At 48.5% G+C, this 62,122-nt stretch overlaps 1 protein-coding gene and 1 long non-coding RNA gene across 2 annotated transcripts in view; one reads left to right on the forward strand and one right to left on the reverse strand.

Annotated features, from left to right (window-relative positions):
* The window catches only part of LOC129392795 (uncharacterized), a 176,323-nt gene extending 171,117 nt beyond the window's left edge, over positions 1–5,206 (reverse strand). Inside the window, exon 1 of the long non-coding RNA XR_008619417.1 lies at positions 5,195–5,206. This is a non-coding gene — a long non-coding RNA (uncharacterized lncRNA). The remainder of the gene's footprint in view (positions 1–5,194) is intronic.
* A 14,745-nt stretch (positions 5,207–19,951) lies between these two features.
* On the forward strand, positions 19,952–57,224 carry PTGIS (prostaglandin I2 synthase). Its single transcript, XM_007100298.4, is given in 11 exon segments — positions 19,952–21,722; positions 21,724–21,790; positions 21,793–21,966; positions 23,733–23,911; positions 26,432–26,575; positions 31,274–31,425; positions 41,427–41,608; positions 48,466–48,634; positions 49,631–49,812; positions 51,272–51,423; positions 53,910–57,224. Coding segments are annotated over 11 exon segments (1,575 nt in total). The 5' UTR covers positions 19,952–21,693; the 3' UTR covers positions 54,055–57,224.
* The last annotated feature ends 4,898 nt before the right edge of the window (positions 57,225–62,122 follow it).

Genomic DNA, 62,122 nt, shown 5'->3' on the forward strand with positions numbered 1-62,122 from the left:
TCAGTATCAACATAAAACTTGCTTCATAAAAATAATTGTAATGTTTTCTTTTTTTGCCTTGCTCTCAAACAACTTAACTACCTTAGAATGATCTAGTCTTTAAAAGTTTCATAGGATTTGCCTACAAAACTAGGTAAGATAGGTATTTTTTAAAAAAATAAATAGGTTTAAAAAAAATAAATTTATTTATTTATTTTTGGCTTCGTTGGGTCTCCGTTGCTGCGCACGGGCTTTCTCTAGTTGCGGCGGGGGGGGGCGAGTAAAAAATAAATAGGTTTAAAAAAAATAAATTTATTTATTTATTTTTGGCTTCGTTGGGTCTCCGTTGCTGCGCACGGGCTTTCTCTAGTTGCGGCGGGCGGGGGCTACTCTTCGTTGCGGTGTGCGGGCTTCTCATTGCAGTGGCTTGTCTTGTTGTGGAGCACGGGCTCTAGGCGTGCAGGCTTCCGTAGTTGTGGCACGTGAGCTCCGTAGTTGTGGCTCGCGGGTTCTAGAGCGCAGGCTCACTCGTTGTGGCGCACGGGCTTAGTTGGTCCACAGCGTGTGGGATCTTCCCAGACCAGGGCTTGAACCCGTGTCCCCTGCATTGGCAGGTGGATTCTTAACCACTGCACCACCAGGGAAGTCCATAAGATAGGTTTTTGGTGGGCAGATCTTTGCCAACCTTCTCTATTTTCTGCTATGGCCTTGACGCTCATGTAGACAGCAGCAGCAACTGGGAACTTGATAGAATTCAGGATCTCGGGCAAAATCCCAGAACCAGACTCTGAAGAACTTCAGGTGATTTGTGTGTCCATTAAAGTTGGAGAAGCACTTCTGTGGGACCCCATCTATTTTTTCTTTGTTCTGAAGCCAAATAGTAAATTATGTTTTCCTGATAAATTATCCTTTTCATCCATATTTTCAATTTTAATTATGTAGAAGTGAACAAAGTAGACCCTTGTGATCCGTTTAATTTTCTCTTTTTCTCTGTGGTAATTCTCCCCTTATCATTTCTTATTACGTATACTTACACTTTGTCCATCTTTTCTGGATTGTGGGAACTAATGGTTTCTCTGTTTTATTGTTGTTGCTTCCATTCTCTGCCGTCACCAAAAGAACCGGCTTCGGGGGTTTGTTTATTAGCCTATTTTTCTTCTATTTTGTAACTCATCGATTTCTGCTTTATTCATATTAATTATTTTGCTTTGCTTCAGTTTGTTTTCTTCAGTCATTCCTTTTCATAAAACTTTTGAATCAAATGCTTAATTCAATTTCTTCTTTTTCTTTTTTTTTAAGTGATACTTAAGGCTAGTAAGGATATTTATGGCTGAACACTGCCTTAGGTGAAGCCCCCAGGTTTTGATATACAGAACTTCTATTATCATTGTGTTTTAAGAATTCTTCAATATTGGTTTTATTTCCTCTTTAGCTAAAGAGTTAAGAGATCATTTAAAACTTTTTCTAGGTGAATGTGCCCTCTTAAATTATTTTATTATGTATTTCTAACTTTATTGCATTGAGACCTGAGAGTATCATTTGTGCTGTTCCGCTTTAAACAAAATTATTGAGGCTTTCTTTGTAGCTTAATATATGGCTTGTATTAGTGAATGTTCATTATGCTGTTTTTGCCTTCTATATCCTTATTTTCTGTCTTCTCAATCTTTCAAGGGCTAAGAGAAGTGACAAAGTTTCCTTGCCCTATAACTACATGTTTTAGGGCAAAGCGACTTTAGGGTAATTTGGTACATGGATGCTCACATCTTTCTATCTTTAATGACAATTGGAGCCTTAGCACCATACAGAGCTCTTCTCTGTCTTGTTTGCTACTTTCCTCCTCTAATTTCATCTCATAGAAGTCTGCAGTCCATCCCTTCATTTTGTTTGCATTTATCTGATATATTCCACCCCTCCCCCCTTCACGTTTAACCTTTCTCAATCACTTGCTTTATTTATTTATTTATTTTTGGCTGTGTCGCAGGGCATGTGGGATTTTAGTTCCCCTATCAGGGATTGAACCCTCACCCCCTGCAGTGGAAGCAAGGAGTCTTAACCACCGGATTGCCAGGGAAGTCCCTATAATCACTTGTTTTAGTGACTGTCTTGTATACAACATAAAATCAGGTTCTGCTTTGTGATTCAATCTGAAAAATTTTTTTTCTTTCCACAACTAAGCACGTTTATATTTATTGCTTTAGTGGTATAATTAGTCAGAATTCTGTCATTTTGGGTTTTTCCTTGGGGGGAAGGTAGTTAAAAGTCTTTCACTACACAGTCTGCTTTTTTAAAATTTGCTTTATTTTCTGTAGGTAATTCTTCCAACATTTAGGAAAGTTTGGAGTTTTTGCCTAATGGTTACCTTTATAAATATAATACGATGTGATGTCCTTAGTCCTTTGTTTTTTAAGACAGTGTCTATTAGTTCCTTTTCATAAAATTACATTTTCTCTTTCTCCCTTCCCTTTCCCTGCATTTCCCAATTTTAGTCAATGTTTTTTACTGCTTACTTTTGTACTGTTAAATACGCTTGTAGTGTGATCACTTGATGAATCCGCTTTGAAGTCTATGCTCCAGCTCCCAGGTGTTGCAAATGAGACCATCTGGTTTTTGTCTGGTTGTCTAAAGGATTCTTTCTTTATCTTTAATGTATAATAAGTTTACTGGCATGTCATTTAGTGTCAGCCACTCTGGACACTGGCACATAGTGTCACCTTTCAAAGTGTAGATTCGAGCCTTCTTTTATTTCAAGTTTTCTTGAATTATACCTTTACGTATTTGTTCTGTTCAACTATTTTGTATTTCTCTTTTGAAGTCTCCAATTATGCATACGTTGGCTCTCCTTTACCCATCACTTTCTTTCTAGTCTTTCTACTGCTTTTTTTACTTCTCTTTCATTGTTTCTCTTTTCTCACTTCTGTCATCCATATCCCTCACTGTATTTTCTGCAAGGTCTGTTCTCCTTCATGTTCTTTCCAAGTCTGTCTTCACTTGTGCAATTTCTCCTTTCTATTTCTTTCATGAGCTCTGCCAGCTCATGTTCATTACCTCCTTTTGCCTGCCATGTTCTTCCTGAGTTCTTTAATTATGTCTGCTTTTTTTCTTTTCCTTCATAGAGGTAATTGCTAGTTCAATTTTTTTATTCATGCCAAAATTATTTGGATATAAATTTCATCCTCTCTGTGTTAATATTTTTCATTTGTTGGTAGATTTTTATGCTCTTTTCTGCATAGTTTATTATAACATCTTTGTATCAAGGCTTTTACACTTTTTAAAAATATTTATTTATTTATTTATTTGGTTGAGTGGGGTCTTAGTTGCGGCAGGTGGGCTCCTTAGTTGTGGCATGGGAACTCTTAGTTGCGGCAAGCATGTGGGGTCTAGTTCCCTGACCAGGGATCAAACCTGGGCCCCCTGCATTGGGAGCGCAGTGCCTTTTCCACTGCACCAGCAGGGAAGTCCCTACACTTATTTTTAAAAACTTGTCATTGGAAGGGCTTGATTTTCCTGTGTCAGCTATTTGCTGATTGTTCTTGTGGGTGCTGGGAAGAAAGAGGGTCTTTTCTTAGATGTCGTAACTGAAAGGTTCTCTCCTCTCTGCCAAAAAGACAGACTGTTCCCTGCAAATATGTCTTCAGTCTCATTCTTTGTTACACCATCTCTGTTTCTCAGAATCATGTTTCTCAGAATCAAACCAGATCCAAGAGGGCTTCTGCTACTCACCCCAGTTCCTACATTCGTTTTTATAAATAAGGAATGCAGCTTTTCACCTCAGGGCAAGCACTCATCCCCAGAAAGTACATTTTTGCTGATGCTTTCTGAGATTTGCCACCACTGAACCCACTCACCACCTCCTGTATGACTTCTGCCCTATTTCAAAGCTGCTTTTGGAAAATTTCACACATACTCTGAAGTCTATGGATTATAACTCTCTCCTGGTTTTGCTAGAAATGGAGTTTGTGGGGTTTTTTTTTTTTCATTCTCTTTGATGCCTTGGTATAATTTCTAGAAGGAGGAGGGGAAAATATTAACTTCTGCAGCCATTTTCCTACCCCCATTCTCTTATTGGGTCCTTTCAGTTCCTCTGAGACATAAGCAGAGCAGTTTTGAGTGTTGTCCCCATTTCTGCATGAGACAACAGAGGTTCTGAGGCTCTCGCAGTGCTGTAGGTAGCAGGAGGGCCAGCATTTGAGGTCTGTCTGTGTATCGGATCAACGTGGGTCTTTTTTCTCCTTATCTTCTGGGTCAGGCTGGCACTCAGGCAGGACAGCAGGGAGTTGAGGAGATTGAGGTCTGGCTGCCTCATTTTTTCCAATCCAAAGGGCCAAGGCAGCTGGTTGGAAGCCATGGGGCCACTTACAGCCCTGTCCTGGGGATATCAAAGGAGGGGGGGCTTGCCACAGCTGCTCTGCTCCAGCACCGTCCCCTCAGACAGATAGCCTGGAACACGGGCAGGACCACTCCGGAACGTTACCTCCAGCCTGAGATGAGGCCCACATGGAGTTAGCCTGGGAGAGTGGAACAGAAGCCTGCCCAGCTCAGCCCTGCTTGCGTCTGGGTAGCTGCCCGCCCCCCGCCACATTCCTTACATAATCCTGGCTCTCCCTGGGAAAGGACGCTGGAGGATGGCTTTATTACAGCTGAAATCCTTGTTTCTCAGAGACCCTCAAGTCTCCTAACCCACAGATATGCCCCCATCATATAGACAATTCCGCCCCAAGTCCTGGATGTCAGAAAAGAGGTCATTTCCTCCATCCCTCTACCTCTAATCCAGACATGGTTTTTCTACTCCTGTTTGAAAATGACCAAAATGGGGGAGGTTTGCCTTCTTTGCTTCCTCCTCTAAAATTCTTCACAGAGAGGCTAGCACAATGCTGGGAAATAAGTGTTCAGCAAGTGTGCGCTGAAAGAATTTCACTTCTTTAATAAAATCCCTTTTATTAAGTGGCTACGGTACGCACTAGACCCATGATCTTCTCAAGTCCTTCCAACCACCATGGGAGGGAGGCCCTGTCATTTTCCCCTTGTACAGATGCGAAAACCAAGTCCCAAAGCATGGAAAGTAGCCTATTCTGTATCTAACTGGTACAAAGAACATCTAACCAAATTGACTCCAAATGTTGGGAGAGAAAGCCTAGATCAGTCAGCTTTTGCTGCCTAACAAAAGCCTCAAAACCTCCATGACTTTTAATAGCAAATTCTCATTTTTCTCACTCACGGGTCTGCAGGTCCGCTGGGGAGTCTTGCCAGGCTGCGGGCTGAGCTCAGCCTTGCTCCATGTGTCGTGGCCAATGGCGGAAACCAGGAAGGTCACATGCAGATACAGGATTCCTCTCGTATCCTTACTCAGAATGGGTATTCTCTGGCCATAGTGGGAGGCTCTGCAGACATACAGCAAAGGGTATGATTGTCTAATTCCAACACAGGGCAAGTGTCAGAATTAGAAACCATGTTCTTTTTTTTTTTTTTTAACATCTTTATTGGAGTATAATTGTTTTACAGTGTTGTGTTAGTTTCTGCTGTATAATAAAATGAATCAACTATATGTATACATATATCCCCACATCTCTTACCTCTTGTGTCTCCTTCCCACCCTCCCTATCCCACCCCTCTAGGTGGTCACAAAGCACCAAGCTGATCTCCCTGTGTAGAGACCATGTTCTAATCTACCACAGCACGGTCCTGGGGTAGTTAATTAATCGTGTGACTTGGTGATGACTCTCCTCGGGGCCCAAGATGGCTGCCACAGCACTGAACCCATCTCCAGCCCACTCACACGCTACAGAAGTGTGTTGGTAGTGTGACCAACCTTCGTGGTTGTCCAGGACTGAGGGACTTCCTGCGACATGGGACTTTCAGGACTAAAACCAGGGAAGTCCGGGCAAGTTAGAATGAGGTGTTCACCCTGTGTGTGTAGCAGACTGTTTCTGAATGTGTGGGTGCAACTGGGGGTGACGTGTGAGTGTGTTGCTATTCCATAGCCCAACACAGGAACCAAATAAACACTCAGTATTACCCGGCTCCCACTGTAATGGTCATTTGGCCACTCCTAATTCCACAGGGAATTGCACTTGGCTGATTTTCTACACAGGACCCCAACCTGCCCTCATGTCAGCCTGGCCTTCACTGCCTCTGGCTTTCCCCTGAAACTCCACTATACTTCCTTAATTCTACAGAGTGATTTAGTTCAACCTCCCAACTCCAGATCTGTTTGGTGCACCCCAAAATGGCTAAGCCACTGGCCTCTGGCACAACTAAACTCCAGGGCCAAAGTCAGGTGGCAGATGTGTGTTATGGGTCCATTCAGTGTTTTAAAATAATGTGAGCCATTATTGCGGGCTTCTCTTGAATCAGAAGACGTGGCCACACTGGGCTGTATTTCTGCATGGCCACAGTTGGCTGAACTGAATAGAGGCAGCTTCCTTTTGGATGGGGTGATGCTCTCCAGTTTTCCACTGTCCCCACTCCTCCCTATTGCCTCCCTGATATGACAGGCTCGCTTCATTCACTTACCTTACTTGCTTGGAGACTTGAGTTTGCCACACTCTCTTTGGCAGCACAAAAACAATAGCAGCTTTGCACCTTTGGTCTCTCCTGCCCCTCCACTCTCAACCTGGCCCAGCTTCTGTAAGTGGAAGAATTTCTTCTTGCACTGATATGGTTCATGCCTATAGAAGCATATATAGTCAGCTTTTTTGTTGCTGTTTTTTTGGTTGTTGTTTTAGGTGGCAGATGTACTTCTTCACTTCAGCAGCTGTGAAAAGGTACCTCTCAAGTCTTCTGTGTGGAGCCTGGTTGACAGATGGACCAGGGATTCATCCTCACAGTTGAGTGGAGGCCATGCTTCCCAGGGACTTCTCCCAGTTAATCACAGAGGGAGGCAGGGACCCCAAGGCAGGCCCATTTCCTGGAGACACAGGGCTCCTCTAGAGCCTCAAGGACTTCCTGTCAGCCTTACTGAACATTTTTAGAACTTCCCTGTGGTCTACAACCAACCAATCTTCCTCCCTTCTTTCCCGCCCTCCTTCCTTCCTTCCATTTCTTCTAGCCTCCTCTGGCTTCCCCCTCCCTTTCCTCCCTGGCCTTTTCCCCAGGAAATTTCTTGTATGTCTCGTCTCATCTCGGCTGTCTCAGAGGACCTGAACTAACACACCTTCCCATAACAGATTTGGATTAACCAAAAGGAAGAGAAAGAGAAGGCTTCCAGGCAGGTAAACAGCATGAGTAAAGCTATGGGGGTGGGAAAGCCCCCAGTGTGTTCACACCACAGGGAAAATAGCCTGTCCTCAGAGGGCATCAAACTCCCAGGCTCTAGTCTATGAAAGGAAGTGTTGTGTGACTTTGGGTAAGTTACTGAGCCTCTCTGGGCCTTGGTTTCACCATCTGCACATTGAGAATAATAATAGTACCCATTTTATAAGGGCTTTGTAGAGATTCAATGAGTAAATATGAGAAAGTGTTTTGAATGGCCCAAATTACCAACTAAAGTTAGAGCTATAATTACAGAAGTATTTAAAACTGCCTGTCTCTGATGGGGCTGGTTTTCAGCTTTGAAGAAGGCAACACACATATTTTCCTTTCCTGACACATTTGGTTTGTGGCCTTTAGGATGCAGACATGAACCAGACCTGGTTCCTGGAAGAGAGGAAGCAGGGGTATGGGGTTGGAAGGGCTGTCCTTTCCCAGGCGAAGCCGCCCATTTTCTGAAGGAGTTGGGGCTTGACATTATCCTTATGACCTTACAGCAGCCAGATAAGAGAGTGGAGGTCAGGCGGGCCCAGAGACTTGCCCAGATGTCTTGGATCTAGTGGACAGCGGACATCTGGACATACCGAGACTCCTACAGGGGAAAGTCCGATGCTTGTCACTGGGTGGCAGCCCCTGGTAGAGCTGGATGGAAGGAGGGGTTTCCCGAGGTCCACCTGACATGTGGGCTTCACTTCTCAGATGAAGGCTTAAATGCTGGGTTTGAAATCCCGCTGGGTGCCTCCCTGCCATCACCACTACCAGCAACACGTCCACTGCACAGATAAGGTAGTTGAGGCTCAGAGAGGTGAAGTGACTTGCTTAGGTTTCATACAGCAAGCGAGTGTGCAAGGTTGGGATTTGAACCTGGCTCTCAAGCCCTTCACCGTGGGCTGAGCGTCACTCTTGGGGTGTCTTCCCTCCTCTTCATTCTTGAGGACATACCAGCCCTGTCCTCTGCAGGGCCCTGTCAGTCCTCACGGGTCAGGGGAATTTGGAATATCTGCTACTTTTCAGAGCCTGCCTGTTCCTGCAAGATGCCATAACCAGAAAGTTGAATGCCCTATTAGCCCAATAAGCATAGAAAGACTGAGCTGTAAAAAAAAACCCAAAAAGCAAAAGTAACGAGATGAAGTGACATTTTTGAATGCTCCTCATGAGCAAGGTGCTTTGGACGCACGATTACCTCACATTGTCCTCGGCACAGCCATAACTGGAAGTCATCTTAGTTAGGAAAGTTTTTGGCGGCAAGTAAGAGAAAATCTGACTCACGGTGTCTTCAGCAACAAAGGCATTTGATTATCTCATTAAACAATAAGTCTGGGGGTAAGTGGTTCCAGGGATGGTTCTTCTGCAGCTCTGGTTTGGGGTTCTGCCATTTTCCTGGCCTTCCCTCATAATATCCCCACCATCACATCCTTACACAATGGCCCCCAAAGAAAAGGAGGAGACTAGGGAGGGAAAAAATTCCCAGAAGCCCCCAGCAAATGTCCAGATGGTGCTCACGTGGCCACCACTGGACCAATCCCTAGCAAAGAGGGATGTCCCTGGCTGGCTCAGACCAATGCTGCTTCATTCTGTGGGAAGGGGGTGGGGCCATCTTCCTAAACACCTGCTTGATTCGTGAACAAAATCAGATTCTGATAGCAAGGGAGAAGCCAGGGGCCCCAAAACCTTCTTCCCTCTTTGGTGTGTGAGCAGCGGGCCTCCTTCCCTGGGGGGGATTTTGCCCCTGGGCTGAGGGGGGGAAGAGGGACATTTTATTTGAGTGGGATTTGGACTGACGTGATGCTAGTTTGCACTCAAGCCAGGGGTGTGGGATTGGAGAGCTAACATCTATTGAGCACCTACTGTGTGCCAGGCCCCATGCTGGGTGATTTCATTCTCTCATCATTTAATTCAGTCCTCATAACTGTCCTGGGAGGAAGGAACTGTTCTCCCCATTTCTCAGATAGGAAAACTGAGACCAAGCCTTGATCACACGTATGGTGAGAGGCTGGATTGGAATTAAGTGCTAATGGCAGTTGACCCCCACTAAAGCTCACTGTGCATCCGGCACTCTGACAAGTGTGTCACCTGCATCAGGTCATTTACTCTTCACTTCATCCCCATTTCACCGATGAGGCACCTCGTCTCAGGGAGGTGGAGCAGACTGCCTGGGGTCACACGGTTTAGTATTGGCCAAGCCGGACTGTGAATCCCACTTCCAGGAGGCTGCCCCGTGGGGCTCCTCAAATTTGGAGAAAATCCTCCAGGCCTGTTCTGTGGCCTTTTGGGGATTGTCCGCTTTGCTGGTGGGTAAGCCAGATAAATAAACAAGAGATTCAAGAAACTCCTTTGGCCTCTTGATGTTCTCAGTCTGCTGAGGCCACATGAGGGTCATCCAACTGCCTTGACAACCAACATTAAACAGACAAATAAATGAAGCTCTAATATGATAGCAGGAATTGTTAAGTACTGTCAAGGAAAAAAAAAAAAACAAACCCCAAACAGTTCAAGGCAATAGACAGGGCTGATGTTACTGCCTTAGACCAGGCAGTCAGGGAGGGCGTCTTTGAGCAGTTGACAACTGAGCAGAGACAGAGGGATGAGGGATGTGATGATAAAAGCCAGCTGTGCAAGTATATGAGAGAAGAGTGTTCCAATCAGAGGGAATAGCAGGTGCAAAGGCACTGAGGTGGGAGTGAGTTTGGAACACTTGGGGCAGGGTGAGAGATGAGAGTGAGCACAGTGGGTGAGGCAGAGAGTGGGAGGACACGAGGGCAGGGAGGTAGAGGTGGGAGGGGGCAGATCAAGTCCTTACAGGACCTTGTAAGGACTTGGGCTGTGCTCTGAGTGAGGTGGAGCCATGGAGGGTTCTGAGCAGGATTCAGTAGAGGATCTGACTTAGGTTCTAGCAGGATTCTTCTGACAACTGAGGGGAGAATGGACTGCAGAGAGATGAGGGCAGAAGCCAGGAGACCAGGGAGGAGTAACAGCTCAGCCAGGGGGCTATTGGTAAGATGAAATGAAACCTGTCTCAATTCACCCAGCAGTCTGCAGCAGCCCCAGGATGAGAATCGGACATTCTGGGTGCCAGCTCCACGCTCTGCCCACTGCCTCACAAAACTCACATGTGCCCAGCACTCCTAGTTTGCACTTCCCTCTACTGACAAGCTCTCATCAATTCTTCACAGCAACCCCCTAAGGTAAAGTACAACTCTGACCTCTCTGTCCCCAGATAAGGAAGCAGCTTAAGAGAGGGTAAGTTCCCTGGTCAAGGTTTCCTAGGTGTGAGTGGGGTGGGGGTGTAGGGATTGGAGAGGGTGGAGTGAGGTCCAGACCCTTCCAGCTGGGAGCCCAGGTTCTTGCCAGTGCCCAGGGGTGGTCTCTTGCAGAGCCACTGGCACCAGAGGCCAACACCCTAAGCACCAGGTAGTGTGACAATGTCCACCACATCCTGAGCCCCTGCTGCGCTCCAGGTACAGGTGGGTGGTGTACACTTATTGCCCCTTCCAGCAGTTGCAGATGGGGGACTCAGAGCGGGGCGCTCTGAGCTCTTGTGCCCCCTCCGCTGTACTTATTGAAGGTAAAATAGGGGGCGGTACGACCCCACTCCGCCCAGACCAACAGAATAGAAAACTAATGGCCTCTAGCCCATGGGGTGTGGGGGTGGGGATGGGATGGGTGAGGGGCGGGGGGCGGCTAGAGTGGCGGAGACTGTTTAGGTGGAATGTGGAGGAAAGGCCCTTCCAGTCCCCTCCCACCCCCAATCCCTCCTCTGCCACAGCTTGACCTCTCACCCTCAAACTTTCTCTATCCGCATCACCCCTCCGTCCCCCCATATCCCCTTCCTTCCTCTTCCCCAAATCCCCCATTCCTCCCCCACACCCCCGCGTAACCCCTCCCTCCCTGCACATCCCCTCCCTTTCCCCTACACCATCCCTCCCGTCCCCCGCACCCACATTTTCCACGCACATCCCTCCCACCCCTTCCTGGGCCAGGGGGTCGGAGCCCGTCCCGCAGCAGCTGACCGGAATGGAGTCTCCAAGAGCGACCCCACCCACCCCTCTGGACCTGGGAGGGATCGCAGGCCCTGCCCCCGCCAGTAGGCGGGCGGGCGGGCGGGGGAGAGGGAGGGGCGTGGGGGCGGGGGCGGCTCCGGGACTGGGCCCCCGTGGCCCCCGTGGCCCCCAAGCCAGCCCGGCCGCCTCCGGCGCTCCGCCGCCGCAGCCTGGTCGCCGGCCCTGCCATGTCCTGGGTCGTGGTCCTCGGGCTTCTGGCCGCGCTGCTCCTGCTGCTGCTGCTGCCCCGCCGGCGCACGCGGTGAGTGCCCCCCGCCCGGCCGGCCCCCGGCTCGCCCAGCCCCGGCCCGCCAGCGCCGCCCCCGGCCAGACAAAGGGTCGTCTCCGCTCAGGCCCGCGCCCCGGCTGCAGCGAGGGGGTCGCCGAGCCAGCGGCAGGCCCACGTCGGAGACCCCGCTCCAGTCCCCCGGGCAGGAGGGCGTCCTCCTCCCACCGTCCCCTACACCCGCCGGGCGAGCCTGGAGGCGGGAGTCCAGGTGTCTGGCCTAGGGGGCTCCCGCGCTCCTCCCCCGCCCCGGCGAGGGGGCCAGGCCCAGAGGGCTTCAAGAGGGCTCAGAGTTGGGGAGACGCGCGCGGGAAGGTGCAGGGACGGGAGTCCCAGAGGGCTGCTCACCCGCCGCACACACTCGCTCGGCCGGGGCGCGAGAAGCCCGGGCCTGGCCCAGAGAGCGGTGCCCGGGACCTGCGAGGGGGTTTCGGGTGAGAACCGAGAGTCACGGGTGCAGAGTGGGTGCGTGGACATGCTCGGTGTGACTCCCGGTGGAAGCAGCCCCCTCCCGCTCTTCAGCCTCTGCCTGGATCGTGCACCAACTCGGTGTCAACCCCCAAGCTTGCTCTCACGCCCATTACACAGATGGCAGAGTTGAGGCTGGGGAAGGCAGAGGCCCTGAACAATGCCCTCTTACCGGCCCTGGAACCACCTTCCACAGGGTTCCCCGATCCGGATGCAGGGGCTGAGTAGGCTCGGTATTTCCCTCTGCCTGAGAAACTCAGGCCCACAAAGGTGTCTCCCTTCTGCTGAGGTCTACTCGGGCAGAGTAGAACCAGAACCAAATGCCTCAGCTTCCTAGACCCCAAGGTTCTCCTGCTCCATTGAGAATCTGCGATTTAGGAGAAAAGTAAAACTCATCCATCTCAAATCAAGGAGATGGCAGTATAGATCTTTTTCTTTCTATAAAATATTTTAAAAATTAATTTTAATTGCACAAGAAATACATTCGACTTAAGCATTTATCCCATTATAAATAAGACTGAAGCCCTTCTAACCACTCTTCCGACAACTCAGGACCTCTACGGTTGATTAATTTGAGAGGAACCTCCCAGATCTTTTAAAAAGATTTATTTTAGACTGGTTTTATATTTACGGAAAAGTTGTACAAAGAGTTCCCAAATACCCCTCACAGTTTCTGCTGTTGTTAACCTCTTACATTGTCGTGGTACAGTCATTAAAACTAAAAAAACCAACACTGGTCTGTTATGATGAACCAAACTCCAGACTTTATTTGAATTTCATCAGTTTTTCCACTAACGTCTTCTTTCTGTGCTAGGATCTCATCCAGGGTACTGCCTTTGGTTGTCATACCTCCTCAGCCTCCCAGCTGTTTTAAAAATTATTCTTCTACGCATAGACATTAGCTCGTAGATAACACAGGGCGGTGGAAGTGTGGTGTGTGTGTGTTTAAATCAGAGTGTCTGAAAATTCCAGAAATTTTCTGGAAACCTTTTATTTTTAAACAGTGTGTTAGTTGAATTTCCACACAGTGAGTTCACCACATTTTTCTTCAACCTCTGGACACCTTTCCAGGTGAAACTTAACACCATACATTCAATCATTTGCCTGGAAAAATGAAAACGAAAAAGGCCACAGATAAGTTTCCTTATAGAGAAATAAATTATTTTTCCTAAGTTGTCAGGCTTTTTGGAAACTCTGTACAGAGTTGTTTTCAGACTGTACCTTTGCTGTTTTCACTCCAGATTTTCGTTTTGACATCCGTCCATGTTGCTATGTGGAGATCTAATTCATTCTTTCGATCTTTTGTGTAATACTCCATAGTATGAATAGGTGCAGGTTTCTTTTTTCCCTTTTATTCCTGTCCCTATTGAGGGACTCAGGTTGTTTCCAGCGTTTTTGCTATTTCAGACAATGTGCTGGGCTCATCCTGTGGGGCCTCCTGGTCTGTGCTTTTCTCTGGGGCAGATGAGGGCAGCCACAGAATACATGGATTCTGGGAGGCTGGGTACCTGGGTGCTTAGCATATGGAAACTCCCAGCCTCCAGGAATAAGAACAAGTTGAGTAACTGCTCTCTGCCTCAGTTTCCCAATCTTTATGCTTTTTTTTTTTGGCCGTACCATACAGCATGCAGGATCTTAGTTCCCCAACCAGGGATCGAACCTGCGCCCCCTGCAGTGGAAGCGCAGTCTTAACCACTGGACCGCCAGAGAAGTCCAGTTTCCCAGTCTTTAAAATGGGAATGATGATGGAATTGCCTGGCAGTCTAGTGTTTCGGATTCCGTGCTTCCACTGCACGGGGCACAGTTTCGATCCCTGGTCAGGGAACTAAGATCCCACAGGCTGCACGGCACTGCCAAAAAAACCCCAACAAAACAAAAGAAAACAGGGAATGATGACGATAATAGTAGGTGAGAGTGGAATTGCTGGATCAGAAGGAATGCCAAACATTATTTTAGCTAATTCTTGCTGTCAATCCAGAGAGCTAATTTGTCTTTGAGGGTGAGTTGTTGATTTTTATACCTGTGGACCGCTTAGAAGTTTCACCAGGTGGGTACTGGGGAGAAGTGTGGGTATGGGGGTCACTGACAGTTGTGCGGGTGGTAGTGTGGACCCTGGGGGGGCAGAGTTGTGTGGACCCTTGGGAGACCCCACAGGGAGCGGAATTTAGGCCCCCAATCTCATTTTCTCCTAACTTGGAGATGGGGGCACTCTTGTTACCCCCATTTTACAGAGGAGAAAACTGAGGCCCAGAGAGGCCAAGCAACCTGCCCAGGGTCGCATGAACTGAAAATTTGGGCTTCAGGAATTTTTAATTTTCAGAAAAAATGAATTTTCATTCTTCCCACACATTTTATTTGTGATCTGAATGCTCAAAAGTCTTAAACCACATGATATTAAGATAGTAAGAGATTGGGCTTCCCTGGTGGCGCAGTGGTTGCGCATCCGCCTGCCGATGCAGGGGACACGGGTTCGTGCCCCGGTCGGGGAGGCTCCCACGTGCCGCGGAGCGGCTGGGCCCGTGAGCCATGGCCGCTGAGCCTGCGCGTCCGGAGCCTGTGCTCCGCGACGGGAGAGGCCACAGCAGAGGGAGGCCCGCATACCAAAAAAAAAAAAAAAAAAGAGATAGTAAGAGATGCAGCTATGACCAGAAGATTCTTCAGGAACCACAAATAATCAAGTGTTGGAAAAAGAGGTAGACGAGACTGATGCCGTGTTGATGGCGATCCAAAGTTTGGGTCAAAACACGCGAGGCCCTGCACCTCCCACGGCTCATTCCCTTCTCCTGATCAGCCCCCGAGGTGATGTCCATCACCCCACCTGACAGCTGAGGCTTAGAAAGGCTAAGTGACCTCCTTAAGGCCACACAGAAGTTATATTCTACATCTAGCTGGTTCCAAAATTCATGCTTTTCTCAATTAAAGGGTAAAAAAAGCACTACTTCAGTCAGTCAGTTACTCTTGTCTTTACGTCTGGCCTTTTTAAAAAATTAAAACATTTTTAACTATGAAAAGTTTCAACTATACAGAAGAAATTAAAAGAACAGTATAAGAACCCTTTGTACCCATCACCTTGATTTGACAGCTGTTAACATATTTTTAAAAATTACAGATATCATGATATCTCAACATTAAGTATTTCAGGATGCATGTTAAAAAACAATTGTGACGCTACTATTCTGCCTGAGAATATAAAAGATAATTCTTTTTGGGATTTTAGTTCCCCAACCAGGGATGGAACCGGGCCCCTGGCAGTGAGAGTGAGGAGTCCTAACCACTGGACTACCGGGGAACTCCCTAAAAGATAATTCTTAATATCATCTAGTTCCCAGTCCAAATTCAAATTTCTGCCAGTATGGCAAAGAATTTTAAAACCCGGCTCAGTAACCGTGAGTATTTTCTCCTGGGAAAGGTGGTGAGCAGGGAGTTAGGAGGCCTTGGGTTGGGACTTAGGAGTCTGACTGCTGTGCCCACTGGGGCTAATTATCTGCCGTGTGAGTATCAGAAACATCCTTCCTGCTTTCCGGGACTTAGTTTTTCCATCTGGGCTCTGAGCTACCTCACGCGGCTGGTCTCATGCCCCAGCCACTACACCAGGCTGAATGCATCTGTCTTCCTCTTTGGGCTTGTGTGGCTGCTCCAGGGAGCATTGGAAGAAGTCTCCTGGGTGGGAGACCCTTTTTTGGGTGGCACAGTGGCATCAGATGAGGGTTCCTAGAGGCACAAGGGTCATTCTGAGCCCTTGCAGGATACGGAACTACTAGGCAAAAATAAATCTGTCTCATTCTAACATGCGCTAACCGGAGGTCAACAAATGGTAGTCCATGACTGGATTCAGCCCCAGGTGGGTCTGATGTGGACCACACAGTACAAGGGGGGAACATTGGGGGAGTACACACACAAACCCCCAGATTTCCAGCTTCTGCTGAAAAATTGGAAGGTCTAGCAACACTTGCCTGGGACTCAGTTGTAGAACCTGCTCTAAACCTTGCCACAGTCTCCACCACTCCCTATGGCCTCTCCAACATGCAGCTGTTGTATTTGTCGCTATACCTGCTCTACTGTTTCTTTTATTATGCTGAGGAACAATTCTATGAATCTGTGTCTATTACGAAAACAGGAAAACAGAACCTAGAGCAAGGCGGCCACGTGCTTTTTCTACACCATGGCAGGCAATGGGAGGGAAGAGCAGAAGAGGATTAGGGAGACCCTTGGTTAGTGGCAGACAGCCTGCGGATGAGTCCTGGGGAGAGAATGGGTTAAACAGTTTAAACAGGCTCAGGTTGTTCCAACCCAGCTGGGCAGCAACCAGCCCCTCTGCTCCTCCATTAAATCCTCCTTGAGGGCCTGAATTGAGCTGAAACTACTGGACAGAGAGGTTGGGCAGTCTACCAACACTGCACAGCTAAATGAGCAGCCTCCGCTCTGGGCAAACCAGAATGCAGACTGTGTGTCAGGCTCTTGACCTGAATTAGCTCCCTTAACCTTCTTATGAGTCTGGGAGGCAGGTGCTGCTCATTGAGCAGCACCTGTGTGCATGATTCGTTCATCTGAGACATATTTATTAAGCGTCTACTGTGTCCCAGGCACTGTTCTAAGTGCTGGGTCTACACGAAGTGTCTGCCTTCATGGAACTTCTGTCCAGAGAGGGTGTGGTACTTCAAGGGACACAAAGGTGGTTGATATCCATGCATGACTTTGTCCCTGATTTTCTCAAAGGTTCGAGCGGGAGAGAGACAGGACAGATGATGGGATTGGCGGTGGGCTCTGTGAGCAAAGAATGGGCAGGTTTTTGAGGAACCCACGTGATGGGAATCAAAGCTCCAGGGCAGAATCAGAAAAGATGCCTTGGTGTCTGAACCAGGAAGGGAAGGCAGCGATCAGCCCTGTGGGCAGGAGCTGGGGATGAGAGGGTCACGCCCTGCATCCCTGCCCCCCAGGGCCTGGCAGTGCCTCAGAACAGTGAGAGTGTCCATGAGGGAGGCTAGAGACCGCAGACCCCAAAATAGAGCCTCCTTCGCCCCCGCTGGCCTCTGGCTGAGTCACCCTGGAATGTGACCTGGGCCTGAGTTGGATTCAGGGCCCGGAGGCTGAAGGAGCCTCTGGCACATCAGGAATCAGACGCCTTGGCTCCCAGCTTCCTGCCTTTGTCCGCACCTCCTTGGAACTTTTCAGGGGAGAGATGAATGCTGCCAGAAATAACACCAGGCTCGCTGGGGAGCTCTGGTGCCAGCCAGAGTCAAAGGCAGGGAAAGGAAGCCCCACCCACACCCCAAAAGATGTCTTAGGGGAAAATCTCAGGCCCTGCGTTTGGGAAGGTCGCTGAAACCTCTCTGTGTCTCAGTTTCCTCACCTGCAACCCAGACCCTCCACGGTGGGCCCTCGGACAAGTGGCTCAGCCCCTTCTGTGCCTCAGTTTCATCTGCTGTAAAATGGGCTTGATAGAAATACAATGCTTCCTTCCTCAAAGGATAACACAGTCAGGGCTCATCAAGTATCAGCCATTATTACCAAGCAAGGAAACCTTTGCACCTGGCGTATAGCCGTCGCTCAAGAAATGGCACCCGGGAGTCATACTGGTCCTGCTTCTCAGACCCACCCCAGCTGCCCCGGTTGCCAGGTGCCAGGCACTGTTTTATAGCCCGCTTCATCTTCATCACAGCCCAGTGTAGTCTGGAGTGTCGTCACTCCTCTCTTACAGGTGAGGAAACAGGCGTAGGGGAGCAAAGTCGCGGCCAGCAAGAAGCATGCCTGGGGTTTAAAGCCAGGAAGTGTGGTGCTGAAGTCAGGCTCATAACAGCCATCCCGCCCTCCTGCCTCTTGTGCAAAAATCGCCTCTCCTGTGTCCTGTCTCTGGGCTCAGACCTGGACTGGGAGAGGATTGGTGCACACTGGGCTCCTCCAGCCCTGTGCTGTGCCAGCCTTTAAACGGAGCCTTCAGGAGAAGCTGGCTCACAGAGAGGCGAGGGGAAAGGAGGGGTCTTGGCACGTCCCCAGCACCCCCTTAGAATCCCCGAGCTGCACCTTTGCAAATCTCCTCAATGATGGGCTCAGAGGCAGGGTGGGAGTGGGGCGAGAGGAGGAAGTGGGTGGGGGGAGGCACTTCCTGATGCCCTCAACCCTCACCTCGGGTTCAGCTTCCATAGTTCCCAAACTCTGGCCCTCAAATCTAGCCAGTCTCTCTGTCCACCACCTGTTCCCCACTTTGGGTTATGTTGGGGGACAGTCAGACTGAGGAGGCAGGAGGCCGTGGTGGAAGAAGGTAGACAGGCAGGGGAAGAAGGGTGAAGGGAAGGTGGTCCCCCCTGGACTTCTGGGGATGGCACAAAAACCCCCGACCTGGAAGTGGACGAGTCGGATGCTAGGCCTGGCTCCTGGGGGATCACAGCCTCCACTCCCACCGTTATTGCTTTAGTCTCCTGACACATCTCCCTCCTGCCTCTCGCTCTTGCAACCTTTATTTAGTTTTTTGGCTGCACCGTGCAGCCTGTGGTATCTTAGTTCCCTGACCAGGGATTGAACCTGTGCCTCCTGCAGTGGAAGCGTGGAGTCCTAACCACTGGACCGCCAAGGAATTCCCTCCTGCAACCTTTTAAAAGCACAATCACATCACTTCCTAAATCCTACTTCAAACCCTCCAGAGGGTCCCCACCACACTTCTAATAAAAGCCAGACTCTGTCCTCGGCCACTGGCCCTCTTGGTCCCCAGGTCATTTCCAGTCTTTCACCCCTACATCCTCCATTCCCGCCACAGCGGCTCCTGCTGTCTTGAGAACATCACCAAGTGCACTCTTACCCCAGGGCCTTTGCACTTGCTGTTCCCTCTGCCTGTAAGGTTCTTCTCCCCGCTCTTCCTTCCAGTCTCTGCTCACATGGCACCTCCTTGGAGAGGCCCTCCCTGACCATCTTCTCTAAACTAGCGCCTCCCGACTATCTCGTATCACCCTTCTTCCTTTTTTCTTTAATGAGATGTATTTCACATACTAGAAAACACCCTTTTAAAATATACAATTCAGTGAGTTTTAGTATAGCCACAGGGCTGTGCACGCATCACCACTATCTAACTCTGGAATATATTCATCACGCCAGAAAGAAACCTGGTACCCGTGAGCGGTCACTCTCCATTCCACCCTCCCCTCAGACCCTGGAAACCACGAATCTACTTTCTGTCTCCACTGATTTGCCTTTTCTGGACATTCATAGAAATAGAATCATACCCTATGTGGCCTTCTGTGTCTGGCTTCTTTTACTCAGCATGGTGGTTTTGAGGTGCTTCCAAGTTGTAGCGTGAATCAATACTCCACTCCTTTTCATGACTGAATAATGTTCCACAGTATGAATACACCACATTGTGTTTATACATTCATCTGTCAGTGGACATTTGGTTCCACTTTGAGGCTATCATGATTAATGATACTATGAACAATAGTGTATAAGTTTATGTATGAACTTATGTTTGCAATTCTTTGGGGTATATTGCTGGGTCATATAGTCACTCCTAATCTTTCAAGAAACTGCGAGACTAGTTTCCAAAGCAGCTGCACCATTGTACATTCCCACCAGAAATACATGAGTATTCCCATCTCTCCACAGTCTTCCCAGCACTTATTTTCATTTTTTTTTAACATTATGGCCATGTTAGTGGATTTGAAGTGGTACTGCTTGTCTTTTTTTTTTTTTTTTTTTTTTTTTTTTTTGCGGTACGCGGGTCTCACTGTTGTGGCCTCCCCCTTTGCGGAGCACAGGCTCCGGACGCGCAGGCTCAGCGGCCATGGCTCACGGGCCCAGCCGCTCCGCGGCATGTGGGATCCTCCCGGACTGGGGCACGAACCCATGTCCCCTGCATCGGCAGGCGGACTCCCAACCACTGCGCCACCAGGGAAGCCCTGCTTGTCATTTTGATTTTCATTTCCCCAATGACTAATGATGTTGAGAATCTTTTCATGTGCCTACTGGCCATTTGTATATCTTCCTTGGAGAACTGTCCATTCAGATTCTTTTGTGCATTGTTAAATTGGGTTATTTGTCTTTTCATTGTCACATTTTATCTCCTTTATTTTCTTCATCACACTTCTCGCTCTCTGAAATGATATTGCTCCTTTGTTTTTGTCTGTCTCCCCTTATTAGTATGTAAGCCCCGTGAGGTCAGGGCCCTCCACCTCATCTTCCCTGTTCACTCCTGTATCTCCAGCACCCAGGACGATGCTTGCTTCATAGTTAATATTTGGTGAAGGTGTGAATGTAATATTGTGAGGCCCATTTTGTGATCATAACATAGCTCTCTTTAGCTAATAGCCCCTCCCTCAGAGGGTGGTTGGGGAGGATGAGATGAGACATCCATATATCAAATGCTTGGCCAAGGGCAGGGCCCAGTGCAAGGGCAATGTCAGTTTGAGTGTATTAGTTATCTCTTGCTGTGTAACAAATTACCATATGGTTGGGAGCTTAAAACAACACCCATTTATTAGCTCACACTTCAGTAGATCAGAAGTCCAGTACAGTGTGTCTGTGTTCTCTGTCCAGAGTCTTACAAGGCAGAAATTAAGGTGTTGGCCAGGCTGCCTTCCTATCAGGAACCTCCAGGGAAGAATCTGGCTGAATTCAGCTCCTTGCGGTTGTGGGACTGAGGTCCCCATTTCCTTGCTTGCTGTCAACCAAGGTCCACTCATAGCCCCTAGAGGCCCCATGCATTCCTTGCCATGTGGCCCCTTCCATCTTCAAAGGCAGCAGCAAAGAATCTCCCTTATGCCAAATCTCAGTCTCTTTTGCCAGGAAGATCCCTGCCCCTTGTAAGCCCTGTCCTCACCTGATTAGGTCAGGCCCACTAAGAGGAATCATCCTTTCTCAAAGCCAACTGTACCATCTCCCTCCCTCAGTTGTAGGTCACTGTAATCATCTTAGAATCCCCACCACCGCAGTGAGCTATAGATATGTTACTATATCCTCAGAGGCGTTCCTCTGCTCTCACAGATGAGACTTTGACCTTGAATATCACACACAACCTTCCTACCCCCTGGCTGAGCTACCTGTACCCCTGGGGCATCCCCACAGGCCACAGGCATGGCCTCTGGCCTCCTGAGATACCTCAGATTCTGAGCTGGAGAGAGGCAGTCAGGGATCAGCGATAGGGCAGTTCTTCTACCACCTCCTGCCATCCAGCCATGCTCTCCAGCCTTACCCTTTGTCGGTGGGCATGAGAGGAGGTGTGAGATGACCAGGACCCTGGTCCATGCTGGCTCAAACAGAAAACTCTGTATCCTAATACTACCGGGTTCTGGAAGGTTCTCCTACCTGCAGAGAGATGACCACCTTAACTGGACCCCCCCAGTATGTACCAACATCAACTGGTACCCCAGCTTCTGCTCTCAGCCCCCTGTGGTCTGTTCCCTACTCAGCAGCCAAAAGCCTCTTGTAAAAACCAAAGCCAAATCCTGTCCCTCTTCTGCTTCAGACTCCGATGGCTCCCACCTCACTCAGAACAAAAGCTGAAGTCCTCAGAGCTGCCTACAAGGCCCTGCATGGTCTGGCCCCTGTTACTGTTCCGGCCTCACCTTCTACTGTATACGTCTTGTTCCCACATCCAGCCACTCTGGCCTCCTCACTGTTCTTTGAACACACCAGGCATGAGGGGCCTTTGCACTTGTTCCCTCTCCTTGGAAGCTCTTCTTTTAGATATCCATGTGGCTCCCTCCCTCACTGCCTTCAGGTCTGGTCAAATGTCTCCTCAGGGAAGCCTTCCTCTCCACTGAAAATCTCACGCCATGCCCCACACTCTTTATCCTCTTCCCTGCTTTATCAAATGGTGATAAGTGCTGTGGCTTCTGCAGGCGACCTGGCGAGCCTCCCCTAGACCTGGGCAGTATCCCCTGGTTGGGCTATGCTTTGGAGTTTGGAAAAGATGCTGCCAGCTTCCTCACTAGGATGAAGGAGAAGCATGGTGATATCTTTACTGTAAGTGCCTCTTTTGCCTCTTGGGAGGGAAAGGGATGAGAAGCTGGGCTTATTAAACCTGGTTTTCACTGATTTCTTCAATACCCATCCATACACTGACCATCCAGTGGTCCAGCCAACTGTCTATATGCCTATCCAACTGTACATCCAACATTTATCTAACATTCATCCCTTCATTATCCCTCTAGCATCTTCCCAACATGCAGCTATGCAGTCATTTAATATTATCCAATACTTGGTGTGTTCATCTAACCGACCTCTACCCATTCATTCAACTTCCATCTGTCCCACATCCACCCATCCATCTAACATCTGTCCTTCTGCCTAACTGCCCAGTATCTAAGCAGCCTTCTTCCGTCTTAATATCCATCCAATATTCATTCATATATCCCATTTCCATCAACCTCCATCTATCCACTCATTCATCCATCTTTCTAAATATCTATCCAAAATCTGTCTGTCCATCCACTTATCCATCACCCATTCCTCTACCTGTCTACCCAATTTATCCAGCATTCTTCCACTCATGGACGTAGTATCCATCCAACTTTCAACCATACGTTCAATTTCCACCAACTTCCATTCTTCTGCTTATCTGCCCATGTTTCCATCCATCTGCCACCACCACCCAGCATTTGATTGTCTATCCTTTCAATATCCAATGTCTGTCCACTCTGTATACATCTGTTTATATCTCTCTCCATCCACCACTTCAACATCTAAACAACCGTCACTCATCCATCCACCTTCCACGTCTCCTTCTAACTTGGAAGTTAGAAGTGAATCCAACATTCACCCTTCAGTCTGTTTACCCAGTATCCACTTAGCATCCTGCCATCCATGTGCCCAACATTCATTCATACATTTAGTTTGCAAGCAACCTCTAGCTGCCCATCCATCCATCTTTCCATCCAACATACATTCAGTGATCTATCCTTCCATTTATCCACCCATCTAACCATCCATCCAATAGCATTTTTCTTGGCTATTGGCTTGTATCTTATAAGAGAGTTTGATTAACATGACTTACAGACCACATTTTGAAAACAGGGCTGAGGCAGTGGGTGGTTAGAGTTGTGTGACCCCCTCCACAGGGGAAGATGCCCTTAGCTTTGTTGACTGCAGGATTACAGCTCTCCAGTGCTGTTCCCTTCCCGTCTTGAGCAGCATGTTACATACAGAGCTCAGCCTCCCAAAGAAGGTTTTGCTTTCACATCCACTAGCATTTATCCAACAACATCCATCCATCCTTCCTTCCTTTCTTCCATCCATTTATCCACTCATCCATCCATCCACCCACCCACACCTATAATATATCCATTTATCCACCGACATCCTCCCATCCATCCATCTGTACATCCATCCATCCACCCACCTATGATGCGCACACATCCATCCGCTGCTTCTGTGGGCAGGCTCTCTCCTGGCTGCTGGAGATATGACATTAACCAAGATAACCATGGAAGATGCTTAAAAGTGAGGTGGTTAAGAGCATAACCTTTGGTTCAGAAAAAGTGCCGAATCCATTCTCAGCTTTGCCACTTCTCAGCTGTGTGATCTTGGGCACGTTATACGCCTTATCACATTAAAACTATAAATGGGTGAATGATGGTCCCTGCCTCACAGGGTGGTTGTGAGAGGTAGATGAGGGGACATTGTCTGTTAAGTACCTGGTGGGGCCACTGCCTGGCACGGGGTAAGTCGACCTCTGAGAACTGCTGTTGTTCATAGTCGTACTCCTCACTCCATCCCTGCCAACTTCGCAGGTGCTGGTGGGGGGCAGGTATGTCACTGTCCTCCTGGACCCACACTCCTATGACATGGTGGTGTGGGAGCCTCGCACCAGGCTGGACTTCCACGCCTACGCCGTCTTCCTCATGGAGAGGATTTTCGACGTGCAGCTTCCGCATTACAGCCCCAGTGATGAAAAGTCCAAGATGAAACCGTGAGTGGCTGCAGATGGTACCCATGGGTGGGCCAGGGTGGGCGATTGGCTTCTACCCGTGTAGTTCAAGTCCTGTGTGAGCTGAGCTTGTTTCCACAACAGATGTCCAGTAAAGACATTTCATTTTGTGAAAACAAACAAAGACAAAACAAGAAACAACCCTAGAGAATTGGGCTGAAGAAGAACTCTTTACTTCCCAAGAGTCAGCTCTGATTTTTAGTAGAAGGAGACCAGGGTTGGGGTCAGCTAGACCTAGATTCAAATCCCAGCTTTCCCACTGCCTAGCTTTGTGACTTTGGGCAAACCACCCCCCCGCACCGAGCCTCTGTTTCCACATCTGTCACATAAAGGGAGGTGGTGGGGTGATTAATGTTTTTGAGTCCATACTCTGTGCCAGGCATCATGCATGATCTCGTGAGTCTTCACAGCAATGCGGGAGGGTAACTTGCAGCCTCATTTTACAGATGAGGACACGGGGCTCAGAGAAGAGAAGTGACTTGCCTGAGGTCACACAGCTAGGAAGTGGTGCAGGTCCTGAAACATAAGTAATACTTACATCAACAGAAGGACCTGTGAGGGCGTTTACCCTGTATTCATTCATACACTGGTCACCATCCTAGATGCAGGAGTGCAGAATGACACCAACCTTCCTCTGAAGACACCTGCCAACACCTGCCAAATGCCAGGTGTTTGATAGGCATGTGTTCATATCTGTGCAACAGCTTCAGAGGTAGGTATTTTTATCCATATTTTACAGATGAGGAAACAGAGGCTCAGAGAAGTGAAGTGACTTACCCAAGGTCTACTGCTAGTAAGTGTCAGAGCTGGGATTTGAACCCAGGTCTGCAGACTCCACAGCCCATTCTCCTCCCACCGAGATACTGAGGAAGTAAGACTCTGCATCCTCCCCTAAAGAGTGCACACGGTCTGGTGGTCATCTTTAGTGATCTCTCTCCAGGAAGACTCACCTCCTGGAGTCAGGAAAAGCATCTAGAAGGCTGGGTTTTGCAGGACTGCTAAAGCTGAGGAAAGGCCAGCATCAGGAGGTGAACATGGATGAGAGGCAATGCTCAGTCTGACCTTGGCTTTGGGACAGCTGCTAGTATTCCTGAGCCTGTGTGTCCTGGGTCTTGCTATTCTAGGGGTCGCATTAGCAACAAGAGTCCACAGTTCACTGCATCCTACCCCCCTACCCAGGGAGGATCCCAGTTTCCTCCAGTGTCTACCCCCGAGAGTTTCTGGGCATTTCTCAAAAGCTGGCATGAGGTCTTCTGGGCATGGCTGCCACATCTATTGGGGGCTACTGTCTCTGTCAAAGACGAGTGCTTGGAGTGGAGTCAAGGGAACAGCCGGAGCAGGGTTGATCACTGTGTCAGCTCCCATGTATTAAGCACTTAAAATGTGCCAAGCGCTATGTTAAGCCCTTCACACACATTATCTCACATGGGTCGTGTCTGTTGTTTTTCCAACGGTGAAACATCCCAAAGCTTTTATTACCTGGAAGTTCACGGAACCCCTCTGAAAGCTTTCCGGTCGTGAATTATCCAAGAACCCAGGGCTTATTCAGTCTAAAGGGGTCCATCCTGTGTCCAAACAGCAGGTGGCGACAGAGAGCCAGAGCACCTGATGGGCACACTAGCACTGGTCTCGTTGCTGCCACAAGGTGTCGCTGTTGAACATCGGCTCTGCACCACCCCATGGACGCGTCGCTTGATGCTGTGGGGTCCTTTATGGTTTAGATCCTTGTGCAGTGTAGAGGGGCCTTAAACTTAGATAGAAGATCCCATCTTTCCTGGCTTCTAATCATACATTCAGTCAAGGCTCAATATTGACTGTGTTGTGGAGGCTCAGTACAGAGGGGCTTCTGGCTTCAGCCACATGCTCTCCCAGAGCTGGTCCTCTCCTCAGACTCCCAGGTACACAGGATGAGACCAGATCACCAGCCAGATTCCCTTATTCCTCATGGAGCATTCACTTGGACTCATGTTTATTAGCAATCCTTGGTCCAGGACACTTTATCCAAACAGGTCTCCCTAACTTTGGATCTCAAGGAGAAAGGGCTGGTTTCTTAGTTCTCTCTCTTCTGCAAGTCTGTGGGTTCCTTATCCAAGCTCGTGTGCCCCGAGAGGGGATGACTATCATGTTTAAAAGTTCAGACTCTGGAGTTGGGCAGATCAGGGTTTCAGTCCCAGCTGTATCACTTACTGGCTGGGTGACCTTGGCAAGTCACTTTCCTCTCTGTCCCTGAGTCTCTCCATCTGTAAAATGGGTATCATAATAGTAACTGTTATCCCTAGGGCTGTCAAAAGATCATTGTGCTTGGCAAAATAAATAGTAACTATCGTCATTGTGGATGATGATAGAAATAATAATATTTTGTTTAAGCCAATCTTCCAAAAGCCCTCATTGCCACCGAGGCACTGGAGCCCTGGGGCTCTGAGGTTTGGCCAAGGAGGTGCCTGTGTGCATATATATATATTTTTGGAAGCTACACTCTCACACCTTGGTTCCTTGCCCCAGGACTCTCCTCCACAAAGAGCTCCAGGCGCTCACGGAAGCCATGTATACCAACCTCCACACTGTCCTGCTGGGTGACACCACGGAAGCAGGCAGCGGCTGGCATGAGATGGGACTCCTCGAATTCTCCTACAGCTTCCTGCTCAGGTGAGCCCAGCACTCTGGACCAGGCATTGATAGTGGCCAAGGGAACCAGGAGGACTTTGTGGATGGGGAAGCAGTTTGGGATGCTCCAAAGCAAAGGCTGCAAGGAGACATTTTGTATCTGGGACTCCGAGTGGTCGCCTGACTCAGCCTATGAGCTGTAAAGGATACACAGGCCAGAAAAGGGGCCTTGCTGGTCACCCAGATGCTTGGCAAGAGGGCCAGTGTGGCTCCGGCCTAATGAGCCAAGGAGGTGGGGCGGGGGGGATGAGGTCAGAGAAACTGGCAGAAACCCGGTCTCACAGAGCCTCAAGGCCATGGAAGGCTTTGGAATTTATTCTAAGTGAGATGAGTGACATTGGGGGTTTAAGCAGGGGCATGGCACCATTGGACTTAGAGGTTTTGGTTTTTTTTAAGGGAATTCCTTTATTTTTATTATTTATTTATTTATTTATTTATCTATTTATTTTTGGCTGTGTTGGGTCTTCGTTTCTGTGCGAGGGCTTTCTCTAGTTGCGGCAAGTGGGGGCCACTCTTCATCGCGGTGTGCGGGCCTCTCACTATCGCGGCCTCTCTTGTTGCGGAGCAAAGGCTCCAGACTCGCAGGCTCAGTAGTTGTGGCTCATGGGCCTAGTTGCTCTGCGTCATGTGGGATCTTCCCAGACCAGGGCTCGAACCCGTGTCCCCTGCATCGGCAGGCAGATTTTCAACCACTGTGCCACCAGGGAAGCCCGGACTTAGAGTTTTAAAAGCTCTCTTTGGATGCCAGATGGAGACTAGACCATAGTTCGGGTGGGTGGCAATGAAAGGGAGGCAGGGGGACCTGTTAGGAGGCTGTTGTAGTTGCCCAGGTGAGACAGAATGGTGGCCTGGACCAGGGGCGATGGTGGGAATTCGGGTAGCTTTGGGGGATGGGGTCTGTGGGACCTGCTGGTGGATTTGACTGCTTGGTGGCGGGGATGGAGGAACATGGCCACAGGCAGTGAGGGAAAGAGAGCCAGTAGTTTTTGGTGGCACCCCTAATGACCAGCATCTCATAAAAGGGAGACATTTCAACCGCTCCAAAAAATTACAGCAACACAGTTTGAGGATAAAGGACAGGCATTTGCTGACACGTATGGGCACACAGGAATATTTATGACCTGTGTGTGTTCTTGTAGGCTCAGTGTGCGCTAATACATTTAATCCTCACAACACCTCTGTGAAGCGGGTACTTTACAAACCCCATTTGACAGATGAGATAACTAAGGCCTGGAGAGTCTAAGTCATTTGCCCAGAGTCCCATGGTTGGGGTCCTGGCAGGGCTGGCTGCAGAGCCTACACTCTCAAGCACGACCCTTGGTGTGTCCCCTTTTTCTCATTTCACCCTGGAGTGGTGCAGATACCATCAAGGGCTGTGATTGGTCTGGGTGATGCAGGTGTGGTCTACCCTGTCACCATATGGTGTGGAGACTGAGGTCCAGAGAGGGGCAGCTAAAACCACCCAGCAAGTTCACAGCAGGGCACTCCCAGGCCTCCTAGCTCTTGCCATCCCGTATCCTTGTGCGAGCAAAGAAGTCAGAGAAGAAGCTGAGGCACTGGGGGAGGTGGGGGTCACGTGGTGGCAGCTGGGTCCGTTTAGGCTCATGGTAACAGCAGGCACAGTGCAGGAGGGCAAATGTAAATGGATCCCTGTGTCTTCAGGGCCTGAGCCCTGGGCTGCAGCTCCTGCCTCCTTGGGCCTTTTCATCGCCACCTGCAGCCCCTGAAATAGAAAGACAGTGGGCAAGTTGGATGACAGTCGCACTGGTTACAGAGGTGTGTGTTCACGTAGCCCGAGACCTTGAGTTTCCAACCTGTCCTGTGTGGGCCCCTGCCTCACTCAGTCACATCCAGAGTTCTAACTCTGATTCCGCTGGTATCATCTCACCAGCCTCCTTGCTGCCCCTTGAACAGGCCAGGCATGCTCCCCACACAAGGCCTTTGCAGTGTCTGCTCCCTTGCCCAAGAATGCTCTTCCCTATATGTCGGTATGGCTCCCGCCTCACTTCATTCAAGTCTCATCTCAAGGGTCACCTGCTCAGGGAGGTCTTTCCTGCCACCCCATTTACTATGATGGCCCTCTCATTACCCTGCCCATTCCAGCTTTTTCTTTATGGCTCCTAGCGCCACCTGTAGGTCATGTGTGTATTTCTAGGTCGTGTAATTATTTATTGCCCGTCTTCAGCTGTGCTAGGTGTTATTTTGATGTGGAGGTGCCATAGGAAGGGCCTTTATGTCCACAGTGTGAAACCTCATGGTCTTCCTGGTTTTCTTTTCTTTGGGGGAGGGGTTATTTTTCATTGCCTATTTTTGGTAGAAATTTTATCTAAGGAACTAGTTTTCTGCTTTAAGAAAAAAACCAGTGCAAGTAGGATGACAAATGGTGACAGGTGTTTAACTGCAGTGTCACAGAGACCGCAGGGCCTGGGGAGGACCGTCTGACCCTGCCAGCTTGTTCCTGTCTAAGAGGGGTGGCCGTGACTCCACTCCTGCCCAGGGCTGCCAGGCAGAACTGCAGGCTCCCAGTGGTCAGACTTTCTCCTTTTTCAAAATGAGATGGAGGGAGAAATCCAGATTTTGCATGAATTTCCCCAGATGTTTAAATATGCATTCGGTTTGTTTTTAGGAAAACTCTATTAACCAAACAAAACACGTTTCTGGACTGAATCTAGATTGTGGGCTGCACCTTTACAGCTTCTGCCATAAGGAGACTGAGGACATTCATCTGAAGAAGAGGGATCCAGGGGCTTACACGTTTGGAGGAAAAGGAGGAGGGAATTCCTTCTGGGCTGATGCAGAGGCATCAGTAGGGCCGACGGGTTAGACTCTATAGGTAGCTCGCTTCAGCTGTTCTGAAGGAAGGATTGCTTTCTTTTAGTCCAGTGGGATGGGCAGGTCTTGAACTCACCATCTCTGGGGGGCGTGGAGGCCAAAACTGGATGAGGGGAAGGTGAGTAGGATGCAGGGAAAAGGTGGGACAGTAGCTTGGATAACTGAGCTCAGAATCACAGGGACCCCATATTTTCTTCCAAGATCAGTGTTCTCAGGATTAAGTTCTAACTATCCGTGCATCCATCCACCCACTCTCCCTCCCTCCTTCCCAACCACCCATCCATTCATCCAGCCACTCGTCCTCCCTCCCATCCATCCATTCATCCATTGATAGAACATTTATTGAAGACCTACTGTGTGTCTACACTGTGAATGAGGGACAAAGTGGGGACCAGACAGGCCTTTCTCAGCCCCATCCTCCCTCATTCCTGCTTCTTTCCTCACCTTCTCCGGAAAATCCCCGTCCTGGAAGATCCAGGGACCAGTAGGAGCTGAGGGGGGCTGGATCAGGGCTTCATGGTGTCTCTGCAGAAGTCCTGGCCCCTCTCACCACGTGGAAAAAGTGAAAACCTGTGGTTTTCCTCCCAGGACTGAGGCCAGTGGGGCCGGGCTCCTGGAGCATTAAAAAGTGGCTGGTGGGGCTTCCCTGGCGGCGCAGCGGTTGAGAGTCCGCCTGCCGATGCAGGGGACGCGGGTTCGTGCCCCGGTCTGGGAGGATCCCACGTGCCGCGGAGCGGCTGGGCCCGTGGGCCATGGCCGCTGGGCCTGCGCGTCCGGAGCCTGTGCTCTGCAACGGGAGAGGCCACAGCAGTGAGAGGCCCGCGTAACGCAAAAAAAAAAAAAAAAAAGTGGCTGGTGGTGAAAACATTTCCTCTGAGAGCATTCCTGTGGGTGGTGTGTGTGTGTGTGTGTGTGTGTGTGTGTGTGTGTGTGTGTTTTGAGTGTGTGTGTGTTGTGTGTGTGCGTGCACACGAGGGCTCGCATTTGCTCCTGTGTCTCATCCTCTCTCCATACCCCCCACCAGGCCCTGTCCCTCTCCTGCTCAGACCCCTCAGGGCTCTTTGGGTCAAGGCCAATCTTCTCACCCTTGACACCCAGCCCCCTGCCTGCCCTGTGTAACTGGCCCTGCAGACTCCCAGGATGCTCTGCCCCGGCCCCTCACTCTCCAGCCCAGCACCTGGGCCAGCAGTACCTGGCAGCGCCCTGACCTGGCTGTGGTTGCTCCCTTGGCTCTGGACCTTTGCGGGGACCGTGCCCCCTGCCCGAACCCCTTTCCCCTGCTTATCCTGCAGGTCTCAGCTCAGACCTGCCTCCTCCAGGGAGCCCACCCTGACTCCATCTCCAGGGGCAGGAGCCTCCCTTCCTGATCGGTGCCCCCATCTCGCCCCGTTGGCCACCCCTCACTCTGCTCTGCTCACCAGCCTCCCGGCAGCTCCTCCACACGCTGCTTCCTTCTTGCGTTCCTGCTGCAGGAGGTTGGCTCTTCCCTGTGCTTCAGGCCCCGCCCTCTGCTCTTCCCATGCTGGCTCCTTCTCATCCTTCACCGAGAGCCCCTCCCCACCCCCTCCCTCTTTGTCCCTCCCTCTGAGGCCCAGCTGACCTATGACTCGTCCACTCGTTTCTCTGTCTGTCTGTCTCCCTCATTAGAGTGTTGGCTCCATGAGGGTGTGAGGCTTTTGTCTGTTTTCTTCTCTGCTGACTCTGTGGCCCAGAGAGGTCCCTGACATATGGTAGGAAAATTAGGTGCTCCTCAGGTGTACAAATGAAGAAAACGTGTAGGCAGCCCTGGGAGGGTTCGGCCGGGAGTATCCAAAGACAACCCCCTGACCAGCTGTTTGCCGCCCCCAGAGCCGGCTACCTGACTCTGTACGGTGTCGAGGCACCGCCACACACCCAGGAGAGCCAGGCCCAGGACCGCATCCACTCAGCCGACGTCTTCCACACCTTCCGCCAGCTTGACCTGCTGCTTCCCAAACTGGCACGTGGCTCCCTGTCAGTGGGTAAGCACCATGGGGGCCCTGGTGGGTGGTGGGGCTAGTGGAGGGACCCAGAGAGGGAGGATCATAGATAACATAGGAGGAAAGACATTCTAATGCCCTTGAACGTAGTGAGATCCCCGTCACTGGGGTATGCAAGAGCAGAGTGGTGGGGAGGCAGGGCTGGGACTAGAGCTGCAGTTCCTGGTGGAAATTCTTTTTTGTTGTGGCCTCTCCCATTGCGGAGCACAGGCCCCGGACGCGCAGGCTCAGCGGCCATGGCTCACGGGCCCAGCTGCTCCGCGGCATGTGGGATCTTCCCGGACCGGGGCACGAACCCGCGTCCCCTGCATCGGCAGGCGGACTCTCAACCACTGCGCCACCAGGGAAGCCCCCCTGGTGGAGATTCTGATACAGCACATCTAGAGTGGGGCCTGGGGACCTCGAGTGTGTGTGTGTGTGTGTGTGTGTGTGTATGTGTATGCTCCTTTTCTAGTTTTAAGATTTAATTTTCTCTAGAATTTTTTACCAGTAGTTTATGCTGATTATAAGAAATTCAAGCCATATAGAATAATTTAGAGGGAACAATAAAAGAATTCTCCAACTTCTCCCCATCCCATCCCACCACTCCCCCTCCCCTCCACAGAGGTGACCATTATTACCAGCTTGGAGTATATCCTGCAGAATTCTCTCTAAACACACACACACACACACACACACACACACACACACACACACAGAGTTGTGTCATTTTTTTTCTATTTTTAAGGTTTTTTATTTCTTTTTTTTACTGAGGTATAGTTTATATACAGAAAAGCACACATGTCCTAAATGCACAGCTTAGAGGTAAATCTAAACCTTTTATGCCCTTTCCCAGTCAGTATCCACCCCCCAGAGTTAGCCACTATATGGATTTCTTTCACCTCAGCTTAGTTTTACCTGTTCTTACACTTCCTTTAAAACGAATCATACAACATGTGCCCTTTCATGTCTGATGTCTTTCACTCAGCTTCACGTGTGTAAGATTCATGCAGGTTGAATGTATCTATAGTTTGTTCTTTTTCGTTGCTGTAAAGTATTTCATTAGCGTAATAACCACAATTTGTTATCCATTCCTGGTTGATGGACATCTTGGTGGTTTCTGGTTTCTGGTTTGGTTAGCTTGTTACGAACATTCTTGAGCATGTCTTTCTGAGCACACATGCCTTCGTTTCTCTTAGTTATCAGCCCTGTGCTTTTATAACATCGACATAGCACACTGGAGAGGCATTGTTCTGCTACTTAGCATTTTCACTGAACTCCACATCTAGAACTTTCCACATCGGTTTGTAAAAACCCACATCATTCATTTCTGTGGACTCAGTATTGGTAAAGAGCTTCCTGCTGGATTCAGAGTGCCAGGGCCATAGGAGCCACTGGACTGCATTCTCCCCTGGCCACTGTGTCTCAGACTTCCCCAGTGAGAAGAATCCTCTGGGGTCCTTGTTAATAAGACAAGTCACCAAGCCCCATCATGGTCCATTTGAATCTGAATCTCCAGTGAGGCTGGGACACTGCATGTATGACAGGTGCTGTAGGAAGGTTGAGAAATACTGTGTGTCCTGGTCTCAGATACTTGCAACAGGACCTGAATTCAGATCCCTACTGTGCTGCTTCCTTGCTGGTGATTTGGGGCAAGTTACTTAACTTCTTTTTTTTTTTTTTTTAATTAGTTAATTAATTTTAAAATTTTTGGCTGCGTTGGGTCAACGAAGCTTCCTTGCTGGTGATTTGGGGCAAGTTACTTAACTTCTTTTTTTTTTTTTTTTTTAATTAGTTAATTAATTTTAAAATTTTTGGCTGCGTTGGGTCTTTGTTGCTGCGCACAGGCTTTCTCTAGTTGCAACAAGTGGGAGCTACTCTTCGTTGGGGTGCACGGGCTTCTCACTGCGGTGGCTTCTCTTGTTGCAGAGCACGGGCTCTAGGTGTACGGGCTTCAGTAGTTGTGGCTCGTGGGCTTAGTAGTTGTGGCTTGTGGGCTGCAGAGCGCAGGCTCAGTAGTTATCACGGGCTTCTCACTGCGGTGGCTTCTCTTGTTGCAGAGCACGGGCTCTAGGTGTACGGGCTTCAGTAGTTGTGGCTCGTGGGCTTAGTAGTTGTGGCTTGCGGGCTGCAGAGCGCAGGCTCAGTAGTTATGGCGCATGGACTTAGTTGCTCTGCGGCATGTGGGGTCTTCCCGGACCAGGGCTTGAACCCGTGTCCCCTGCATTGGCAGGCGGATTCTTAACTACTGCACCACCAGGGAAGTCTCTACTCAACTTCTTTTTGCCCTAGGTCTTTTCTCCGGAGGAGCAGTTGAAGGTAGTGGTCGAGACAGACTCTGGGCTCAGGTGGCTTGAGGTGGTTTACTGGCTCTTATGTAATCTCTGTGTGCCTCAGTGATCCCATCTGTAAAATGGAAAGAACAGTGGGATCTTCCTAGAAGGTGGCTGTTAGGATTGGCTGAGGTGATAAAGAAAAAACACTACTTGTTGAGCATTTTCTTTGTGCCAGATACCAGGTTAAACATTGTCTCATTCAGTGCTCACAACAGCTCATGACCCCATTTCATTTATTTATAAATTTTTAAAAATCAAACTTTAACACATTAGATTGTTTAAATTAAAAAAGAGGGCTTCCCTGGTGGTGCAGTGGTTGACAGTCCGCCTGCCGTTGCAAGGGACGCGGGTTCGTGCCCCGGTCTGGGAGGATCCCACATGCCGCGGAGCGGCTGGGCCCGTGAGCCATGGCCGCTGAGCCTGCGCGTCCGGAGCCTGTGCTCCGCAATGGGAGAGGCCACAGAAGTGGGAGGCCCGCATACCGCAGAAAAAAAAAAAAAAAAGAAACATATTCTTGTGGTAGATGTAGACAGTAAAAAGTAATAATACTCAGTCTTCCAAGCTCAGCTTCCTATGGAAACCAACGTTAACATGCTGATGTATCCCTTCACAGTGTTTTGTAGGGATACTCTGTTTTGAAAATGGAGACAAATATATGTATCTAAAGTGCCACTGTGTGTATTTATAGAAAGGATTTATATCTATTAACTGCAACTTATTTTTTTAACCTAACAATAAACAGTCTCCCTTGTCAATACACACATCTTCTAGAGGCATTAACCAATGCACTTAGATAAGAGAAATCAATTACCAATATAAGAATGAGTAAAGAAGAAATAAAAGTATCCCTATTTGCAGGTAATCTGATGCTATACCCAGAAAACCCCAGAAAATCTATGATAAAACTAACTCAAGCAGAAATGAATATAGCAAAGTAGAGGGATGTAAAACTCAACATAAAAAATCCAGACATCTTTCTGGCTCTTGCAGGTCAATATTTAGGCAGCCATCCCCCTCCAATGGATATTTATAATTGTTTCCTTTTTCGTGTGTGTTACTGTTATAGTATTTCCTTGTACTTGTATCTCTTCTACCATCTGGTGATTTTATTTCTCTCTAACAGTTTCCTGGAAGTGGGTTTGCTGGGTCAAAGGGCATGCACATTAAAATTTTTATTAGCTGTTGCCACATCATTTCCAAAACCATGGAGCAATTCATACACCTACCCAAAGGAAAGGAGTCTGCTCATTCCCCACCAGATTTTTTCAGTCTTTCCATTTGTTTGCCAATCTAATGGACAGAGGTGGGTAGCTTTAATTTGCATTTTCCCACCACCTTGTCAATATGCAGTTATCAGTGTTTAAACCCTTGCCAATCTGATGGGCAAAAAAGGGCATCTGGCTTTATGGGCATTTCCCTGACTACTGTGATGAAACATCTTTTAGTGTTACCAGCCATTTGCTTTTCCTCTTTGTGAGTTGCCTGTTCATGACTCTTAATGTCTTTTTAGAGACAACTCCTTATCTTATTGAATCCTGCCATCAGTGCTGGAAAGTTGGTATTATTAAATTCATTTTGCAGGTAAAGAAACTGAGGCTCAGAGAGGTGAAGTCACTTGTCATAGACACACAACTGGTAGGTGGCAGAGCCAGCAAAATGGAAACTTGGTCTGTCTGATTGCAAAATCTAGTGCATAAAGCACTGACACGTGCCGGCATGGACTGCTTCTCCAGGAAAGAGTAGTTTCTCTGTTGCCGTTTCCTCCATACAGATGCTCCAGGGGAGTCTGGGTAGATGCAGAGGGGAACTCTCCCTGTTTTTCTGGGAGCAGCTCTGGGCTGGGTATGGGAAGGCTGCATTTCCCAGTGTGGGCAGCAGGTGGCGATGTTGGGGAAGGTTTCTCAGCTAGGGACTGGAGGCTGAGGTGCAGAACGGCCCTCAGACCTGGTTGTGGGCATGTGAGGCTATGCAACTTCTTTCGAAGAGTGATTTGGGGTTTTTTTGTGTTGTTTTTTTTTTTTTGATGTGAACCATTTTTAAAGTCTTTATTGAATTTCTTGCAATATTGCTTCTGTTTTATGTTTTGATTTTTTGGCCGCAAGGCATGTGGGATCTTAGCTCCCTGACCAGGGATCGAAACCGCACCCCCCCCGCATTAGAAGACGAGGTCTTAACCACTGGACCACAAGGGAAGTCCGAAGAGTGATTTGGTAGAACCTATCAACATACAAAGTACACATTCCTTTGATCCTGTACTTCCACTTCTTGGAATTACCCCACAGAAGTGCTTGCATGTGTCTACGGATCCACAGATATTCATTAGCATGTCACTTGCTTTAGCAAACCCTACAAACAACCTAAATGTCCCCCATAGTAGCTGATGAAATAAATTATACTTTCACACAAAGGAAAACTATGCAACTGTAGAAGGTAATGGGATATACTGCTATAGGATGAAATCTACTGTTATGAAAAAGGTGCAGAACAGAGGGTATGGGGGGGTGCGTTTGTGTTTAAATGTGGGAACGTTTATAGATTTTTGCCTCTGGGAAAGCTGAGATGGGATGTAGAGAATCTTACGCCCATTTGAACTCTTAGACTTTCTTTCTTTCTTTTATTATTATTGTTGTTGTTGTTATTTAACATTTGCATGCATTATTCCTCCTCTGCTTTTAGAAATATAAACATTTTAAAAGAAAATGGACCCTTTTGGAGACCCATAGACCACTGAGTCTGGTGCTTCTCATACAGGAGGGAGTTGGGGGGCAGTAGGGAGTTAAATAGAGCCCCAAGCTAAGCATACTGCTTCTTTCTGGAATAATCATTTCACTGGATTACTATTATTTATTTAAATATTGTTTGGGGGGAAAAAAGCATTCTTATATTAAAGAATCACAGGGTCTAATGCAAAAATCAAATGCATTTTAAAGGTAAAACACAAGACTTTTAAAAAAAGCCATGCCTCTGCTGGGGGCCTCTCTGAACTGTACCCTCAGGTCTCCAGTGGTCAGAGGTGGTTTCCATGCCTAGGCCTCTCGCTTTACAAATGGAGAGACTGAGGCCCAGAGATGGACAGGGCCTCAGCCAAGCCCACACAGCATGGGAGGTCTGACATCAAACCTGTTTCTCCTGCCTCTGACCAAGTTACCAGTCACATGAGCCGGCCAGTTCTGATTCGCAGCGTTGAGTCATTACACTGGGGCTAATGAATAATACCTTATAAAAATGGCAGGAATGTAGCAAGTACAACTTACCAAACCCCTGCCAGTACAGAGTGTGTTCTGTGTGTGATCTTTTTGAGTCCTCCTAATGATCCTGTGAGCCAGGTTGCCTCCATTTTACAGATGGGGAACTGAGACTCAGAGATACAAAGTGATTCGCCCAAGATCATCCTTCTAGGAAGGGGCTGAGCTGGGATTTCAACCTGGGTCTATGGCTGCAAACTGGGTGTTTGTTATCTCACAATTTATTATTCTTTCTTACTTATAGAAATAATACATGAATACATTCTCCTTGGAGTAATAATTTACTAACATTCATTAAGCTTTGTTTAATAATATAACTAATGTTTATTAGGCCTGTGCTAGGCATCCCTCTTTGGACTTTATATGTTAATGCTTTCAATCCCTGTATAACCCTATGTGATGAGTACTCTTACCTCAATTTATAGGTAAGAAAACTGAGGTGTTCAGAGGTGAGGGGCCTTGTTCAAGGTCAGGCACTCTGCTCCAGAGTTTGGGCTGTTAACTTGGCTCCTCTGCCTCTTGTGAAAAAAAAAAATCAAATATTACAGAGAAGGCAAATTCTCTTTTGACCACACTCCCTCTACATCTATCACCAAGGTAACCCTTGTTATCAATTTGGTGTTATCCTGCTAGAACAGTGCTATCCTGTCGAAATAGAATGCCAGTCATATATGTAATTTTAAATTTTCTAGTAGACGCATTAAAAGAAAAGGCAGAGGCGAAATCAATTTTATAAAATATAAATCAATTTTATAAAATATAAAAAATATTATATTTTTTCTTTAACCCAGTATGTCTAAGATATTAGCATTTCAGCATGTAATTGATATAAAAATTCTTGCGATATTTTACATTTTGTTTCTCATGCTAAGACTTGAAATCTGGGGTGTACTTTTTACTGATAGCACGTCTCAGTTCCAGGCGGCCACATTTCACGTACTCAGTAAGCACATGTGGCTTGTGGCTTCCTTCCTGGACAGAGCAGTTCTAGACCCTTCTCCACGTGGTAAAATACAGTACGAGCCCCAATTATACTCTGATCTAAATACACAGCAAACCCTGGTTTTCCCAGTGGGAAAGTTTTTTTGTTTTGTCTTGCTTTGTGTTTTTGGTCAACCTAAACATGGAAATAATCAGGACTGGAAATGAAATAAAGTCTCCTTATTGATTTTCTTGAACATCCCTCGTTAAGCTCACATGTTGTATAAACGAACCGTTTAGAAATGTTGCTTTCTTCCCACGCTCACGTTTCAGTAATTGGCCTATTCAGACTCCACCTTTGACACCTGCGTCTTCCCCATCAGCGGGGTCCCAGGTGGAGTCACCAAACTCAGTTTTTCAGAACCCCTCTTCTTCACTCCCGATCATCTGTTTGAAATACAGAATGAACTTTTTGAATCTGTAAGTCTATGAATCTGTGATCTTTCGCTGGCAATGTTTTACAGGGATGGGGGTGGTGCCAGATTTTGAATATGTTTCACGTGGTTCAAACATTGAAAATATAAAATAGTAAGTGAAGAGTCTCCTCTCCCTTCTTGTTATCCCTCCTTCCACCCAATTCCCACTCTCCACAATTGGCTGCTTTTATTAGTTTCTCGTGGATCCTTCCAGAGTTCCTTTACGCAAATACAAGCAAACGTGCTATATTCTTGTTTTTCTCTTTTGCCCACAAATGCATAGTAAACACACTGATGTGGACACTTTGCCTTTTTCTAACAATGTAGATTAGCAATAGCTAACTCTTGTGTAAGATTTCATGTATCCTGCACTGTTCTAAGAGCTCTCCAAATGTTAAGCAGATTTGATCAAATTGCTGCTATATATTTTTTTTACTTGTTTCTTTGCCAATCCAATTTTTTATTATACACCACCATCTTTGGCTCATTTGCCAAATGACATTCACATATCTTCCTGTTTTCTTAGTGGTGGTAAAATATATATATAACATAAAATTTACCATTTAAACCATTTTAAGTATAAAATTCAGTGGCAATAAATAACCTTTACAGTGTTGTGTAGCCATACCATTATGTATTTCCAGAAGTTTTTCAAAATACCAGAAGATCTGTATCCATTAAATAATAACTCCCCATCTCTCCCTCCCTCCACCCCTATTAACCTGTATTCTACTCTCTGTCTGTATGAATTTGCCTATTCTGGGTACCTCGTATAAGTGGAATCATGCAATATTTCTCTTTTTGTGTCTGCCTTATTTCACTTAGTATAACGTTCTCAGGATTCATCCATGCTGTAGCGTGTGTCAGAATGTCCTTCTTTTTAAGGCTGGATAATATTCCATTGTATGGATATGCCACCTCTTGTCTACCTATTCATCTGTTAATGGACACGGGTTATTTCGACCTTTTGACTATTGTGAATAATGCTGCTATGAACATGGGTGTATACAAGTATCTGTATGATGTGCAGATATTTTCTCCCATTCTGTCGGTTGTCTTTGCATACTGCATTGCTTTTGAAAGTCATCCTTAAAAGCCGTATTTACAGTGACATTCAAGACCTGCACTTGTGCTGTCAGACCTTAAAAAATGCCAGTCATTTCTAAATCTGTGTTAAATTTCCCCTCCTTGTAAAAAAATTTTAATTTAATTTTATTTTGTTTCTTTTCTCTCTTTTCAAAAAAATTTAATTATTTGTTTGTTTTTGGCTGCATTGGGTCTTCGTTGCTGCGCGTGGGCTTTCTCTAGTTGCGGCGAGCAGGGGCTACTCTTCGTTGCGGTGCACAGGCTTCTCATAGTGGTGGCTTCCCTTGTTGCGGAGCACAGGCTCAAGGCATGCAGGCTTCATTAGTTGTGGCATGTGGACTTAGCAGTTGTGGCTCACGGGCTCTAGAGCGCAGGCTCAGTAGTTGTGGTGCACAGGCTTGGTTGCTTCGCGGCATGTGGGATCTTCCCAGACCAGGGCTCGAACCTGTGTCCCCTGCATTGGCAGGCGGATTTTTAACCACTGCGCCACCAGGGAAGACCTTTACCTCCTTTTGTGAGCAATCTCATCAGATCGGTCCTGTAAGTAAGCATCTACAACCAGCATCAACTGAGGTGGCTTCAGCACCTCCTGCACCCTGCACCCTGCACCCACCTGTTTAAAATCTCCGTGTGCCTGGGCCACAGCCCCAGAGATTCTGATGAGATTGGTGGGGGTTGGGTGGGGACCTGAGCAGCCAGAGATTTAAACCTGCCTGGTGATGCTCCAGTACCTGAAAATTTGGGAAAGAGGAAAATCATGTATTTCAGATGAACAATTGGCCTCATTGCTTTAAATTGAGAAGTATGTCACCTGAAAAAGTGTCTAGAGGTTGAAGAAAAGCATATGGAGCATATTATTTGAAAACGTAACTAATGTACTTAAATAAGTTTTGCCTATGTTTTGCATCCTGTAACGTGCAGCCTGGTTTAGAGCCACTGGGCGGATGGACCTTCTTGAAACACTGCTTTGTGGCTCAAAAAAGTCAATGAGAGAGTTTCCAGTACTTTGGAATTTGGTAACAATCCAAGCGACTCCCCCTTTTCCAAGGAGTGATTTTGGAACAACCAAATCTTATATTTGCACATATATATATGTCAATACAGCATCATCTTGTAGCATTAATACAATAAATAAATAAGCATCTGACTTTATTACTTCAATGGTCTGCCTGTGTGGGCCTGGTGAGGGCTGGACATAAAGAACTTCCTCATTGGTTATCACTGCTTCACGGTTTTCCAGAACGTAAACACACCATTGTTTATTTAATGGTGTTTTCGAACTGGTGATCCGTGAGCCAGTTTAACTTGAGATGCTTTTGTGGCCTGTGCGGTGGTTAAAATTTTCTTACTGAGATGCTAACTCTAAAACACATGAGAAGATTCCCCCTGAACATCTGGATTTCAGTTTCTTCTAGAAACCCAGGCTCCCTGGCTGTGCTGGGCTGGTCGGTGGAGCTGAGTGGAGCCACCCGACCCTCCCGTTGGGCCCCTTCCTGTCCCTCCTCCCTCATTCACTTTACCTGCCTTTCCTACAGGTAGTTGAATTTGAGACCCCAGACCAACCTGTCCCCTCTTGGTGGTCAGTTTGGTTGTTACCCCTGAGTGACGCTGTGCTGAGTGTGCTCTCAGGGTCTCGCCGCCCACGTGGGCTGGTGTTCCTCTGGGATCAGACCCCAGGAAGGGAGAATGTGGCTCCCCGTTTCCTGCTCCTCCCCCTGCTGTGCTGAGAAGCCCATTCATTTAGGAAATGTTGATTGAGTACCTCCTCTGGGCCAGGCCAGCATTTAAGGGCTGGGTCCCTGTCGCCTCTTTCCCACAGGAACTCCCCATCCCCTGGGGTGACACCTGGAAGACCCTTGGCCTAATGGGAGGTCAGGGCTGGGTGACCCTGGGCTGGAGGTGGATCTGTAACCCTCATCCTCTGTGCTCCATCCCTGCAGGGGATAAGGACCAGGTGTGCAGGGTCAAAGGTCACCTGTGGAAGCTGTTGTCCCCAGCCAGGCTGGCCACTCGGGCCCACCGGAGCAAATGGCTGGAGAGTTACCTGCTGCACCTGGAGGAGATGGGCGTGTCGGAGGAGATGCAGGCGCGGGCTCTGGTGCTGCAGCTCTGGGCCACACAGGTGGGTGTGTGCAGGTGTGGAGGTGAGGTTGTGCATATGAGTGCTGTGTGTCGTGTGTGCACTCATGTGCGTGTGTGTCATCAGGCACACTTAGGCACCTGCCTGCGAGCACATTTGCATGTGCCTGCATGGGCGCTCACATCTGTGTGCATGTAGGTGTACGTGTGTGAGAGTGTGCCACTGTGAGTATGGCTGTGGGTATACCTGAGCTGAACCCTGGATGATAAGAAAGATCTAGATTTGGGGACTTGGGGGAAGATGTGGGGATAGAGTATTCCAGGAAGGGGAAGCAGCATGTGCAAAGGCCCTGGGGTTGGATCATGCCAAGTGTTTGGGCAACAGCAAGGGGTTGAGCGTGGCCGAAGCAGAGTGAGGAGGGGTGGTGGGAATGAGGGCAGAGATCATGGAGGGCCCTGTGAGTCCTAGTAACTAAGGACTTGGGATTTTGTTGTGGGTGAGGTGGGAGCCCTGGCAGGGTTCTGAGCAGGGGAGGGACAGGATCTGAGAGGCAGGGACACCAGTGAGGAGACAGTGGTGGCAGGACCAGGTGGTGGCCATGGAGATGAGGAAGAAGTGGATAGATTCTGGAAACCAAGGGAAGACAGGGCCAGTGAACCTGGTAAAGGACTAGATATTGGAGTGAGAGAAAGCAGGGCTGAGGATGCTGCATCTCCAGGCCTGGCTGCTGCCCTCACCCCAACCCTGAGCCCCCTCCTTCTTTGGGCCCCACCTCGGCAGTGACAGTTACACAGGCTGACATTTCTGGGTAATTCCTCTCCCATTGACTTACGACTTATTTTTAGTTTTTTCCCAGAGCCATTAACTGTCCTTTCAGGCAGAGGCTGGGAAGGGTTGGGGGCTGGGTTTAATCAGCAGTTGGGGCCCCATTAGTGTCTAATAACATATTTATGGGCAAGTGACTTGGGACTCCAAACAGTCCCCAGAATCCCCTATGGAAATGACCTCTGTCAGCAGAACTGGATGCTGGCCTGGGGGCTTGAGTGGCAGCAAGGCCGGCGGGGCCAGGAGAACTGGGCCAGAGTTGGGGTCAGGGTGTCCTCTGAGATTGAGTTGTTGGCAGCGTTCAGAATTCAGGCAGGTGGAAGACCCTTCAAGATCTCGAGTCTTTTGAGAGTAGGGCCAAGAGGCTGGGTCGCCCAGTGGTTTGGGGCACAGGCTCTGTGAACAACCTGCCTGAACTTGGATCCTGACTTTACCACTTCTTGGCAAGTCAGTCCCTTCTTAGTGCCTCACTTTACTCCTCCGTAAAATAGAGACGGCAGGACCTTCCTCAAGGTGTTGTGGGGAGGATGAAAGGAAGCAATCCATGTAAAATCCTGTAACTGTGCTTGGCAGGTAACTAGGGCTCAATAAACATATTCAGGAAATACTTAGTGAGGGCCCACTGTGTGCCAGGCACCATTCTAGAAGCTGGGAAGAGAGCAGTGAGCAGAACAAAGACCCCTGCCCTTAAGGAGCTGACATTCTGGTGGGAGAAGACAGTTACTAAACACGTAAGTATGTAAAATGTATTACAGATAATAAGTTCTATGGAGAATGGATAAAGCAGGGAAAGGGAATGGTGGCAGGAGCGAGGAGGGGCTGCTTTTTTGAGTGGTCAAGGAAGGCCTCACCAAGAGGGTGACATCTGAGCAGAACCTCAAAGCAAGTGAGAGAGTCAGCCATGTAGCTGTGTAGGATGGGGGAGGGGTGGGCAGCAAGTGCAAAGGCCCTGAGGTGGGGATGAGGGTGATGCGGCAGGGAGGTAGCAGGTGCCAGACCATGCAGGACCCTGTAGGCCATGGGGAGCACTTTTGGCTTTTCTTCTGAACTGGAAACCCTTTAAAGGCTCTGAGCAGAGGAGTGACATGGCCTGCCTTCTGCTTTAGAGGGGTCATTCTGGCTACATTGCTGAGAATAGACTGTAGTGGGGGGAGTAGAGGCAAGGAGACCAGGGAGGAGGCCACAGCAGTATCCAGGCAAGAGAGGATGGTGCTGGACCAGAGGGCAGAAGGGAGTGTGATTGGCTTCTGGACATATTTCCAGGTAGAGTCAACAGGCTTTGCTCTTGGATGGGACATTAGGAGAAGATGTCAACCAGGATGACTCCAGGCTTGGGTGTGAGCCACAGGAAGGCTGAAGTTGAGGAAGATGGTGGAAGGAGTGACTTTTGGGGGAGAAAGTCGGGGGTTTGTTTGGGGCATGTTGAGTTCTAGGTGGAGAGCGGGCAGCTAGGAGTGCCTGGAGAAAAGAAGAGTCTGGAGTCCAGGGTTAAGGTCCAGGCTGGACATGATGGGGGGTTGACAGTGCAGATAGTTGTTCAAGGGTGGATGGAGAAGCAGGCCAAGGCCTGGGCCTCTCCAGTGTGGGGGTCGGAAAGATGAGGAGAGCCAGCAAGGTAGACCGAGGAGCCACCAGGGAGGGGACTGGGAGGGAGCGCCACCCAGAGGCCGGCTGCGGAAAGTGTTCCAAGGGGTTGAGAAATGGTAGCTGGGATTGCTGTTGTCAGATCCGAGTGAGGAATCATCATTTCAAAAGATATTATTGAGCGCTTACCCTGTGCCAGTCACCCGACTGAGCACTTTACAAACATCATCTCAAAGGATCCTCGAAAGGCTCCATGAGTCCAGAACCCCAGACCTGGGGTCTAGGCTGATGGAGGGGTCGGGGGGGCTCCAGCATCCAAGGGCTAGAGGAGGGCCTGGTGGGCTGAGATCCAAGGCCTGGGCAGGGGAAGAGGCTGGCTCTTAGGGGACGTGGGTTGGGTTGGGGTGGGCTGAGTGGGTGGAGAGCTCCCAAAGGCCTCCCCCTGCAGGCCCATCATGGTCCGGGCTGCTCTCCCAGCTCTGAGCTGTCAGGCAATGGGCGGCTCTGCTGACCACGGTAGTGCTGGGACTGACACCGCTAACTGTCGCGGCCCCATCAGTCAAGTTTCATTCTTCTCTTCCTTCTCCACATCCGCCTTGGCCTCAGCAGCCATGGCTGCAGGAACTCCTGGGTGGTCCTGAGTGGGGGGAGGCGTACTGTGGGAGCTGCACGGGCACGGGGTTTACAGATGCTCGGCTGCTCAGTGGAGATGATGATCGCAGTCGTGATCGTGGAGGCACTGCAATGTGAGGATGAAAAGCAAAAGCAGTGTTTCGAGTGAGACAGACTCGGGTGGAATCCCAGCTCTGCCACTGACTAGTTGTGTGACCTTGAATAGATCACTTCACTTTTCTGGGCTGCAGTTTCACCATCCAAAAGGGGGAGGTAATAAGAATAATAGCTGTGCACAGAATTCGGTTTTTCCCCTTCAGTAGTTTCATTTTGAGATAATTTTAGGTTATAGAAGAGTTGCAAAGATAGTACAGAGAGTTCCCAAATACCCTTCACCCAGCTCCCCCCAGTGTTAACCTCTTACAGAACCACCGTGCATGTGGGGAAACTAAGAAATCAGCGTTGGTACGTTACTATTAATTGAAAGTCCATACTTTATCCAGACTTCCCTTTCCACTACTGTCCCTTTTCTTTTCCAGGATCCAATCTAGGATCTACTTTGCACTTAGAGTATTCTTTTATTCCCTTAGAAAAAAATTTTAATCACAAAAAAATGAAAATAAATGTAATCTGTGATCTCCCACCCCTCACCTCTGTTCTCTCACGCCTCAGATGGGCTTTCCCAAGTGGTGGCAGCAAAGGCCACCAGCAGCTCTTGGCAACTTGGCAGTCCCCATGGAGGAGGGATTCTTTCTCCCGTGAATTCCAGCGCAAACCCCAAGTCTGATACCCACTGGCCCAGCCCAGGTCACCTGTCCCCTCTGAGTCCGTCACTGACTGAGTGGCCCAGGCTGGGGTCACATGGTCACACCTGAGGTCCGGAGGGGGTAGTTTCATCCCAGACAATCCACTGGACTTCACATCAGGTAGAGGTAGTTCTCCGAAGGAAAATGGGCTGCTGTTACCCAAAGGCAGGGGAGTGGTGCGGGGCAGGCAGGGCTGCAGGTGTCCCCACTCCAGTTGACTGACAGTGCAGAGAGGAGGCCACAAGGTGGCGCACGTGAGCCGCTGAGCACCGGGTCTGGCTCACTGTGAGCGCCCCCTGGAGGTCAGGTACCGTCGTTCACAGAAAAGGTAGAACAGAGCACAGGCGCTGCTGGGTGGTGGACTTTGGCTGCAGTGGGAGGGAGGAAGATTAGACCAGAAGTGTCCTCTTGGGTAAACTGAGGCAAGGTCCTGCGGGAGAACACTCAGCTTCCAGGGTAGTGGACTAAAGATCTCATGGTTGTGTGATCATACACACATGCACGCTCACACATCGGTGCAGCTGGGCAGAAGGCAGTCTTCGTCACCTCCCTAACTTGCCACAGCTTCTTCCTGAAAGCAGAGTTACCCGAGCAGCCTCGTTTCCCACTCCTGCTTTGTAATTAATGAGCGGTGGCCCCCATTTGACCATCTGGGCAGGTAAAATGGCCTTGGCACTGAGTTAACCCAAAGCTGGATTATTTATCGCCCGCATTCCCCTGGCTGTTTAAGTGATGGACAGCAAGTGACCTTGCTTGTTTCAGCCGGACCTGAGGCTCTGGAGGAAATCTCAGAGAGAGTCCAAGGCCTCCATCGGTTCTCGAGCCCGAGGGAGGGGCTGGTGAGAGAGGGAAACCACTTCTGAATACCTACCGTGTGCTCAGCCTGTGGGGGTCACTCATATTCCTTGTGGCCACCCCAGGAGTGGGCACGTATTTATTCCCATTTTACCAAGAGGGAGGTTCTGAAACCCAGAGAGGGGAGTGGCTTGTCCAGAGTCACAGGAAGTGGGCAGCTGGGATTTGAACCCAACTCTGCCTGGTCCTGGTCCTGGTCCTGGTCCTGGTCCTGGTCCTGGGCTGTGCCAGCCCACCTCCAAGGCTGCTTTGGAGGTCCCCAGCCCACAGGAATATAGATGCTTATTTGACAAATACCATTGAGCCCCCCACAACATGCTGGGCAGTGGGGAGGGACTAGGACGTGCTTAGTTTTCCTTTTCAGTAAGAAGGTGTGATAACGGTGCCTGCGTGATAGGAAGATTGAATGAGGGCACCTGGCTCCTCTAAATTCATGGTAGCTAAAGAGAAAGAAAATCTGTTTCACCATCATTGATGCTTTGTGCATTTATTTTCTGCCTCTCCTCACTCCCAGCTTCTGTCCCAGAGGAAACCTCAGTTGCCAGGTTCTTGAATCTCCTTCTAGAGATGGTCTGTGCTTCTTCATATATATCCCTCTTTAAACGTACACACAAATGGTAGCACAATGAGGCCCCGTCCCGCATCTTGCTTCAGTGCATCTTGGCTACTGTCCCATATCAGCACGCACAAAGTCAGCTCCTTTTTAGCAACTTGCGGTGTCATCATCCTATGGCTGGATCATCATTTATCACACGGATCTCCTGTTGAGGTTGCTTCCAATCTTTTCCTGTTACATCAACACCGTAAGAAATATCCTTGTGCAAATGTCCTTTCATCCATGTGCAATAGTGTCTGTAATAGAATTTCTGGGTAAACATGATATTTGATGACTCCTTAATATTCCATTATTAAGATTGGATAGGGGGCTTCCCTGGTGGCTCAGTGGTTGAGAGTCCGCCTGCCGATGCAGGGCACACGGGTTCGTACCCAGGTCCGGGAAGATCCCACATGCTGCGGAGCGGCTGGGCCCGTGAGCCATGGCCGATGAGCCTGCGCGTCCGGAGCCTGTGCTCCGCAACGGGAGAGGCCACAACAGTGAGAGGCCCGCATACCAAAAAAAAAAAAAAAAAAAAAAAAAAGATTGGATAGGATAGTCATTTATGGTAGACAAAAATCTTCCTCCAAATCGAGGTTAATTGGTATTTCAACCATATCTAGAGTTCATTTAAGGATACCCCATCATATCTTAGCCACATGCTGAATACCGGAGTATTAAAATATTGAGCCAAGGCTGAAGTCTTGGAGCAAGAAATTTTATCCATTTTCCTAATTATTTAACTATTGGGAAGTTTTACATAATTTTTGTTCAAGAAACTAAGAGCTTTCACAGTCATCACTGATTATTGCTGCTTTGCTATATATGCACACAATACTCAAATATTTGAAAGCAAACATTCAGATTTTGTACCAGTTTCTTATTGTTGCATACCAACCAACCACAAAAACTCAGCGGCATACCCTGATGAGCGTTTATTTAACTCACCTGTCTGTGGGTCTGCTGGGAGTCAGCTGGTCTAGACCAGGCTCGGCTGGACAGCTCAGCTCTGCTCGGTGTGCTTCTCATCTTCCTCTTGGGACCAGCCAGCTAGCCGGGCAAGTAGAAACCTACAAGGTCTCTTAAGGCCTAGACTTAGCACTGCTGTTCTGTCAATTCTGCCTCGTTCTATTGGCCTAAGCAGGTCACATGGCTGAGCCCAAATCCAAGGGGCTGAGGAAATACACTCTGCCCCTTTAATGTGAGGAAGTGCAGAGTCCCATGGTAAGAAGCATGCATGCAGGGAAGGTTGGGGAATTGGGGCTAAGGATGCATCCATCCTCAGATGTTAACCGTAATCTTAACTGATATACTTTGTTCTTTTCACTGACATTTTCGCTGATTAGCTATGGAGGTTTCCTGTGTGACCTCAGATCAATGATTTTGCTCAAGGTCAGGGATGTCAAGAGTGGCCTTGAAGCAGGCACTGGGCCAGGTCAAAGCCACAAAGCATATTTGGGCCATGTCCTGAGGCTGAAGATAGACATGGGTCATCAGGAGTGGGAACCCAGGCCTCCCGACCCCAGTGCCTTGGCCCAGGCTGTGTCCATGGCACAGACTGGTCAGCTCTCACCCTAGCTTTGCCCTCTTGATGGTGTAACGGGGACTCCTTCTCATTTCAGGGGAACATGGGTCCTGCTGCCTTCTGGCTCCTGCTCTTCCTCCTCAAGAATCCCGGGGCCCTGGCTGCTGTCCGTGGAGAGCTTGAGCCTATTCTCTTGCAAGTAGAGCAGCCCATTTCGCAGATGACCACCCTCCCACAGAAGGTTTTGGACAGCATGCCTGTGCTTGGTGAGACAGTCAGACCCTCCAAGACAGCCCCAAAGACCAGGGCATCATGGGCCCCCAAGCCCCCCCCTCCCCATCATGGGTTCCCAGCATCCGGGGTCCATCAGTATCCTCTGACCTAGGGTCCCCCTGGGCCTCCTATCTTCATAGACCTGGCATCTCCATGCCCTGGTCTCCACTACCCATGTTTCATGGTCTCAGTGGGAGATTTTTTGTTGCAAGTGGCAAAAAACCTAACTTAAATGGGCTGAAGCAGAAAAGGGACTTCATTCGGGGCAGGTAACTAAAAAGTCTAGAGGGACTGGCTTCAGGCATAGGTAGATCCAGGTGCTTTAACCATGCCATCAGGTCTTTGTCTCTCTCCATCCTCAGCCTCATTTTCCACTGGGTTGACTCCAGTCTCAGGCTGGCAGGATGGCTGCCAGTGGCTCCAGGCTGACGTGTTCCCGGCTCTGGGAGGGTGTGCTTCTCTGCAACATTCCTACCCAGAGCCCCAGGAGTGTGTCTCTTTGGCTCTCTTTGGGTCGTGTGCCCATTTGGAGCCAATCATGGATGCTCTGATTAGCCAATCACAGCCCAATCCCAGGTGTTGGGAGTGAAATCAACAGCCCAACCCCTGAGAGTGGGGGAGGGGATGGTCCCCAGAAGAAAGCGGGGAACTGTTTCCAGAAGGAGAACGTATGCTGGGCAGGCAGACACAACCAATATGGATGGCTCTGCTCTTTCCCTAGCCTCCTCTGGTATCTCCCTGGAAGATACCTTCCCTCACAGCTTCTTTTAGGATCAGACCCAAACCTTCATGTCCAAAGTCTCTGCAGACTGCAGCAATCACATCTCATCACTTTGCCATTTTTGGTCTTGCTTTGTGATGGTGGGCAAGTCACGCACCCTCTCTGAGCCTTCCCACCTGCCTCTGTAAAATGAGCGCTGCGGGGGGTGGCATTCGAGTGGGGAAGAGGAAGGTGCTGACCCCCCCTCCCTTGTACCTGCCCTGTGCAGACAGCGTGCTGAGTGAGAGCCTCAGGCTCACCGCTGCACCCTTCATCACCCGCGAGGTCGTGGTGGACATGGCCTTGCCCATGGCAGATGGGCGGGAATTCACCCTGCGATGTGGCGACCGCCTCCTCCTCTTCCCCTTCCTGAGTCCCCAGAAGGACCCGGAGATCTACACAGACCCAGAGGTAAAAGGCGTACCAGGGACTGTGGGGGAAGATGAGTGGCTTCAGGATCTGTCCTATCTGAGTGGCAGCCAATTCTGCTCTTTGTTTGCTGTGGAACCTTACCCAGATCACTTCATCTCTCTGTATCTCTGTTTCCTCACCTGTGAAATGGACCTCAAAATAGCACCTGCTTCACAGGGTTGTCAGGAAGATTAAATGTGATCATGTAAGAAAGATCTTCATAGCACCTGGCACACACTAAGTGCTTTCCAGGGGACAGCTGAGCAATTTTTCCTGTTTTCAGAATGTTATACTGTCAGCTTCGCAGCACTTTTACCTCTCCCTGGAATTTGAGATGGGGCAAACTTTTACAATTTCTAACAGATTTGGATGTTTACTGTGTGCCAGGTTCTGTGCTGTGCATCCATGCATCCATCCAACCATCCATCCATCCATCCATCCATGCATCCATCCATCCATCCATCCATCCATGCGTGTGTGCATCCATCCATCCATCCATCAACTCTTCCACCTGTCTATCCACTGGTCCATTCACCTATCCTTCCACCCATCCTTCATTTAGCACCTACTCTGTACAACAAAGCCCTATGCTCAGATACAATCTTCACATTACCACTCTACAATGTAACCAAAGGAAATTGGCATTCTCTTTTTTAAAAATAATTTTAATTTCTTTTATTTTAAATTGCAAAAGTAATATATACTTGTAAGATAGAAATATAGACATATATATTTAAAAGTAAAAATTTATCTTCATTCCCCTTCCTCTCCAGTTCCACAGGGTTCTCTAACAGTGCTTGCGAGTGTGTCCTTTAGATAATATTTATGCCTTTACACACATACACACAACATACTCCCACACATATGAATAGGCAGGTGTGTGGTATAGGATCACACAATACATACTATTCCAACACTTTCTTTTTTCACTCAACAACCAGTCCTTTTATTTTTTTAAAATTAATTTATTTGTTTTTATTTTTGGCTGTATTGCGTCTTCGTTGCGGTGCGTGGGTTTCTCATTGTCGTGGCTTTTCTTGTTGCAGAGCACGGGCTCTAGGCGTGAGGCCTTCAGTAGTTGTGGCTCGCGGGCTCTAGAGCGCAGGCTCAGTAGCTGTGGCGCACGGGCTTGGTTGCTCCATGGCATGTGGGATCTTCCTGGAGCAGGACTCGAACCCGTGTCCCCTGCATTGGCAGGCAGATTCTTAACCACTGCGCCACTAGGGAAGCCCTCAACAACCAGTCTTAAAAGTTCTTTCCATGTCAGCACACACAGACCAAGCTCAACATTATAAATAGCTGCCATAATTTTTAACCAGTCCCCTATCAATTGAGCTTTACATTATTTCCAGTTTTTCTCTCTTATAAACAAGACTGTGATGAACATCCTCATACATTTTTCTTTGTGCATGCCTATTTTGGGGGATGGCATCAGAAAGGGACCTTCTTCCTATTTCAGGTATTTAAATACAACCGTTTCCTGAACCCTGATGGATCAGAGAAGAAAGACTTTTACAAGGATGGGAAGCGACTGAAGAATTACAGCATGCCGTGGGGAGCAGGGCACAACCAGTGCCTGGGGAGGGGTTACGCCATCAGCAGCATCAAACAGTGAGTACCGGGCACGGGGAGCCGAGCGCCTCATAAATTCTCTTCCCTGGGCCCCAAGAGCCTTGGCCCTCGGATCACAGACAGATTGGACCAGGGGTTATGACATCCGCCTGTCCTTCTGTCTAGCTGGGTAACCTTCTGTGCCTCTGTTTCCTCAACTGTAAAATAGGAGTACTGATCATACTACATCCCAGGGGTGTCGGGACAAATGAATTGGACCTTTCTAGGTACTTTAGCCACTGCCTGGCTCATTGTAGGTATTTAATAAAAGTTATTATTGTGATTACTAATTTTACTATTATTAATGTTCAGGCATTATGCTAGTGAATGGGCACATTACATTAAGCTTTTGGCCTCAGCTTTCTCAACAGTAAAATGGAGATAATAATACAGTTGGTTCTGCTCTAACGCTGCATGTGCATTCCTAAAAATCCCTGCACCATGGGAAATCACAAAGTAAAAACCACAGGATTGTGGGGGAAATAGGGCTGGGGCCCAACCCTCAAAAACTTCATCAGTGACACACACACCAAAAGATATGCACCTAGGAAAATACAGTAGTATAGGTTTACACATGTTAAATGGAATTAACAGAAATACCTAAGTGCTACAATAAATGTGCTTTACTTTGAAAATGACCTGACGTTTGCCATGCAAGTGGGCATTGGATGGAGCTGTGAGTTACGATGCAGCCTGGGAGGAGGGTTATCTGAGGTCGGACACCTGATGGGAATGGTGTGGGTCACCCCCCACTGGTGTGTGTGTGCGTGTGCGTTTTGTGAATTCCTGCTCAGCTTGGTTCAGCCGGGTGCAGTTTTTCATTCTCCCAGTGTTTCTTGCAGATGAAATGACCACAAGCAAATGTGAAATTTGTGTTACGCTTCATTCGTGCCCTGATAGATCAATCCCACTGGAACAAATTCACATGTTCAAAACAAGTGTTGCAGCAGAACCGACTGAAGTTGCCACTCCATAAAGTTTTTGGACAGATAAAAAGAGATAATGGATATGAAATGCTTAGCACAGTGTCTGGAACGTAGTGTTCAATAATTTGAGCTAATTCTTTTATTATTTTTATCTCACTTAATTGTCATGATACCTGCCAGGTGGTCAGTCTATCACTGATCCAGAGGTCAAATCATTCCTCACGGTCAGGCACCTGGTGAGTGGAGGTGCCAGGATCCACATCCAGGTGTGGGTACAGATACCTTCCACCCGCCCCACCCCACCCATATAAACTCACCCTCTACCATCCTGCAGCTTCAGAGCTGGAATGGATACATCCCACCTTGCTGACCTTCTTTGACCAGATGGGGAAACCGAGGCCCCGAATGGGAAGAATCACATGCCCTTAAGAGGCAGAGCCCAGGGACTCTCCTGGTGGTCCAGTGGTTAAGACTCTGTGCTTCCACTTCAGGGGGCATGGGTTCCATCCCTGGTAGGGGAACTAAGATCCCATGGCCAAAAAACAAAAGGCAGAGCCCAGGTGTGCACCCAGCTCTCCTGCCCAGAATGTTGACATTGCTCTGTCCTCATCTTCCCTCTTTTTCACTCGTTCAATAAGATTAAAGAATCCCTGCCATGCATTCTGTCCGGCATTGGGCACCTGGGTCACGGTGGGAGCCAGTGGTAGGGTCCAGAGTAGTAGAGGATCCAGCCTGACCTTTATTAACACAGGTGGTGGTAAGATAAGGCAGGTGGAACCAGTTCACATCAGGTGGGGCTGCCACCACATTTAGGGGCCCACTGATTACATCATCACGTGGTTTGTGTACTTATTGGGACAGCTTTCCAGAAGATGGCAGTAAAGAGTGCCTGCCTGCTCTTGCAAAGTTGGTATGTTCTAACAGTTTTCCCCAGACAGCAGTAAGATATCTGGAGGGAGGGGTGCCTGCTTCTGATCTCACGAAGGCAGCTATGGCTCAGCAGCAGCCCTGACAAGGCAGACAGTTCCAGGAGTTTGGTGGCAGTCTGGGATGAGTCTGGCAGGAAGAATCAGGAAGGGTCACTGTCCGTTCTAATCAGAAGCTAGGCTGTGCTCTGCTGTGTCAAACGACCTCCCCGTCTCAGTGGCTCGTGCAACAAAGGTTTAGTTCCGACTCGCGACGTCGGCTGTGGGTTTGCGGGGGCTTTTCCCCTCCGTGCAGGGACTCAGGGCCCAGGATCTTCCCATCTTCCCACACCGTCATCTCGGCATGGAACCCACACAGCTGCCAGGCAGTAGAGAAAGCTGGAGAGTCAGGCACTGGCTCGGAAATGCTTTGGTGTGGAATTGACGCACAGGCGCACGGGCCGTCAGCCAGGACTCGGGAGCTCCTGGACTGGTGAGCAAGAAACGCCTGTGCTCTGCTCTCTCGCCCTCCTTTCCCACTTTAACCAAAGTGAGAGCTGGGGTGAGACCCAGGAGGACGCCATTGCTTTCCTGCCTGACTCCAAACAGGCCTCCCACTCTCCCCCTTCACGCCTTCAACACTGTCTCTCTGCAGATTCGTGTTCCTTGTGCTGGCGCGTTTTGACCTGGAGCTGATCAGCCCGGACGTGGAGATGCCCTTGTTTGACCTCAGCAGGTACGGCTTCGGGCTGATGCAGCCGGAACATGACGTGCCTGTCCGTTACCGCATCCGGCCTTGAGCTCCGGGGCAGATGGGACTCCACGCGCCCAGCCTGCCCCTAGTGGCCCAACGTTCTGTGCCTGCGTTCGGCCTGGGTACAGAGCTTTGAACACCCAACGATGCCAAGCATTATCCCTTCCCTACTATTTTTCCTAGAAGGCTGTATCTGGGGGAGGGGAAAGAAGGGGAGCGAAGAAAAGACACCAAAAGCTCTGTGGATTATCGGCTGCAAAGGTTAAGTTCCAAAATGAGGCTCTTTCCGCTCTCTCACCTTTATGATATCCACTAAAGCTAGGGCAGACGGGGCAAAGCTAGGAGACCCCACTGCTCTGCCCCCAACCCCCACGGGCTGCCGTCCAAGGCCCTGACAATGGTGTGGTCCAGACCCCAACCAGTCAAAGCAGAGGCTGGCCACTAAAAGGCCATTTGGGGCCTAGCAGTGCGTCTGTTGAAATAAACTGTCCCCAAAGTTTTATTAAACTACCTAAAGCCAAAGAGTTTCTTACAATATCTGCTTTCCTAGGCGCCCCACTTGCTAGACACTCCCCCCATCTCTCCGTTCACACCGATCCTTGAGAAATCGCTGGAGGGTTTCCCGATGCTGGTGCGTCCCCGGTGTGGAGTGGGAGAAGCCTCCAGATGATGGGCTCTGAGGACCAGGCTTCTCTGTGTTAGAGTTATGGGCTCCAGACGGGCTGGGTTTTCCCAGCTCTGGGACTCACGCAGGGAGTTAGCAAGACACAGCCCCGACTGGATGGCCCCAGTGAAAGGAAGCGGCCAGGGCTCCTGGGACTGGTCAAGCCAAAGAAGAGGAGGTGTTGGTTTCCTACATTCTAGCTTAGAAGCTCCAACTGTGGGCACTGTCCAGATTGCAGGTCTGTTTTGTTTGTCCTACATTTTAAAGAAAATACATTAGTGTTATCTTGTCATCTTTGGGAAAGTTAGTTCAAAATGTCCAGCTTCTCTTGAAAACTTGGAAGCTCTGTCCACACTGGGCCCATATTCCCAAGGGCAACCACTGGCCAGAGCTGAGTAGCAGCTGCCTCCCTTATCCGGGGCCTGTGTGCTCTGGTCCACCAGGATTTCTACTTGGTCTGCTTTTCTAGTCACAGCACCTCCTGTCCCCTGAAGACACCCAAATTTGAGAACCCTGTTCCTACTCTTAGAGGTGATAGTGTAGGAGGTGGTGGGAACCCGCTGATTGGTTCTCAGACCAATGGTCCATCCTGTCCTGGGTGCACCACCCTTTGATCAAACAGATCAGTGATGAAAACTTGCCTTTGCATCAGCTTTAGAAAAAAAAAAAAAGATCAAAAAGAAAAATTGCCTGGAAACTTTTATCATGATGATAAGTATTAATATTAGGTCCTGTTTATTGAGGACTCTCTAAATGCCTGTGATAGGAACAGTAGATATAGTATTTCTACTTTTCACAGCATCTCTGCAAAGAGAGGATGGTTATGCCCTCTTTATAGTTCAGGAAATAGGCTCAGAGAGGTGAAGTGACTTGCCCAGAGTCACACACCTTGTAAGCTGATAGAATTTTGCAAACAGACTTACTGTCCCAGTAGCAAAGGCTAGATGGCCGGCTCTGTGCTCTTTGGGCTCAGTGGGGTGGTGGAGCGGCAGTTCTGTTTGGCATCAGAGAGCTGATAGAGCCAGAGACACCCATGGGTGGATGCATCTCATGAGATGTAGACACGCATACGCACACATAGCTAGGTCCCTGTAGCTTTAGCTGGAGCAAGAAGAGAGGACCTGAGATCTCTGTTCCAGGGGCTAGTCTCTTCTCAGAGCGGCACCGGGGCTTGGGGGCTTCCCTGGCCCTCAGCCTCCAGGCGGCCCCAGGATTCCCAGACAGGCACTGTGATTGGCAGGAGGCGGGATATCCCCAGGGAAACCCATCTTCACGCCTGGGTGACCCCCACTGCCTCCTGCTTCTTAACTCTGCAGGAAATCAGGGCTGGCAGCCTCCTGTGGGAGGACGGAGCCGGTTTCCATGGCAACCCTCAGCTGCCTCATCCTTCCTGGCTTAGAAGGGAAGGGAGGAGGCCTGCAGAAATAGCTCCAGGAAGATCTCTTGTACGTGGCTGCTACCCTGATGTGCTGGGGAAAAGCCCTTCTGATTTCCCCCTTCCAAATCAGGGCTGCTTTGTCACTGAGACTAGATTCTCACCTGTGTTCAAAAAGGGCCTTTTCCCTTTAAAGGTGACACCTCCTTGGAGCCACAATCATTAGGAAGAGACGATTCTCCCACCAGGCAGCTCCAGCTGGTATCAGAGATACTGAAGTACAGCTTGGGAGACAATGCTTTAAACCCACCTTTGTTTCAATCTTTATTATTTTTTCTTTCTTCTTTTAAGAAATATAAGCTATAGAGAAAAGAGGGAGAGATGAGTGGGTTAGCTCCTTGCTACAGGTTATTTAGGAAGGTACCCAGATGTCATTGTATTTCTTCATACCTTGCTTTAGAATCACAAAATTGCAGGACCTATGTCAGAAATACTCTTAGGTTGACCTAATGGAGTGTTTCTTTACCATCATTGTGATTATTATTTTTTGCTATATGTTGTATTGTTATTTACCAGATATTTTCCTTTAAATAGTCTCATTTTTTTTAACTTAAATTTGTTTAAAAATGGGACTTTTTTTCCTCTGCCGGTAACAACATGTATCGCTTGCTGCCAGAAATAGAAAGTGACTGAAAAAGAAATCTGCTGGGGAGGGGTCCTCTGTGTTGGTGTCACCAAGGCTCAGAGCCTGAGCTCTGTCTCTTCTCTGTTACAAAATGAAACAAACACATGTTTGAGTGGCGTTAAGTCCACACCAGCACCACCCTGAGACTCTGTCCATGACAGTCACGGGGGTGGGGGGGAGGGAGAGAAAGAGGAGCAAGCTGCCCACCCCACGGGCGTGCGTGACGCCTGGTGCAAGGGCTGCCCAGGGTCATCTCCTGCCACCAGTGGGTCCCGCCCACAGTGAGCTGGGGACATCCCACCTGCCCATTCTCCAGATGGAAAAACAAGCTTGGAGAGTTGAATCGTCTGGCTCAACGTCACTGATTTGGATGTTTGTTGTTTCTTAAAAGACGGTGTTTCGTGAGTAGCAGTGATTATTCCACCTTGCTGTTTTAATAAAGAATTCTATTTTATATAATATTGTCGAGTCAAAATGTGCTGAAATATATTAAATCACCCTTGTTTGTGGAACTGCCTCTGAGTGTGATTCAGGTTGAGAGTTGACTGTGTCCAGAATAGCGAGGTTAGCACCTGGGAAGGGAGCACAGCGTCCCTATGTGCCTGGCTCTGGGACAGGGCCTTTCATGGACAGAATCAAGTCACACCTCCAGCCACCCTCCAGACCATATATTATTATCTCCATTTTTACAAAGGAGGAAACTGAGGGTCAGAAAGTGAAGTGGCTGGCCCAGGATCTCGTGGTTAGTAAGTAGTAGACACGGGATTCAAATGCAGGCCTCCCTGCTTCCTGAGACCGTGTTCAGGATCTTTCTATCAACAGTCCTCCTGATGGCAGAGGAGGGACCGGGTGCCCTTAGCGGATCTTGGGGAAGAGGCTCACAACCCAAAGTAAGGCAAGCAAAAAAGTGTCTTACAAGTTCACTAAATGTTACCTATCCTTCATGCAGATATATGCATTTATTTTAATATTAAAAAGAAGAGAAGAAATTTTTTTTTTTTTTTTTTTTTTTTTTGCCACACCGCACAGCATGCAGGATCTTAGTTCCCTGACTAGGGATGGAACCTAAGCCCCCGGCAGTGGAAGCTTGGAGTCCTAACCACTGGACCACCAGGGAATTCCCAGGAAGAAATGAATTATATTAGCTTTGGGAAAAATTGAAAAGGGAAAATCGTTTTTTTTCCTCTCAAATCTTTGAGTAAAAATAATGTCCTGGTACTTCCCTGGTGGTCCAGTGGTTAAGACTCTGTGCTTCCACTGCAGGGGGCACAGGTTCCATCCCTAGTCTGAGAACTAAGATCCTGCATGCTGCTCAGCCCGGCCAGTGGTTAAGACTCTGTGCTTCCACTGCAGGGGGCACAGGTTCCATCCCTAGTCTGAGAACTAAGATCCTGCATGCTGCTCAGCTCGGCCAAAAAAAAAAAAAAAAATAGTGTCCAGAGGCAACTGTCCTTCATCTGTGGGGGACCATGGAGGCACAAAGTAACACAGCAACATTTTATGCGTTAAAATGTTTACATTCAACACATCTTTCTCTCTCATGCAGATGCAGGAGATCGGAGGTGGTGTGGCATCTCCACAGTCACCAGGCCTCTTCCTTTGGTCCTTCCAGCATCTGTAACCAGTGCTTTCCACCTCAGGGACCAGTGTGGCTGCTTGAGCTCCAGCCATTTTGTCCACATTCCAGCCAGCAGGAAGGGGAGAGAAGGAAAGAGGAGAAAAACCTGTTTCTATCCCATTGGTCACAATTTAGTCACATGATACTCCTTACTGCATAGGAGGCTAGGAAATGTAGTCTTTCTCTCCAGGAGACCAATATGTGCTGCAGAAGGGCACTGCACCCCAGCTTGACAAGTGCTGCATTATGCTCTCCTGTTTACCAGTCATGGTCTGAGCCACATGCAGGGCCAAAGGGACAACACTTGGCTTCTCTGAGCCATTGACTTTCTGTCAGAGGTCTGTAGCTCCAGGACTTTGACCTTTCAGACCCCTGTACCATAAAAGTCAAGAGAAAGACTCCAGAGTTTTATTTTGCCAGGTAAGGACATTAAGAAATACATTTGTCATTTGCTTCCACTGTCAATCTATGAAAGGACATTTGAATACCCCTAACACAGAAAGGTAGGTTCCATATCAAAATTAACACAACCACTCAAGAGTTGGTATTAAATAGCTCCAAAGTGGAAACAACCCAAATGTCCATCAACTGATGAGTGGAAAAACACAGTGTGGTGTATTCATACAATGGAATACTGTTTGTCAACGAAAAGGAATGAGGTACTGGTACATGGTACAATACAGATGAATCTTGAAAACATATTCTGAGCGAAAGAAGCCAGTCACAAAAAGCTACGTGTTGTATGGTTCCATTTATGTGAAACGTCCAGAATCGGTAAATCAATAATGACAGAAAGTAGGTTAGCAGTTTCAAGGGGTTAAGGGGCAGGAGGTATGGGGAGAAATAAAGAGTGACTACTAAAAGGTATGAGGGGCTTGTCACGTATTGTGCTCAGTTTGGAGGCTCTGAGCACAGCAGAAACGGAGACCTCAGAGGTTCTAAAACAGCCTTTTACATCCTGAAGTTAAAAATCAGATCAACTACTTCTTTGCTTAAAACCCCGTCAATGCTCTTGCTATAAAATCCAAAAACCTCCAGACAACTCTCACCTACACGGTTTTTCTCTCCCCCTCTGTTTTTCTTTCCTACTCCTTTTCAGCCCATTCTTGCCCTCATACACTGCCCTGGCCACACCTGCCATCTTCCATCTACTTCTACCCACCTGCCCCAGGGCCTTTGCACCTGCCCTCCCTTCTATATTTATGGTTTGGTGATCACTCTGACTTAAGACTCATCAGCATCATCACTCTCTCAGGAAGTTCTTGAGCTGAAATCGCTGCCTCTCCTCCCCATTATTCTTATTCTCACACTTTTACTTATTTCCTTCACATTGAGTATCAATATTAGATTATTTTTAAATGTCTCTGGTTATGTCTCCCATTTAAATGGGAGCTCCAGGACAGCAGGTTGGTTTCACCACTGTTGGATTCCCAACATGCAACCTAAGCTTGGCACCTAATAGGTGCTTGGGAAATATGTGCTAATAAGTGAATGAATGGGCTTTTTCTCATCTTGGGAGTTTGTCATTTATCCTGGACAATGAGGAGTCATAAAGCATTATAAGCAGGGGAGTGATGTGGTCAGACTTGTGCCTTTAAAGGTCAACCCTGGTCTCAGCAGGGACGTTGGATTCAAGGAAGTATAAGATGAGGGAAGGGAGATGAGAGAGGAGGCAGATGAGGTCAGGACAGAGTGGACAAGGGTGATGGAAAAGAAGTAGGAGAGTGATCAGTCTCCAAAGGGCAGGAGGGCTGGATTTGATGATATCTTAGGAGAATCTGTTAATTAGCTCTTGATCTCTTTGGCTTTTATTTCCTCCTTTTGCTGACTCACTCCTTTTCTACTGCATCTTGGAGTTCCCAGGCTTTTCTGTGGGGAAGAGGTATTAGTTTACCTCTAATTGCTCTGTTGGAAGCCCATGCCTCAGTCCATCCTCACCCTGTATTTCGTCATTGTTTGACCACAGACCCTGGAAGCCAGTGGCTTTGGCAAAGTCCAGGCCATGAAGGGGCTCAATGGACTACGTGCAGGTTTACCTATCTCCCTCTGTGGGGAACCTCTGGTTGTGTCCACATTTCCTCCCAGGGAGGGAGCTCAAGAGACCATGCCACAGCTTAGCACAGAGCATTATGCGTAGTAAACACTCCAAAATGTTAGGTGGTAGATGGGTGGGGATGGCTGAGAAAGTGGGTAGGGTGGCTGGGTGGGTGGGTGAGTGGTGGGTAGATGGGCTGGATGAGTGATTGGGTGGTGAGATGAATGAGTAGGTAGATGCATAGGTGGGTAGATAGTAGGTGGATGAGTGACTAGGTGGGTAAGTGATTGGGCATATATGGATGGATGGATGGATGGATGGATAGATTGATCGATCGATGGATGGATAGATGGATGAGTGAATGGGTAGATAGACAGGTGGATGGAAAGACAGATGGTATATGGATGGGTAGATGGCTGGATAATGATAGATGGGTGAATGAGTGGGTAGAAAAATGGATAGTGGATAGAATATGTGAATGAATGGAAAGAAAGATGGATGAGTGAATAAGTGAATGCATGGATTGATGGGTGATTGGGTAGATAAATGGGTGGGTGTATAGTTGGATAGTTTGGTGGCTGAGTATATGGATGGATGAATGGGTGGTTGGGTTGATGGGTAGGTGGTGAGCAAAAGATGAAAATAAAAATGGAAAAATGTTTGGGTTGGTCAGAAAATCAAGCTCACCCACTTTCCAGGAACCTGGGCCAGGAACCCCAGGGCTTGATAAAGGTAATCAGGCTAGATTGAAAAAGTACTAGAATCAGACATCTGGTCACTCAAAGATCATCCAACAGCTAATAGGTACAGTGCCTGGCATATAGTAACTGCTTAATCAATGTTAGCTGTTGTTATTGTGGTTGTTAGTATAGTTACTAAAGTTATATTAATGTGTACTTGCTAGTGTTACGTATGGTGCTAAGCACTTCACATGCCTTATCTCATTAGTCCCACCAGCAACCCTGGGAGGTAGATTCTATCATTAACCCCATTTTACTCATGATTATGATTATTATTATTGGATTTTATTATTATTATTGGGGCAAAAGAGAAACGGGCAAAAAGACTGGAGTCCAAGCTGCTAGAAAAATCCCTGGATCTACTGGAACTGTATCTGGTCAAGGCCACAGCATAGAGCAGTTGTCCTGAGTGACAGCCACTCAGAGATGTCAATCATATCCCTTGAGCCTTTGGGTACCCTCATAACCGAAAACAATGATTCCTTCCCAAGGGTCTGTGGGTAGAGGGGAGAGGGGATTAATTAGTTTTGCTCAGTGCCCAGAAGTGCTGAGAAACGTGAGTAGGATACTCAGTGGGATTATAAATAAGTGATGCCTGGTATTATGGAGTCCAGGAAAAAAAATCTGACTTCAAGTGGACATGTCTCTTGCCAGCCCAGCTTAGATGGGGATTCACTTGTATTTACATGGATAAATTGGGCTGACTTGACCTCATTCAGCCTCGGAGAAAACTCTCAACACCTCTCAATGGGAAGTCTGCCGAGAGGGCCTGAGCAGAAAATGGTTTGTGACCTAGTGCTGGTACTCGGCTGCCTACTTACTGGTTGACCATCAGGATACTTATTGCACCTCTTGATGAGCTTTTTAGTTTTCCCATCTGTAGAATGAGATGGTTATACTTGAACTCTTTTTTTTTTTTTTTTTTTTTTTTTTGCGGTACGTGGGCTCTCACTGTTGTGGCCTCTCCCGTTGCGGGGCACAGGCTCCGGGCGCGCAG

The sequence above is a fragment of the Physeter macrocephalus genome, chromosome 14 (assembly GCF_002837175.3).
Source record: "Physeter macrocephalus isolate SW-GA chromosome 14, ASM283717v5, whole genome shotgun sequence".
Taxonomy (NCBI): Eukaryota; Metazoa; Chordata; class Mammalia; order Artiodactyla; family Physeteridae; genus Physeter; species Physeter macrocephalus.